The following is a 71,395-nucleotide window of genomic DNA, read 5'->3' as shown; positions in this document are numbered from 1 at the left end:
TGATGATGATGTCACCTTCCTTTGTTGCCATCAGAACCCAGCTTCTTTGGCCTTCCAATGTTAACTGAAGACCAGAAGCTCTCAAGAAAGTTCTCCAGCCTGTGGTGTCAGCCATGAGGCTGTGGCTGAGGCATCCAGCCTCGTGGGTTCCCCAACCTCACAGGCTGCAGATGGCCACAGATGGCCTACACTGGCCCTGCCATGTAAGCCCCTAATAAATCCCTTTAGTGAGGTGTTCATGCTGTTCCCCTAGAGAGCCCCCAATAAGCAGAAGGACAGCCTCTCTTCACTCCGAAGCGTCCCCAACACTTCCACTTCTCAGTGGCTAGAAGTTAGCCAAATGGCCACACCGAGCCGTAAGCCTGTTTGGAATATGCCCCCTTCTAGCTGAGCATGGTTAACCCAGTGGGAACTGGAGCTGTTACAGAGAAGGATGGGAGGCAGATACGGGGGCGTACATGGAAAATGTCCACTTCTCTGTACCCTACAACTCTCCTTGAAGTCAAGGTCCTGGGTGTCAGGCAGCCTGTGGACCTGTGGATGGCTGCTGATAGACTTCCCTGCTGGGGACCTCTGAGTGCCCTGCCGAAGCACTGAGGAAGTAGAGTGACACCATCCTCCTCTGTCATCTCTGACAGTCTGGGGTCAGTGCTATCAACATGGACCTTGTGGGGGTAGGGGTGCAGCTCATGGCCCAATGCTAGCACTTTTCTTTCTCCTTGACTCTGTTGACACTCATGTGTGTTTCATGCCTCTTCAGTCAAGTGTGTGTGTGTGTGTGTGTGTGTGTGTGTGTGTGCATGTGTGTTTGTGTGTATGTGCATATGTGTATATATGTGTATGTGACTGTGTGGGGTGTGTGTGTGTGTGTGTGTGTGTGTGTGTGTGTGTGTGTGTGTGTTTTGCCTGCATGTATATCTGTGTACAATGTGTATGCAGTGTCCATGGAGGCCAGAAGAGGGCATTGATCTCCAGAGACTGGCGTTACAGACACTTGGGAGCAGCCACATGGGAGCTGGAAATTGAACGCAGGTGGCCTGGAAGAGCAGCCAGTGTTCTTAACCACAAAGCTCTCTCTCCAGCCATTAAAGTGAGTGATGCATCTTCTGTTGACCAGCTCCCTCTGACCCAAGCAGCTATCTTAAGGCCTTTCCTGTTGGATGTTTTCTAATCAGAACAAATGGATGCAGACCTTTGAAGCTCACACTGTCTACCATGCCCCTGACTGGAGGAGGCTAGGGAAGACTCTCTCAGAAGGGCTGCTCTCCTCTTCAGTGGAGAGTATGGACAAGCTTCCGGCTTTTCAGGGGAGAGTTCTTACTCATGGAGGTGAGGGGCCTGGTCCCCAGCCTGTAAGGACCACATGAGGAGGGAGGGAGGGAGGGAAAAGAGCCCTGAGTTTCTTATAGGCCATGCTGGCTGTGGCCACAGAGAACCAGAGCCTTTGCCCTTTGGAGATGCCGTAGAAACTGACAAAAGCCGGGGCAGTGCCAGCCCCAAGGAGGTGCACATGGCTAGGGACAGGGTAGTCTCTCTCCTTCACCTGAACTTCTGCCTGAGCACCGGAGAGTGAGTCAGGCCAGCTGACTGGACAAGTCTTCCTGGGAGGGACAGGATAAAGGGGAACTTGGCAAGTACAGAGGACGTAGGTCTCAGCTTCACTCCAGTGTTGGTTATGGTGATATTTTATTTGTATTAAAATGTTATTTGTATGTTAATAAATAAAGTTGCCCGGGGGTCAGAGCTATTAGCAAGCCATAGGAAAGCAGGGCAGTGGTGGCGTATACTTGTAATCCCAGCACTTGGTATGCAGAGCTGGGTAAGTCTCTGTGTGTTCAGGGATACAGCCATTATTGGACACACATGCCTTTAATCTCAATACCAAGGAAGGAAAACCTGGAGGCCTATACAGACAGGCCGTGACGAGGCAGTCATGTGGTTGGGTTTACAACCAATGAGAAGGCAGAACAGGAACACTATATAAAGACATTAACACAGGGGTAGTGGGTTCTGAGAGGTAGGACCACTGCAGGAGGAAGGGTAAGGTTTTAGCTCTTAGCTCTGACCTCTTGGCTTTCTTCTTTGCATTGGTTCTGTGTTTCTTATTTAAATAAGAAGGTTGGTTACATCTACATTTGGCGCCCAACGTGACAAGAATCCATTAAAAACCGCTTGGTTTGGCTTGGCGGCAGGTCCGGTTTCCGGCCTGGGCGGCCCGGCTGCCTAGCTCGGGCCCAGGCCTGACTGACCCGCAGCTGGAGCTACTTGCAACTGCTACAAACAACTCAGGCCTGCCCTGCGGAATAGGGCCCATACCCGTAAAGCCAAGGCTTGACTCGGCTCAAGCCGCTACTCTTTCTCTCTCTTCTCTCTCTCTCTCTCTCTCTCTCTCTCTCTCTCTCTCTCTCTCTCTCTCTCTCTCTGGATTCACACCTCGAACACCAGGAAGCTGTTTTGAAATTCCCTGGGATTCTACTGTTCTACCCAGACTTGGTAAGTCAATTAACATATCTATTTAAAAGAGAATTTTTTTTTCTACATTAAAAAAAAATGGGCTTTATGTGTGCATTGGAAGAAAATTGGACTTTGTTTGAAATTTTAGGCACTCTGACAATGGAACAACTATATGAAAAGGTTAATATTGATCGAATTATTCAGTTTATTACTTTTCTTATCCTCATTTTACTATTTAAAAAGATAGTCAATTTAAGTACCAGGATAACAGTCTTAGAAAAACCTATTAAACTAGTAAAAATGAATTATAGAGAAATTCAAACTCAGACAGAAGAAATAAACAGTGAAGTTGTTTCAAAATTGGATCATAAGGTTACAGAAAGAAAGCCAGTTTTCACACAATCACCCTTAATTTATCCGGTAGCGGTACAGCAGCTACCTGATGAAGAGAATGAACAAAATACTTGGGCTCCAATTAAAATGTTAGACTTACGAAGATTTAAGGAGGCAATAGCATCTTATGGCATGCACTCCCCATATGTAAAGCAAATGTTAAACAACTGGTCAACTAGTAATAGGATTATACCAAAGGACTGGCGGGAATTGGCACAGGCTGTTCTTGAACCTGGACAACATCTCCAGTGGAAAATGTGGTTCAATAATGAGGCTAAAAATATAGAAAAACAATGGAGGGATAGCGGAATACAAGTCTGTCAGGATCAGCTTATTGGAGAAGGCCAATATGCTTCAGTAGAAACACAAAGTTTATATGATGTCCAAACCCTAGTTCTATGTCGAACGGCAGCTTTGAATGCATGGGACAAAGTTGAAGAACCAGGAAAAAAAACTGAGTCATTTACAAAGGTTATACAGGGCCCAAAAGAATCTTTCACAGATTTCTTACAAAGATTGACTTCAGCAGTACAGAAAATGGTCCCGAATTCAGAGGCTAGTCAGATAATAATTGAATCTTTGGCCTTTGAGAATGCAAATGCAGCATGCAAAAGGATAATCAGGCCGTTAAAGGCAAGATCTGCACCTTTGGAAGATTGGATTAGAGATACAGTTAATGTTGAGGCTTATGACCATGATGATATGTGGGTAGGAAAAGCAATTTCAAAAGGTTTGAGCAATGTTAGATGTTTTGGATGTGGAAAGCAAGGACATTTGAAAAGGGATTGTAAACAGGTCATTCCTAGAAATAATGTTTCTTTAAGGAACACTGGCAACAGAATGCCCCTTCCTTCTGGAGTATGCAGAAGGTGTGGTAAGGGAAAACACTGGACCAACGAATGTAGATCAACAAGGGACAGACAGGGTAATCCTCTGCCTCGAGCCTCGGGAAACTCCCAGAGGGGCCTCAGGCAGGCCCCCACAGTAAATCCAGTTCAAACCTTTCCTGCAGTTGTAGAGGAAACCCCTACTCAAAGCAACTAAATAACCAAATGTCTATAGGAATAAATCATGTTAGTCGAGATGATGAAACAGAGAAAATAGGGAATTCAGGAAAAAACATAAAGAAAATTTTTTGGCAAACTTCTATTAATGAACAAAGACCAAAACTAACAATAAAAATAAATGGTGTTTTGTTGTCTGGTCTGGTAGACACAGGTGCTGACATTACCATAATTGCACCAGAATTTTGGCATCCAACTTGGCCTCTTCAGGAGGTAAACGTTCAACTGTTAGGAATTGGGACATTATCTCGAGTGAAACAAAGTGCAAGATGGCTTGAATGTATAGGTCCAGAAGGACAGAAAGGAAAATTAAAACCATATATGGCTAACATAGCTATGAACCTGTGGGGTCGAGATTTGTTACAACAATGGAATACTCAGATTAATATCCCTCCAATCTCAGAAACAAATCATAAATTAGTACATGTTTCTGAGAGAAATATTAAAAGATATTATTCTAATGAGTGCTCACCAGCCATCCATGTCATACAAGAACAGGGCACAACTGATAATTTTCCAAAAACACCAACAGCTCTACCTTTAAAATGGTCAACAGATAAGCCTGTATGGGTTCAGCAATGGCCTTTAACAACAGAGAAACTCCAGGCTTTACAAGAGCTGGTGGAAGAACAGTTAAATGCTCATCATATTGAAGAATCAACCAGCCCTTGGAATTCTCCTGTATTTGTTGTTAAAAAGAAATCTGGTAAATGGAGAATGGTAACAGACCTTAGAGCAATTAATTAACAAAGTAATTCAGCCAATGGGCTCTTTACAATCTGGAATTCCTTTGCCTACTCTGTTACCAAAAGGATGGCCTCTCATAGTTATTGATTTAAAAGACTGTTTCTTTTCAATACCGTTACAAGAAAAAGACAGAGAAAGATTTGCTTTCACAGTGCCTACTTATAATAATTCTCAACCGGTTAAAAGATTTCAATGGAGGGTTCTCCCACAGGGAATGTTGAATAGCCCAACTTTGTGCCAATATTTTGTAAAACAGCCATTAGAAGTGATACGTAAAAAATTTCCTAAATCTATAATTTATCATTATATGGATGATATTTTATTAGCTGACTCAAATGCAGATACTTTAGAAAGAATGTTTGAAGAAGTAAAGAAAATTTTGCCTTGCTGGGGTTTACAAATTGCCCCCGAAAAGATACAAAGAGGAGATTCTATTAATTATTTAGGATATAAAATAGAACTTCAAAAAATTAGACCTCAAAAGGTGCAAATTAGGAGAGATAGACTACAGACTCTTAATGACTTTCAAAGATTATTTGGAGACATTTCTCATCTAAGAACTATTGTTGGGGTAAAAAATGATGAACTGAATAATTTGTTTAAAACCTTAGAAGGTGATAAGGACTTGAACAGTCCAAGAGAATTATCACCTGAAGCTGAAAAAGAATTGGCCTTGGTAGAAAAGAAAGTACATGAAGGGCACGTAGATCGTATTGATCCAAAGCTGGATTGCATTTTGGTTATTTTACCTTCTAGGCATTCTCCAACAGGAATATTAATGCAAAGGGAAGATATTATATTAGAATGGATATTTTTACCAAATAAACCAAATAAAAAATTAAAAACTTATGTAGAAAAAATCTCTGACTTGATTTGGAAAGGAAAATTGAGACTTCGTCAGTTAGCAGGAATAGACCCAGCAGAAATTGTTGTACCTTTAACTAAGGAGGATATTGAAAAATTATGGATAGAAAATGAAGCTTGGCAAAAAGCTTGTAGTAATTTTTTGGGAGAAATTAACAGCAAATATCCCAAAAGCAATAGAATTGATCTTATAAAGAGAGCTGATTGGATCTTGCCTCGAATTGTGAGGAAAAAACCCATATCTGGAGTTCGTACATTTTATACAGATGCCAACAAACAAGGAAAGGCAGGTTACAAATCAGAAAATTTAAGTAAAGTGGTTCAAAGTCCTTATAATTCAGTTCAAAAATCAGAATTGTATGCTATTCTGTTGGTATTAATGGATTTTTCAGAACCTCTCAATGTAGTAACTGACTCTCAGTATGCTGAAAGAGTAGTATTACATATTGAGACTGCAGAATTTATCCACGATACTTCAGAATTAACTACATTATTTATTCAATTACAAGATACAATCAGAAAAAGGAGTCATCCTTTATATATAACTCACATCCGATCCCATACTGGTCTGCCAGGCCCTCTAGCACAAGGCAATGATGAGATTGATAAATTATTGATAGGAAATGTGTTGGAGGCCTCAGAATTTCATAAAAAACATCATGTAAATAGTAAAGGTTTAAAAAAGGATTTTTCCATAACCTGGCAACAAGCCAAAGAAATAGTAAAGAAATGTCCTACTTGTTCCTTCTACAATCAAACGCCATTACCTGCAGGATGTAACCCAAAGGGTACTCAGAGGGATGAAATCTGGCAGATGGACGTGTTTCACTTTGCAGAATTTGGAAAATTGAAATATGTACACCACACTATTGATACTTATTCAGGATTTCAATGGGCAACTGCTTTGAGTTCTGAAAAAGCTGATTCTGTAATCACTCATTTGCTAGAAGTTATGGCCATTATGGGTATACCTGCACAAATCAAAACTGATAATGCTCCATCATATGTCTCTGTTAAAATGAAACAGTTTTTTGCTTATTATAATATAAACCATATTACAGGTATACCACATAATCCTACAGGTCAAGCAGTTATAGAAAGATCAAACAGAACTCTAAAGGATATGCTAAATAAACAGAAAGGGGCAACAAAAACCCCCAGAAATAGACTGCATAATGCTCTATTAACTTTGAATTTTCTTAATGCCAATGAGAAAGGAACAACAGCTGTAGAGAGACATTGGATAATAGAAAAAACTACAGAATTAAATCAGCCTATATATTTTAAGGATGTGCTGACCTCAGAATGGAAACCAGGGTATGTGTTACATTGGGGACGAGGTTTTGCTTTTGTTTCTACAGGAGAAGATAAGTTGTGGGTACCATCAAAATTGATAAAGGTTCGATTTGAACAAGAGAAACCTCTTAATTAGAGGAGGTGATAGCTCATCAACCAACATGAACATCCAATTTAAACTAACTTATACCAGTAACACATGTCTTTTCATTTAATCAGATAGTAACTTGCCAAAAAGGAACATCCCCAAAAAACCTTGGGGAAAGGTTTTTGTTTTTGTCTTTTAGGAGAATGAAGGTTAAGGAATCTGAAGAACACTGGACAAATAAGACAACTGAAGAAAAGGGACAAATCATCTATCCCAGGAAGCAGAGTGAAATGGCGTATGGGTATATATTATCTAAAAAATTTTATGTCTTCCTAAATGTTTGTTTCTGCTTTTCTCTAAAGATTTAACACTATTGGTCTTCTAATAGTCCCAGTCCAATTAAAATTTAAAGCTGACTTTGGAGTTGGAGAATGGCTCTCTCCTTCTTTAAACTCAAGCATGTTGTTAAAAGGAAAATGCAAACTCCCTGTATCATGCCAGAATAAAAGAGCCATCTTCTGCTATGAGACAGGAGAAAAGCCAAATTAATTAAGGGACTATTCTATTACTAATCTCAACTCTTTGATTCTATTCTGATTCTTTAAACTTTTCTTAAAGTATAAATTTTATATCAAAACTTACAAGATTAATATATATAGATATATAGATATATAGATATATATACATTTTAAACTTTGCTAAGATGTGAATGGTCATATAGAGTACTGATTAATTCTAAAAAAAAAAAAAGGCTTCAATTAGCTGCATATATATGTCTTTGTGTTCGAGTCTCTTATCAGTTTTCTGCAGGAATTCACGGCCAGGCCTAACATCAACTGAAGTCTCCAGGAAGAAGTTGGGGCCCCACAACAACAACAATTCCACGTGGACAATAATAACATCACTAAGCTGACAAACATCATCTACAGATCAGCTTTGAACTACAAGGTGCTCAGAGCAATTTTGAGATGACTAGCTGAGATGATCCAGTCTCAAAGACTACTTGAATAAGGAATTGAGATAAACCCTGAACTTTGGCATTATACACAGAATGGATAATGAAGGATATAGTTGCCTTTCCTAGAATTTGACAATTAACCTAAAATTTTTCTTTCAGGATAAAGATAACTTCGCCCATACCCAGCAGGAAGCAATTTTAAGAATACGACGCCCACATTCCCAAAGAGGTGGTGTGGGGTGGGTGGTTTTTTGGTCTTTTTAATGGGTTTTGGGTCTGGGATAATTTTCATTGTTTAGGGGGGTTGGTTACAAGTTGTTGTCAAGGGTTAGGAAAAAGACTAAGCAGATTAGATTTAAGGTTCTTATTTAAAAAAAAAAAGAGAGAAAGAAAGAAGAAGAAAAAGACAATTACTAGTTTTAAATACTTTACATTGGATTGGATTGTTTTATATTGTATACAAATTATATATATTGAAATTGATATTGTTAGAAAATGCTATATGTATATTTCTAATTGTACTTATATCGTTCATTTAACAATGCAATTTTCTAATCCTTGAATGTTGTTATTACCAACTATTAGGATATAAAGAAATAAAAGTTAGTAGTTAGACATTATAATAGAACTTGTAGTTATATTAGGTATGTTTTCAAGATTGAGTAGATATATTTTAGATAGACAGGTTATCTTCAAACCCTTCAGAGATCTACAGAATATGGCATTTAAAATGTTTTAATAACTTAGAAAAATTTTCTTTTTTGTTATGACTATGAGACATGTCAGCTCCTGGCAGTACCAATCTACTTCAGAGAAAATATGGGCATTGAAGAAACTGCGTATGGAGTTAGCTTTCATTGTGGCAAGAGTTAGCCACTGGACAACAAAGTATCCTCGAATCAACTGATGACAAAATGGACAGACAGGACATGAAACAAAGGACTACTGATTCTTGCCTAAACAAGCGTGGTTATGGCTTTATCAAAAGGCATCTTCTGAGGCCAGGACAATATGGCACCATCCCTGAAGTGGCCTTCGCAATCCGGGAAAGGTACAGTGCCCTTTTCTTCGAAGGCAGCTGAACAGGCAGTGGGCCGATGGCTTCTGATGTGCTATGGAACAGCAGCTGAAACAGTTATTCTTGAAGAGTAACTAAGCTCACGCCTCTCAATAGTAGACTGGCATTTGATAGAGAGATGTGGAGAAGAACGGGATGCTGAGATGAAGCCATATGTACACAGCCAAGAAGAATGGAGAGCTGAACTAAAAAACCATCAACATTTTCCAGAATTTAAAATCCTGAATCATGACATGACATGACATTAGTAGAATTCAGGTGTTTCTGGTGCATGGACTGCTCTCACCCAATGTGAGGTTGAACTGTTGACCTTGTGTACATCCTACTTCACAAATGAGTCTGTCAGATATGCTAAGCCTATATAGGCTGAAGATGATGCCCCAGCATTGTGGAGAAACCTCAGGTGACTGTCCAGGCAGTTGGCTGTTTCTGTCAACTCACAAATTTTTTGGAAGTTGCTTGCATGCACTTTCTGTTTTTATTTTTGTTAGCTAATATTATTTCCTTCTTGGGTCTCTGAAGGAGTTGAAGATTAGTTAGTTATAGTTGAAGGTTAGTTAGTTGAAGATTAATTAGGATAGAAAGTGAATTAGATACATTTTGGACTTAACAAAATAGGATAATGAGATTATCATCTCTGAATTTGTCAAATACAAATGGACTAGACATTGTTTAGACATTTATTATTTGTATATATTGTATATAGTTATTGTACTTCTGTATATAGTTTTTCTTATGTTATAAGCTTTTTCTTTTTTCCTTTTTATTAAAATAGAAAAGGGGAAATATGGTGATATTTTATTTGTATTAAAATGTTATTTGTATGTTAATAAATAAAGTTGCCCGGGGGTCAGAGCTATTAGCAAGCCATAGGAAAGCAGGGCAGTGGTGGCGTATACTTGTAATCCCAGCACTTGGTATGCAGAGCTGGGTAAGTCTCTGTGTGTTCAGGGATACAGCCATTATTGGACACACATGCCTTTAATCTCAATACCAAGCAAGGAAAACCTGGAGGCCTATACAGACAGGCCGTGACGAGGCAGTCATGTGGTTGGGTTTACAACCAATGAGAAGGCAGAACAGGAACACTATATAAAGACATTAACACAGGGGTAGTGGGTTCTGAGAGGTAGGACCACTGCAGGAGGAAGGGTAAGGTTTTAGCTCTTAGCTCTGACCTCTTGGCTTTCTTCTTTGCATTGGTTCTGTGTTTCTTATTTAAATAAGAAGGTTGGTTACATCTACAGTTGGTGAATGACTTCCACTGAGCAGCTTTGGTCTTGTGACTTGCAAATGGGTAGCAGAGGCTGCCCTGCCCCCACAGGGCCCCTGCATACTTCCCTGGGGGCACCCAGCAGCGCAAAACCTCTTACTTGGACCTATTCCTGTCCCTTCAAACCATGAAGACATCCCCAGGGTCTTTTATTCTTTGTTTCTTGGCACATTGTCCAGAGCACCCTCCACAGAGCTGGAGGCGCCATCCCCCCCTCCCCAAGAACCCTACCAAAGCAGCCTTCACGGTCTGCCCTTACCTCCACACCCCACTGCCTTCCTCCTGTCTCAGCCCTTCTGAAGCCCCAGGAAGCCTTGGGGATGGTGGCTATCTATACAATACCTTGTTTGACTCTCCCGTTGAGTCAGAGAGATACCTGCCTCCAGTGTATGTGAGAGACACAGCATGGCTAGGGTGCTGTGTGCTGCCCACTGCTGGCCTCTAGTGGTAGTGATTGTAGTAGTGAGGATGATATTGGTGGTGGTGATAGAGATGGTGGAGGTGAGGGGGGTTGTGAAGGTAGGTGATGTGATTGTAATAGTTAATATCGATAAAGCAACTTAACTGAGAGGTGACTAGGTGTCATGATGTCAATTTGACACAACCTAGAATCACTTGGGAGAGAGTCTCAGTGTGGGATCATTTAGATCAGATTAACCTGTAGATATGTCTGCGCAAGACTGTCCTGATGGTTAACTGATGTGGGAGATCCAGCCCACTGTGGGCAGCACCATCCCCTAGGCAAGGGATCTGGCCCATGTAAATGTAGAGAGGAACCTGAGCACAAGGAGTCATGCACACATTCATTCTATCTGCTCTTCTCTGTGAGTGCGATTTGACCAGCTGCTTCAAGTTCCTTCTCCCTGATTTCCCTGTAATGATGGACTGTGACCTGGAATTGTAATGCATTCCTCCTATAAGTTGCTTTTTGTCAGGATAATTTATCACAGCAGCAGAGATGAAACTGGAATAGTAGGGAGTGAGCAAAGCACATTTCTGGGTGTTTCCAGAGATGATTAATATGTGGAGCAGCAATTGAGGGGCAAATACCTACCCTGAATGTGGGCAGCACTATCCTATAGGCTAGGGGCCTGGATGGAATAAAGTGGGAAAATGAGGAAGCCAACCAGTGTTGCTTCTCGGGCGAGTGTGTTTCTTGTGGCTGCCATTGCCCATGATATCAGACTCCAGCTTCTTCACTCTTTCAGTACAGACTCTACCATCGACCAGGGAACTTCCAGATCTTCAGTCTCAGTCTGGGACTGTATCCTTGACCCACCTTGTTCTGAAGTTCCCAGCTTCTCCGGCTGAGCAGCTACTGGGTTTTCTGGTTCTCCTGAATGCGGATGGCCATGGATGAACCATCATCCAGGCTCTTTCTTGAAAGTCAATCCAATAACTCTCCTTTATAGCCAATACATGTTCTACTGGTTCTGCTCTTTGAGAGAAGCTTGACTAATCACAGTGATAGTGATGATAGTAGTAGTCATGGTGATAGAGATGATGGATGGTGGTGACAGTGGTGGTGGTGATGTGTGATGATGAGTGATGGTAATGGTGGTGGTGATGTGTGATGATATATGATGGTGATGATGTGTGATGATGGTGATGATGCATGATGTGATTATATGTGATGTGATGATTTGTGATGGTGGTGATGTGATGATGTTTGATGAAGGTGATGATGTGTGATATGGTGATGTCTGATGATGTGTTCTGGTGATGATAGTGATGTCTGATGATGTGTTCTGGTGATGATAGTGATGGTGATGATGTATGATGGTGATGTGTGATGATGTATGATGATGGTGATGATGCATGATGTGATGATGTGTAATGTGATGATTTGTGATGGTAATGATGTTTGATGTGATGATGTGTGTGTGATGATGGTGATGATGTATGATGTGGTAATGTGTGATAATGATGGTGATGATAGTGATGTCTGATGATGTGTTCTGGTGGTGATAGTGATGTCTGATGATGTGTTCTGGTGGTGATAGTGATGTCTGATGATGTGTTCTGGTGGTGATAGTGATGGTGATGATGTGTGATGGCGATAGTAATGATAGTTTTATTAGTCACGTTTCTCGTCAGTGTCATAAAACACCTGATATAAACAACTTAAAAGAGGAAGAAATATTTTTGCTCACACATTCAGAGGGTTTAGCCCTTGCTTGCCTCTATACACTCCGGCAGAATGTTTTGGCAATGGAAGCATGTGGCAGAGGAGGTAAACATGAAGGGTCTCTTTTGTCTTAATATTACTGTTCAGAGATGCCATGACCAAAGTAACTCTTAGAAGAGAAAGCATTTAATTAGGAGCTTGCTTACAGTTTCAGAGGTTTAGTCCATTGGTGGGGAGCATGGCAGCATGCATGCAGGTGCTGGAGCAGTAGCTGAGAGCTACATCCTGATCTGTAGTCAGAGAGAGAGAGTGCTACGAGCCGCAGGAATATATCATAAGAACTCAGCTGGTTATGGAAAAGTCACTACCTGGAGGGATCAGGGAATTCCTCCAGAGGAAGCCAAATTCCAAGGAGCTTTTGGTGTTACTTGGCTTGTTATATATCAGCTGTCTTCTGTTATGAAAATCATGTGTGCCTTCATAGTTTTCCCAATTGACTTTTCCCTAAGAAGGGCTAACAGTGTGGACTGATCACTCTCTAGACATACACATTCAATGTATTTAGAGAACAGCCTCAGGAAAGGCTTTCTCTGGAATCAGATATCTCCCTTAGCCACTTTCAAGGACTAGCAGTAATAACAGTCCACATGAAAGTCTCCTGATTTAAGGTAAATTCCACAAGGAGACACCACCTAGGTCAGGTGGATGTTAAGTAATAGTTTTATGAAATTCAGCTCGGACCCTCCTTTCTTATAGCCTTACTAACTTTATAGACCTCTAACTCCTTACCTAGCCACTTCTAGGAATACTTAGATAATTTTCTGTGCTGACAGCTATGCTCAGCCAGAGCCCCAGTTCAAGGCTCCCTGTAATTATCATCATTGGCAGCATCCGGCCGGGTCCATCCCCAGATGGAGGAAAGTACCTTATCAGAGATACCTCTGTACTCTCTAGAACAGACTTAAGCATCCAGGCTATCTGTTCCTTTCCCAAACCTTACTTTTAGTTCCAGATCTCCCTTTAACTATCACCAGAGGCATCTAGCTGTACACAGGTTGCCTAGCGACTGAGCACACTTTCCCCCACCCTGCAGAAAAATGGCAGATAGCTTGGACAGATAGGAGCCACAGGAAAAAAAGAAGACAGTTTTATTTTCTCCCATTGACCTAACAACTTAAAGATTCTTAACATTTTCTACTAATCATGTTTAAGACTATAGTTGAGCACATAAGATTCCCTCTTCTTAGATATTTTACTTAGATAAATTACTCGAATTTAGCCTTTAGTTAATTCATTTCCCCATTGGTCACTTCCCTTTGAGGTTGCAAATGATAATTAATGGTTATTGCTTCTCAATGTGATTCTTATCACCCCTCTGTTTGACCCTGGAAGCCTGGCTTTATATACCAGGACTTCCAGGGCACAAGGATGGAGAAAAGAAAAGAGAATGGAAGAACTAGATGAGTAAGAACTTGAGAGGAACAAACTGAGATGGGGAAGAACTAGATTGAAGGGCTAGAAGAAAGTACTAGAGGAATGAGATGGAAGACGAGGAAGAGCCAGATGGGAAAGTACTAGCTGGGTAAGAACAAGATGAAAAGGACCTAGTTGAAGCAGAATTAAGACGAGAGAATTAAGATAGAACTTAGAGGGAGTAATAGATAGAGAAATCAGGCAAGAAAGGAGCTAGGCACAAGAACAGAACTGAAGCTGTGTATATAGGATGTTATGCCAGAGGAATTAAAGCAAGTGGACTATAGAGCTCGGTGTGCTGAGATTCTATTTCCTGAAAATAATCCTCGCCATTAGTAGTTCTCTCTTCTGGGCCCCTAGGATGTATAATATTAAGGCTGGTCCTGCTAATATTATACAAGAAGAGAGAGCAAGCCTAAGCCTAGCATGGGCTTTTGAAGCCTCAAAGCCCACCTCCAGTGGCACACTTCCTCAAACAAGGCCACACCTTGTAGTCAGAAGGTTTCTCGGATCCTGCCCAGAGAAAACTTTCAACTACATTTTGCTACCCAATGTGTTGGCTCGAGTTTCCACCTAAAATCTGAGAGAACTTAATAAAAAGATTCTAAAACGGAGCTAAAAACAGCTTCCTGAATGTGTCTCTCAGACAAGCCATGAGCTACACTAATGGCAAGTTCGTGGTATGTGGGCTTGAGCTACAGTGTGGAGTGGAGGTACACAGAGATACAGAAGTTTCTCCAAGCCATGCAGTGCACTGCATGGTGGATGTAGCTTTTGCTAGTACAGACCAAAAAAAAAAAAAGGTTTTGGGCTTCAGCTCCTTGATGGGGGCACAGACCCACTGCTTCCCAGAGTTGGCGGTGAGCATGGCTCCCAGAGCTGGCGGTAAATGTACCACTGCCATAATGGGAAGCTGAGGTGAGCAGAGTCAGCAGCCAAAGGCTGCCACTTTTTGTCCTAGCCATGCAGTTTAACAGTTTAAAATCTCTCCTGGTCAGAGAAGGATTATAGATTCACAATAAGACAGGTTCAGATGGAATAACACTCTAAACTGTTGACAGTGTGTGTAAAAATGTATGTAGGCTTGGAAGAGAGAGAAAAAGGAATGTAGACAGTTATATAAAAAATAGTTTTAAGGCCGGGCGGTGGTGGCGCACGCCTTTAATCCCAGCACTTGGGAGGCAGAGCCAGGCGGATCTCTGTGAGTTCAAGACCAGCCTGGGCTACCAAGTGAGTTCCAGGTAAGGCGCAAAGCTACACAGAGAAACCCTGTCTCGAAAAAACCAAAAAAAAAATAGTTTTAAAAAATAAAGTCTTGCCAGGCAGTGGTGGCGCATGCCTTTAATCCCAGCACTCGGGAGGCAGAGCCAGGTGGATCTCTGTGAGTTCAAGGCAAGCCTGGGCTACAGAAGGAGTTCCAGGAAAGGCGCAAAGCTACACAGAGAAACCTTGTCTCAAAAAACCAAAATAAATAAATAAGTAAATAAATGAAGTCTTTAAAGAGACAGTAAAAGTAATATAAAAAATAAGCCACGTAAAGATGGATATTACATAGAGAATCTGGATTGTGTTGTCTTTGGGCTTTTTAACTGCAGAAAGATATTTGATTGTAAAAGCTGCTGAATTAAACCAATATATATATATATATATATATATATATATATATATATATATATATATATATATATATATATATATATATATATATTTAAAGGTATCTTGACTTCAAAATTTGTGTCTAAGGATACATTGCTTTGGAAAAGAGGTTCTGCTTTTGTTTCCACAGAAGATGAGACCCTATGGATTGCTTCCAGGCTAATATGGTTTGATCAGCCAAGATCTTTTGAAAGATGGCACCATGGCCTAGATGATCCAACATCCAAAATCAACTTCAAGGCAACTGGCTCAGAGAACACAGCATCACAGACTACTCCAGTCAGGACTTGACCATAATCCTAAAATTGTCTTTGTGTCCTCATAAGACTACCAGTGCCCACAATCAGTAAGAAGTAGCCTAGAAAACTACACCCACATTCTCAAAAACTGAATTATGGATATTTGTCTTTGTTAGAGATTGGTTACAAATTGTTATTGGTCATAGTCAATATCTTTCTAAAAGAAAAAAGGGGGATATGATATAGATATGATAGGGTGAAAGGGTAGATTATTGAATCCACTTTTAAAGAGCAACAACTTATTTAAAATTGCTATAGATTTTAGTTTATTGCAAATTTAAAGTTAATTGTTTTACTCTATGTATATTTCTACTCTTGTTTAAGGTATTATGTTTGTGCAGCTCATTTGAAATTGTAATGTATAATTAAGAAATTCAGATTATTAGTCATCTATGATAATTGAACTTATAATCATGTTAGTTAAGTTTTTTAGGTGTACATAGATATATTTCAATTAGGTAGGTAATCTTCAAACACTTCAAAGACTTACAGAATATGGCATTTAAAATGTTTTAAAAACTTAGACTTTTCTGGACAATGAAGATGCAGCACCAATTGCATCTTCAAGGAAGATGATGGGCATCAAAGACACTCCATATGGAGTTTATCTTCTTCTTGGCAAAAATGACCATTTGAGCAAGAAATTGTCCTTGCCTGGACTGATTGACAAAATGTTGTATCTACTGGACACGCAGGACCCATAGGAAGGTGACTACTAAACTTTGCAAGATGAGATGGTCCTTAAGGTTCCTGCTTTGCAGAGGAGACTGCCAGATATTCTATAGGACACGGGGAGAAGTAACTAAAAAAATTCTAGGCCTGTAGGCTGGATATGGATGCCCCAATGTTGCAGAAGAACTTTGGGTGATTGTCCAGGCAGCCAGCTGTCCCTGTCATTCTTGAATTTTGGAAGTTGCTTACAGTGTACTTCCTGTTTACTTAGGTATTATTATATCCTTCTGGAGTCTCTGATGTAGTTGAAGACTAAATAGTTATAGTTATAATTTTCCTTAGTTATGATAAAAGTAAATTAGGCTGGGCGGTGGTGGTGCACGCCTTTAATCCCAGCACTCGGGAGGCAGAGGCAGGCAGATCTCTGTGAGTTCGAGGCCAGCCTGGGCTACCAAGTGAGTTCCAGGAAAGGCACAAAGCTACACAGAGAAACCTTGTCTCGAAAAACAAAACAAAACAAAACAAAAAGTAAATTAGATATGAAACTTTAGACTCACAAATAGGATAGATGATAGGATATTTTCTTTAATTTTGCCAAATACAAATAGAATATCTGTCATAGCTATAATTCTTGCTTGATAACTGTTCTATTATATGTAATTTTACTATGTTAAAGTTAAAAATCTTCCTTTTTGACTAGACAGAAAAGGGGAAATGCTGTGGGATAATGCTCTTGTACACTGGTTTAATAAAATGCTAATTGGCCAGTGGCCAGGCAGGAAGTATAGGCAGGGCAAGCAGACAAGGAGAATTCTGGGAAGAGGAAGGCTGAGTCAGGAGTCACCAGCCAGACACAGAGGAAGCAAGATGACAAGGCAGAACCGAGAAAAGTTACCAAGCCACATGGCTAAATATAGATAAGAATTATGGGTTAATTTAAGTGTAAGAGCTAGTAATAAGTAATCAGTAATAAGCCTGAGCTAAAAGCCAAGCAGTGGTAAATAATATAAGCCTCTGTGTGTTGACTTGGGTCTGAGTGGCTGCGGGGCCAGGTGGGACCGGAGAAACCTTCCTCATCCTACAACACCTCCTCCTCCTTCTAATCCTTTCAAAGAGTTCCACTCACTGGTGATTAAGCATTCAAATGTATGAGCCTGTGGGGGCCATTCTTATTCAAATCATCACAGGCTTGTAGTTGAAGAAGGGCTATAGTCCGTCCTGACAAGGAAGGCATGATAGCAAGAACATGAGGAATCTGGTCACATTCAGTCTAGGTCTGTGGCCCATGGAATGGTGTCACACACATGCAAGGTGGGTCTTCTACTCAGTAAAACCTTTCTGTAAATGCCTTTGTAAGGATTCCCACAGGTTCGTTTCCTATGTGAGTTTAAATACTGTCAAGTGTTAAGGTGATGGTGGTGACAGATGGGTGATGATGGTGATGGTAATGATGGCAGTGGTGGTGATGATGTGGTGATGGTGATGATGGCGGCGATGGGGAAGACATTGTTGGCAGTGGTGGTGCTTTTGAGAATAAAATGGGTGGCAGTGTCTTCTGTGGAGTCCGATTTGCAAGCTGGATCTGTCCTCCCCACATCTGGGAAAGACCTACAGCTTGGACCCATTTTCCATGGAAGTTATAGAGAGGGTTGGATGGATGATTCAGGCAGCTCTAGCTCCTGGCCAGCTTCTACCCTGTGGCCCTCCAAATGTCCTTGACCTTCGTGAATCTGTTCTGGATTTCTTCTCTATGGCCTGACAACTCCCAATAGCTCCACCAGAGGGCACTCTGCAGCAGGGAACAGGCACACTGGGTCCTGGCCATGGAGCAGGCAGGCCATGGAGCTGGAGCCCACACTCCTGAGGCAGGGTAACGAGTGCAGATTCTGGAGTCTTGAGGGCCTGGCTTTGTGTGACCATCAAAGCCTTTGCCTCTCTGTCATGGTGCCTACCTGAGGGCTCTAGGGATGACTCATGGGGACCACGTTAGTGCTGGCCTGCAAAGACCCAAGCAGGGATGTGATTTCAGGAACAGGGCTGGATCCCCATGAATACTGGTAGGGTGAGTATTTGAAGCTACAGTTCTTAGTGGCTGAGGGGTCTACAAGCTACGGCACTACCCCTGAGGTTCAGGGTGCTGGAATGGGAACAGCAGCAGCCAACCCAGCCCCCAGGTGGCTACCTAGGGACTGTGCAGAATGATCATCCATGCATTTGTCTCTGGACATTCAGCTCACCCAGGCCCTTTGGGCAGCTGTGAGCTCTGGTACTCAGGAGTCTGATGTGGCCCCTACTGTTACCTCTCCAGGACTCAGGTTTGGAAGTGGGCTTGCTAGCCACATAGTAGTGTTCCATGTTGCCCTTTCTGAGGGGCTTCCTGGTGTGGCCATTTCACAGTCTTGCAGCCACCCTCCCCCCTGCTGAGCATCGTTCTCCCCCCCTTCCCCCCTGCTAGCTTCTTTTCTTTCTCATTGTGTTTTATTATTGTTGTATCATTTGCTATTGTTATTGTAACATCCTAGTATGTGGGAAGTGGTACCTCACTGTGCTTCAATTCTTTGTAAGGCCAGGCAAGTGGGGTGCATTCTTTCCTTGAGAGTTCATAGCCAGGGTTTGAGGCAAGACCTTCCAGCCATCCTCACATCTAAGAGGCTAGGACCAAAATGGCAAAGATGGACGGACCCCAATGGGTAGGGCAGGCCTGCCAGGGAGAGCCCAGAACATCCTGGAAGCTGCTGGAACCAACTTATTCAGCAATCTATCAGCCCTCTGTGAGGACCTACTAAGTGCACTTACTCAGCAATCTATCTGTCTTCTGTGGGGACCTACTAAGTACACGTGTGTTGTTTTTGTTGTTGTTGTTGTTTTGGGGTTTTTTGGTCTGTTTGTTTTGTTTTGTTTTTGTTTTTCGAGACAGGGTTCCTCTGTGTAGTTTTGGTGCCTGTCCCGGAACTCACTCTGTAGACCAGGCTGGCCTCAGACTCACAGAGATCCTCCTGGCTCTGCCTCCCGAGTGCTGAGATTAAAGAAGTGTGCCACCACCGCCCGGCAGTGCACTGGTTTTATGCTAAGACCTTCCTGGGCAGCTTCTGTCCTTCCAGGTGTTTCTGAAGGATGAAGAGGGCAACAAAAGAGCAAGCACTGTGAAATGTGCTGTGTGGGCTCAGGAGGTGCCCGTGCCAGGCAGGTGGGCAGGGACAGAGGAGGGGAGGGCCCGGCAGAAGCGACAGGCAGCCCTTGGACAAAAATGCCTGGGCAGAAAGGACTTAAGCAGGGAGGAGAAGAATGTGGACCATCGTGAGGCCGCTGGAGTAGACCTGGATGGCGCAATTTCAACAGACCTAGATAAAGTGCAGAGGGCGTGGCCGTGCAAGGGCCCTGTGGTAGGAAAGGCTTGCAGGGTCTGAGAAAAGAGAAGAAAGACAAAGCCAAGATTTCTGACCTCCTCTACTCCCCTCCATCTCCCAGGCACTGTGCCAGGGTTCAAGGCTGGAGGAATCAGTTTGATTTGATTCACCCTTGAGGCTCCTCCTACTGGAATCTGAATCACTGTGCCCGGGCAGTGGGTTCACTCGGGGACACAGTGGCTCCTCTTCTGTGCTCCGTCTTCCTGTGTTGCTGGGGGATGGATGGTCCTGGCCCCGGGCCACCCGCCAGCACATTGTCTGCTTGTCTGGCCGGAAGCAGCTGCTGCCCAGGGCGGGTGGGGCCTGTGTGGACTGTGGACTGGGAGGCTGCAGGGCTGCAGAGGCAGCCTGAGCCCTGAGCCCTTCCCAGTCAGTCAGCCATGCGTGGGGTCTGGGATGTGGAAGCTGGATGTGGGGAGAGGGGTGCTGGTCGCTGTCCTCTTTCCATCTATTCGCTTGCCCGGTCCCCTGAGCACCATCCCATCACCCAGCCTGACAGTAACCCATCGGAGGATTTGGGTCACTTCTCAGCCTGGACACAGTACAGAAGACCAAGGGAAGCAGCCCAGCCCTAATCTAAGGAGAACTGACTCCAGTTCTGGCCAGTTCCTCATCCGAGAGGAACATGTCCAGCCACTGGATCCATGGGAATTTGGACACACTATACCCTGGGGTGAGGGTGGCAGCGTGCAGATGTCCTGCCTGAGAACTCACAGGTCTCCTTATTCCATGGCTCCTGCCCTGAGTCATGTTCTTTCTGCCCCCATCTCTCATCCTTCCTTTCCTCCCTCCCTCCCCGTTCCATGCACCAAACTTCAAAGACCGCTTCCTGCGTGGACAATTATAAAGAAAAATGGTGGGTCTCAGCTGGAAGAAACCGGCTGTATTCATCCGTCCACTCTGACTGTCTGACCTCATAAGATAAAGTGCTGCCCCTGCCCCAGTATGATGTTGGGTCTGAAGGCACCTGTTCTAGTAGGGGTGCTCTGGGACCCCGATTTGGCCACCATGTCTGTTAAGGGGCCGGGACACTCTGGGTCACACACTCGTGATTATAGCTTCTGTGGGTGTCCTTCTCTCCTGGCCCTCAGTGGATCCCACAGGATCCCACTAGAGGGACTCACACACTAGAGTCCCCAGGCATGAAGTCCTGGCCAGCCCTGCCTCTCAGCATGCTGTTGAGGTCCTGAGCCTTGTCTCATAAGTACTGGGCTAGGCACCGGCTCCTTACCTCCATATATAGCCATTATTTGGGGGTACAGACTCACTCTGGCTAGGGGCCTTGTTTCTAGAATTTTCTGTTAATTTCCCTTCAAATGTTGTCTGTCTCACTTTTCAAAGTATCATTTAGATGAAAAGCTGACTGGAGTTGGCTGTGGTGGCACATGCCTGGAATCCCAACACTTAGGATCCCAAAGCAGGAAGATCCAGCCTGAGCTACATAGTCAGGCACTACCTCAGAACTGAATCTTTTTAAAGGCCTGGGGGTGTGCCTCGGTGGCAGAGTACTTGCTTGAAATGTACAGGGTCCTGGGTTTTTTGGGGGAAGACAGACTAGACTCTCTGCTTTGCCTCCACAGATGCCTGGGACTCTGCAGCAAGGGTGGGTAGGGCACCAGTCCTGGGTACAGAGGCCCATCCTCCATATCAGGTGCACTCGTGGCCATACCCACTTGGCAAAGAGGCCATGGGCTCCCTGAATGGTCTCCTGGGTAAGCACTGTGGACACCAGTGAGCCCAGCAGGCCCTCTACCATAACCCTTCACATCCCTCAACATCCCAGAACACAGGTCCACTCCCCAATGAGAGGGGGCCACTGAACATGAGGGTCCAGGCCGCTAGAAAAGATGAATGAAACCATCAATGAACAGGCTAAGCACAGCAGGGTGGTGTACATCTGTAATCTCCACACTAGGGCAATAGAGGCTGGATGACCCTGAGTTCAAGGTCACCCTCAACTATGTAGCAAGTTTGAGGCTAGCCTGGGCTAAATAAGACGACCCCCCCCATCTAAACAAAACAAGAGTTAGGCTAGCCAAATCAGTGAGCTCTGGGTTCAGTGAGGGAATTTGTCCTAGAAAAGGAGAAGAGTGACGGAGGAAGACGTTGACATCAACCTTAGCCTCTACGTACGTGTGCCCATGCATGCATGTGCAGAACCACTCACACCAGAGAAAGAGACAGAGATTACAGAAATGATGCTGTCCCTGCCATGCAAGGCCTGCAGGGAACAGGTCTTTGCCATTTAAAATTCCTCCATTCTCTCAGCCTCACAAGAAGCTTTGACAGCAGAGGACCCTGACTCCAAGACGAGTAGGCACAGGGGCTCTGGGCTTGGAGTTGAGTATTCCCCAGGCACATGCAGCTGGCTTCTGGAAGGGGGTGGAATTCTACAGCATTACAGGAAAGGGGCATGGAAAAGTCAGAGGGACAGACAATCTGAGACGGAGGAGTAAGAGTTACTTTGGAAGCAACAAATATGTCACAGGATGAGTATTTAAAACAGAAGCCGGGGGAAAGAGGAAAGAATGCTGGCCACAGAGCTCACAGGTTTGAACCTTTGCAGCCGAGGCAAAGTGGGAGGTGGTAGCTTATGGATTCCTATTCATGAGGTTTTGATTCTGAAGCCTCCATCTGGGGGAAGGTGCCAGGGAGTTGGAGCATCACAAGGGTGACATGGGTCCCTTTGTGACAATTTCTCTGGTTGTCAACCAGACTGAGTTAAGAAATCCTTAGGGGGCTGGAGCAATGCCTCAGGGTTAAAAACACTTGCTGAGGACCAGGGTTCAGTTCCCAGCACCCACACAGTAGCTCACAACCATCTGTAACTCCAGTTCCAGGAGATCCAACATCCTCTTCTGGCCTCTCTACATATATACATGTAGGCACACTCATATTTATTTTTTTAAAAAAGCTGGGAGACTGGCCTAAGACTTACACCTGTGGATCTGTGGAGTCCTTTTAGAGAGGACTGACATTCAGGACAGTGACAAGGAGTGGAGGAATGCCCTGCCTTGAACAGGGGCAACACCTTCAAGCTCTGAAAGGGCTCAGGCGAGGAAGGTGGTGTGAGCCGATAAAGTCTCTTTCTGTCCTGAGGAGTTCACGAATCACTACTGCCACCTGCTGCAATCTACTCCAGCTTCCTCAGCCCCTCACTGTGTACTCCATACCAGCCTCTTTCCTGGGAGGGCCCAAGTTTTCAGCCTTGGGTTGGGTCTGCTCAGGTGTTCTGCTGCCAGCACTGAGCTCTCTGCCTCTCCAGAATGTAGAAGGTCACTATTGGACTACGCAGGCCCTCTAGTGTAAGCCAATCCAATAAACCTCTTTCTAAAAAAGTTTATTAGTGTATATCCATTATAATAATAATGGGTTTCCTTTTGACATCTTCATACACATGTGTAATATATTTTGATGATACTCACATCCTCTTATCCTCTCTGCTTCCATGCCCACTGGGCCTCTTTCTCTTCTCAGCTAGCCTCCCTCCACTTACTTTCTTTGATGAAAATCAATGGGTGTCATTGGGATTGTTTACAGGAGCATAACTCACCCATGGCTGCCCTCTACCAGGCTTTTCTTTTAGGCCACCAACCAGCTCCCAAATTGTGACTTATTATTAGATCTGAATGCTCGGCCTAGCTTAGGCTCGTTTCTGGCTAGCTCTTTTAACTTAAATGAACCTGTTTCTCTTTATCTACCTTGTGCCTCGGGGCTTTGTACTTTTCTTTCTTCTGTACATCTTCCTTTCACTGCTTCTCATGGCTGCTGGCTGGTCCCTGCCTGGCTTCTGGACCCGGGTGTGTCCCTGATTCTCTTGTCTCTTCTTCTCCTCTCATTCGTCTTTCATTCCTCTCAAGCCTAGATTTCTCCTCCTACTTATTCTCTCTCTACCGGTCAGCCCTACCTATCCTTTGTCTAACCAGCTATTGGCCGTTCAGCTCTTTATTAGGTGCCTTAGGCAGGCAAGGTGAGACAAATGCAACACATCTTTACATAGTTAAACAAATGCAGCCTAAACAAATGTAACACATCTTTACACAGTTAGACTAATATTCCACAGCGTAAACAAATGTAACAATCTTTACCTAGTTAAAATAATATTCCACAACACCACACCACTGAAGAAAATGTCCCTCTCTCAGCAACCATTAACTGCATGTAGACCCATAGAGACCTTTTTTTTTTTTTTACTTTTATCTATCATCAATGTGTCTGTCTGTCTATCCTTCCTGTTCCTCTAGGGCAGCAGTTCTCAACTTGTGGGTTATGACCCCTTTGGCAAACTTCTGTGTCCAAAAATATTTACATTATGATGCATAACAGTAGCAAAATTACAGTTAGGAAGTATCAATAAGAATAATTTTATGGTTGGGGGTCACCACAACATGAGGAACTGTCTGGGAGGGTCGCAGCACTAGGAAGATTGAGAATCACTGGTCTAGGGAGCCCTTTCATGCTGAGGTACAGCTTGGGTTGATGGGGCTGGCCTGCTGGGGCACTCTGGGTAAAATCCCAAATCAGGCTTGCCAGGCCCCGGGCCCACGCCTGTCACAGAGCATCCTTCCATCCCCACAACCACCTGGGCACCTGCTTGAGGGTCCAGGCTTCTGCTGCCGCTCTTCTAGCCGACAGAGGAGGGCATGCTGGAGAGGCCGCAAACCCTGGTAGAGAACGGCTGTGCCGTCTGCCCCCACGTTCTGGCTGTGGATTATTCCTCTGACCCTATGACAGGAATGTGGGGCCCTGGGACACATCTTTGTCACCAGATGTCTGCAGAGCTTATGTGGGGAGACTTAACCCTCCATCCAGGTACCACTACCTCTGTCTCCCCCAGCCCCTGACATGGCCACCTCTGCTCCCAGCCTTGCTGTGGTCCAGGCAGCTGGCACACGAGGCCCTACCCAGTGGCCCTAACATTGCTGGAAGAGCCAATGGCTCAGGCCTCACCCACTGCCATGGATAAAAGATGCCACTCTATCCTCACCCATCTTCTTGAAGCCCTTATTCCTTTCTCCCTTAGCAGGAGATAGCTCCATGCAGGCCAGGGACCAGGACGTTGGCAGCATTAAAGCCAAGGGCTCTGGGCTCTGCCTGGAACATGGCACACAAGCTAGGCATCCAGTCTGCCCACTATACTCCCTGAAGCTAGCACTCACAGCAACCACCTCTCACAGTAGTGGCCAAGATACCTGGTACCAGTCTGTACCATGGGGTCTGCTCCAGGTACTGTGCCTGCCGTGTAAGAGGGAACCCTTAAACAGACCCTTACAAGAGCCATGGGGTTGTGTGTGTGTGTGTGTGTGTGTGTGTGTGTGTGTGTCTGTGTGTGTGTGTGTCTGTGTGTCTGTGTGTCTGTGTGTCTGTGTGTGGGCGGGGGCGGGGGGGATACAGGCAAGTTCATATATGTCCAGGTGCATATGTATGTGTGTGCATGTAGAGGCCAAGGGTCAGTCTTAGGTATCGTTCCTCGGGAACTATTCACCTCACTTTTTGAGCAAGGGTCCTCATTAGCCTGGAGCTCTCCAAGTAGGCCAGGTTGGCTGGGCCAGCAAGCCCCGAGGAGCCTTCTGCCTCCACCTCTCCATTGCTGGGATTACGGGCTCTGGTCACCATGCTGGCTTTTTATGGAGGTTCTAGTATGTGCCAAACCAAGCACTTTACCCTACCCCAACAGCCACACTTATGACCCCTAAGGGTTGCAGTGAAAATCCCCAGCCTCTGGTCCTCCTGGCTGGGGGCCTCAGCTGCAGGTGGCCAGGAGCTGGAGTCTGGAGGCGTTCTTACTCAGGATTGGCAAGGTAATGGCCCCAAAGTGGCGACTACCCTACCCATGAGCTGGATTCCCTCAGTACCAAGCCAAAAGCTCCTCCAGCCCAGCCCTGCACCCATGTCGCACTTCTGTGGCGCCATGGAGCTGCCATAGTCCCTACCTCGGGGCAAGGGCTTAGACACAACCCTTGATGGTATATGACCGATGTCAGAAGAGTCAGAGGATGAAGGGTGAATGGTAAAGTAGATCCCCCTGATCTGGATTCAGTGGTGTTGTGCCCTCTGGCTTCTGTGAAGAATAACCTTGATGCCTGGTCTCTCTCATGAGGACCATTTCAGTGGCCAGGCTGGCTTCTTCGGGGACCTGGCAACTGCCTCTGTGGGATTTCCAGATCCATGTCACCCACCCAGGCATCTCCCAAAGGCTGACCTCGGCAATCCCCAGACCTCTTTATATGGAATTTTGCTTGGTCCTAGTCAGTAGGATGGGGTAGCTACTCAAGCTTCCTCTATTAGAGGCCGCTGTGCTTGGCCAATGCCTAACTCGCTCAGTCAGCACCCCGTCCTCCCCGTCCCCCCACCCCAGGCCTCCAGTACAGTCTCACCTACAGCCCACTGGCTTGCCCATGATGACTTCTGTAGAAAGCACTATCTGCTCAGGAGCAGTCACTGTGTGAGCAGGCTCTGTGAGGACAGGAGTGCATGTGTTAACTCCAGAGAGACCGGGTCCTGGTTAGGGCAACGGCGCCAGCCCAACAGCTGAACAAACACTGTCGGTCTTGTTTCCCGGCACCCTGCAGTCTGGCTGCCCCACCAGACTGGAGGCCCCTCAAGGCCAAGGGCAGCCATGTCCCTCTGTGAAGATGACAATCCCCTCCCCCTCAACCTCCCAGTTCTGCTCCTGGGTCCCACAACAACCAGACTCTGTGCCTGGCACACAGCTGAGAGGGGCCAGCTGCCCTTATGGCCCGTTCAGACCTTGCTTCAACGTTGTTGCCTTGAGACATTCTCCCTGTCCCTCAGTATTTCCAATTGCAGAATGAAATGATAGCACCCTTTTTTTGTCCTAAGAACAAACAGAGCAGTTGCCAGCAGTGAGGGAGCAGGCTGATGGAGTCCCAGAAGTTTCATGAAGCCTTGGCCAATCCCATGACCAAGAATGGACCATTTATTTATACTTAAGAGCACTCAGGCTGGAGAGATGGCTCACCATTCGCTGCTCTCCCAGAGGAGCCAGGTTTAGCTCGCAGCACCCAAATGGTGGCTCACAATTGCCTGTACTCCAAGTCCAGAAGTTCCAACACCCTTTTCTGGCCTCCCTAGGCACCAGGCATGCATGTGGTGCACAGCCGTACATGCAGGCAAAATACTCACACACATAAAAATAAAATAAAAAAAGGACAACATTCAAAAAATGTATTTAAAAAGTAATTAAAAATAATAAATGGAAGTCAGGCGGTGGTGGTGCACGCCTTTAATCCCAGCACTTGGGAAGCAGAGGCAGGCAGATCTCTGTGAGTTCAAGGCTAACCTGGTCTACAAAGCAGGTTCCAAGACAGCGGAGAAACCCTGTCTCGAAAAACAAAAAACAAAACTAATAATAATAATAAATGGAGTTGGAGAAATGGCTCACAGACTAAAAGGACTTGTTACTCTTGCAGAGGATTGAAGTTTGGTTCCCAGAACCACATAGTGGCTCACAACTTTTATAACTCCAGTTCCAGGGGATCTGATGCCGTCTTCTGGTCTCTGCAGGCACCAGGCATGAACATGGTGCACGTACATGCATGCAGGCAAAACACTCGTGCACATACAATAAAATTTAAAAATCAGAAAAATGAAAAAGAATACTCCTCACCAACTGTAGAGGCCATATCTATAATGCCAGTGCTTGGCAGGCTGCAGCAGGAGGATTTTGAGTTCCGGGCTGGCTTGGGCTATATATTGAGACCTTGTGCTGATTAGTTTTTTTCACTTTGACATAAGCTGGAGTCATCTGGAAAGAAGGAATCTCAATTGAGGAATTACCTCCATTGGGTTGGACTGTAGAGAAGTCTGAGGCATTTTCTTGATTAATGATTGATGTGGGAGGGCCCAGCCCACTATGGGCAGTGCCATCCCTTAGGCAGGTAGTCCTAGTCTATATAAGAAAGCAGGCTGAGTGAGCCTTGGAGAGTAAGCCAGTTAGCGGGGTCCCTCCACAGTTTGTGTTTCAGTTTCTGCCCTAAGCTCTTGCCCTGACTTCCCTCAATGATGAATTGTGACCTCTAAGACGAATCAAACTCTTGCATCCTGGAGTCATTTTTTTTTCTGTCAATGTTTTATCACAACAACAGAGATGCAAACTAGGAAAGACCCTGTCTCAAAATAAATAAACAAACAACTATCTCTCCACTGATGGTCGAGTGGAAACGCGGAGCCTGGGAAAGGAGCCTAGGGTAGGGGCGGGCAGGGTGTGGGGGACCCAGCAGCAGGGCATTGCCCGACTTGGTAAGAGGTGAATGAAACAGACATTGAAGACAGGCAAAGGAAGTGAGTCTTCACTACCCTTTCCCTTCAGTTTGTAGATTATAGGGATGCCAGTTCTTTGTGTTCAAGGATCTGCACCACAAAGCCCTCCCTTAAGGGGTCCCAGTCATCATCTGAGAATTATGAGGTGTGATTTAGCCCCCAAACAATAACTTCTGGGCTTTTAGAATTGTGTCTAGCATCTCAGAACCTCTGACAGCTAGGCAGCTCCTGTCCCGTTCGGTGCCTTGGGCTGGATTAGAGGATACAGGCCAGGGCATGGTAATACATACTCCACAGGCTGCTCAGAGCCCAGATCTATCTGCACCAGGCCCATGGGCCACAGAGATATGGTCCCTTTCAGCCACCAGCCCTCAGACTACTCAGTGCATCTCCTGCCCAATACAGCCCATGCCAGGGCTCTGGTGCCCTCCAATGGAGAGAGTTCCCATCCATCTCCTATCCTCATTGGTAATGCCATGAAGGTCTAGGGACTCTATCCCCACAGCTCCTGGTGTAAGTCACTTCCTGTACCAGGCTTCCCAGGAGGGCTGACATGTCCACCCCTCAGCTCAGTCACCTCCAAGAGCTTGGGCCATATCTTGTTCACCTTGACTCCCTGTCCTCAGCCGTAATGTCAGCATCAATGACAATGGCTTCTAGGACTGCTAGTTCCCTGTATGTGTTAACCCATTGTCATCTAGGAATTAAGGACTGTTGCAATGAAGGACTGAGACGTCGAGACTGCTGTTCACTGATACACAGCTGAGATGGGCAGAGGCCTGGAGAGGGGTTGGACTATTATCACCACTATTGTGCCCCTTGCCCTGGTACACACTGGATAACCTACAAGCCATTGGGCCACCAGTCACATAGGCCTATTCCTTCTGCTGGTCATACCATGCTGTCTTTCTACGTCAGAGCATCTTGGGGTCACAGCTTCCCCCATAGACCCCCCTCATGACATTCTCATCCCCCAAGTATCTGTTCCTTCAGAAGGTTGAGAAGAGGGAGTGGCATAAAGATTCAGTGTCCTTCCGGGCCCTCAGATACAGGTCCTCTGGACCTGTGCATGGGAAGTTCTGGGTCTCCACTCCAGGCCTCTCCTTCCACCAGCCTGGTCCTCTGTCTCATCAGTGAGCCCAGTATGATAGGGCCTTTCCTCCCCGGCCTCCAGGGTCAGGGCCATGATGATGCCCCAGGCTGGTGGGGGGTCTCAAACCTCCCTCTGAGGATTCAGTGCCACAGATACTGGCCTGGTGAGATCTGTGTCTGGCTAGTCCTGGGCCTTGACAAGTCCTCTATTGCAGCCTCAGTTTACCTTCCGGTGCAACTGATGCTTGGTGCCTATGTTTCTAGTTCTAGTTCTAGTATGATGGTACTCTATGGGACCCTATTATTCCCTGAGCCGGGTGTCTTGGTAAAGGTCAGGGGTGGGGAAGAAGTTTGACCATAGGGCTCAGGCTATGTTGGGAGTGTCGGGAGGCTATGTCCCAGGGATGTCGGGAGTAGAGAAAGAAAAGGCTGCTAGAGAAGGGAGCACTCTGGAGAAGCACCTCACAGGTCTTAGTGAATTTTTTAATGTGTATAGGTGTTTTGTTTGCATGTGTATCTTTGTGCCCTGTGTGTTCAGTGCCCACAGAGGCCAGAAGAGGGTGTCAGATCCCCTGGGACTGGAATCACAGGTAGTTGTGAGCCGCCATGGGGAACCTGGAAAATGAACCTAGGTCCCCTGGAAGAGAAGCTTTCAGCCACTGAGCTATCTCCCCGGCCCTCTGGCACATCCTAAAGACTGACCAGTCCACCCCTAACCCCGATGATGGTATTGGAGACATCGTGCTGGGTCTCTAGGGGCCAGGCTGGGCTGGCTGACCTGGCTTGTAGCCTGTTGTAGTATAGACTTCAGCACGGCTGGGCCTCAGGGAAGTTGTCCTCCGCTCTGAAAGCCTGCTGCTGCGTGATCAGGTGAAGGCCAGTGTGTGGCCAGCTGTCGGGCGCTGCTGCTGATAGCACAGGGGACACACGGTGTAGCATCACCCCAGCATCATATCTGTCCCCAAACACCGGAAAGAACCAGCAAACGGCTCCCTTCACATCATTGTCACTGTTAGGAATTAAAAGACACACGCCTTGGCCTTCTCTGTCTAGCCCTCCAGCGCGGCAGCCTAAAGTGACCGAGGGCTGCTGACTGGTGAGTGAGAGCTGTTCTCTCTCTGTTGCTCCGGTGTTGCATCATTTCCTGCAAGTCTGACCTGAACAGCACACTCCTCAGACATAGGTGACAATGACATCCTCCTGTAGGGGGGGTATCACTCACAACCAGAGCTCCTGGAGATGGTACCCTAGCCCTAGGGGTGCCCATCTTGTGGGTGCCCAAGGTCCTGTGGATGGCTGTGGTTCTGTGAGTGTCAGTGACCCTGTAGGTTCCCAGCCCTGTGAATTCTTATGGTTCTGTGGGTGTCTGTGGCTCGGTGGGTGTCTGTGGCCCTGTGTGTTCTTGTGACCCTGTAGGTGTCTGGCCCTGTGGGTGTATGTGGGGGGGGATGATGGTGGTCACATGGGTGTCTTGGGGGGGATGATGGTGGTCACGTGGGTGTCTTGGGTGGATGATGGCCCTGTAGTGTGCAAAGCCCTGATTGAACTGCCATATGTCCTCATAGCCACTAGGGGGCAGAAGAGGGAGCAGGCCAACCTTCCAAGGCGACCTGTCTTCCCTTGTAGAGCCAGGGCTTTGTGCAGGCAAAGGGGGAGGTGGGGGGTGGGAGTGAGCGAAGAAGGCTGAGCAAGGTCACTCCAGGCCAGCAGAAAAATCCTGGCTTGGATCCTGGTTCTGCTGCTACCTCCCACATGACTTCACCAGCCCGGCCCTCATCTGAACACGCAGAGAGCACTGGGCCTGTGCTCCAACGCGGAAATTAGCTTCCTGCCCAGAGAGGCTGCGCCCACACAGCTGCAGGTCTGGGCCGCCAGACCTGGGGAGCTCCAGAGTCCTGTTGAGGCCTCTCCTGCCCTCCTGTCTGCAGATGGGAAATTGAGACCCAGCCAGGGCAGGGGGGCTTGGATGACATTGTACAATAAATCCACATTGGGGACAGGACCAGCTGGGCCTGCCGACGCTCGGCCCGCCTGCTTCACAGAGTCTTCTCCCAGCCGATGTCCTAATCCCACACAGGTCCTGCAGGGCTGGGGCTGGGGAGGAAAGCTGTTAGCTAGCCCTGAAGGCCTTCCTGTGCCAGCCCCCATCCCCCACCCCCCACCCCAGGTGCCAGGCACTGTGGCCAGCAGCCTCAGAAGTCAGAGGTCTCATATTGTTTTCCAGGCCTGAGGTGTGGGTGCTTCTGGGCTTTGTAGATGTCTAGGACCTTATCACTAATGCAGGGCCTGGCAGCCATGGAGTGGGTGAGGCCTCCTGGGGCCTTTCCGAACACAGTCTATCTCTGCAGCTTCTCTCTCCCCCAGGATGAAGGGTGGATAGCCCAGCAGTTGTCCTCTGGGCCAGCATCCCCCCAACTCCAACATAGAGGATAACAGTCAGCCTTAAGTTCAGCCTGAGTTCCAGGAGAATGAAGTCTGGAAGGTGGGAGCAGGTCCCCCCCTACTACGCCCAGACCCAAGAGGGTGGGCCAGGAGACTTTCCTTGGACCCCAGAGAGTCAAGTGGGAGCAGCTGTGGACATTTGCTGGGGCTTCGAGTGTAGCACTCCCCCCCTCCAGACCTCGATTTCCCCATGTGTTCAGCAGCTGCTGTGTGTGCAGAGCAGAGGTTCTGAGGGGAACTGCGGGGCCACAGACTCTGCCCAGGAGAATCGTTAGGCTCCAGGCTCAGCCCAGGACTGAGATAGTCCCAGCTCAAGGATGGGAGGTAAATGAGGGTCTGGGGTCTCGGGCCTGGTTTTCCTTTCAAGCCGCAAAATAGGGCTTATTTTGTGCCTTGGGCAGGTCGCCCAGGCAAGGAGGCCATTGACTGCCATTCTCCGGCAGCTCCTCCAGTCTGCAAGCAGCATTACCTCATCAGGAAGCCATTCCAGAAAGGAGCTACAGAGCCCCAAGAGTGGGAGTGGAGAGGGCTTTCCAAGAGACTCCTGGCCACCCAGGAGCCCAACCAGGGCAGACAGCATGTCCCTGGTGCTTACCCAGCAACCACTGCAGGGAGGTGACCAGGCTGGGTGGGACTGAGCAGGCAGGAGGGAGTGCCCTGCCTGAAGCCAGCAGCTTCCAGGTAGGCACAGCAGATATTTCAAGAGCTGGAACCAAATGGCCAGACATGAGAGGAGCCAGGGACAAATGAAGGGCAGAGTTGCCCAGCCCTGACCCTCTCTAACCTATGTCCCCTCCTACAAAGTACAGAAGCATGGGGCACAGTGAGCATGTGACTGTATCCTGCTGCCTAATGATACACATCTGAAGCCCAGGGCTGCAGCCAGCCACACGATCAGAACTGAGGAAGGAACTGCAGGGACAGCTGGAGGAGGGGCGGGGGGGTTAAAGGTGACCAGGAGAGCTCCCTAGCCCCTGGCTCAGCAGCAGTACCAGAGAAAACTCCTGGAGCCTTGATTTTTCTCATCTGGAGAATGGGGCAAATAAACTTCCTGCCCCAGTAGCTGAAAGACGCCTGAGAATACAGGTACTGGTAGACCGGTGCTTAAGGGGGTACAGAGGTAAGTCCTCCCCTGCCTGGGCCAGGGGGCTCCTTCTAAGATGAACACAAACTTCTCCCCTTTGCTCAGAGGGAGTGACACTCTGTCCTCCAACCCCAGTCAACCACGGTGCTTCCTGCACACGCCGCCTTTCCCCAAAGCCTGCCTGGAAAACACCTATACACCCTGCAAAAATTCTGGAAGAGATTGGTCCTGTTGGTGTTACCCTGAGAACCAATGAGGTGCAGGCAGGGGGATGATGTGGACACAAGTCCAAGGTCAGGCCCATCACATTTGTGGCTGTCCTGGTTACTTATTAGCGAATAACCTAGGGCACACTAGTGGGCAGGAGGTGTTGCTGGGGACAAGAGTTGTATGTTTTGTGCTTAGGGCTTCAGAGTGACCTTAATGAATGGTTGAACATTCTAGGAGGACAGGAGAAAATTAGAGGCTGGGGTGGAAGGGTGTTTTTGTTTGTTTGTTTGACTGAATGATTTTGTCTGCGTGTATGTCTGTGCGCTATGTGTGTGCAGTGCCTGTGGAGGCCAGAAGAGGGCACCAGAACCCCTGGGACAGAGTTATTACAGACAATTGTGAGCTACCCTGTAGGGGCTGGGAATTGAACCTGGGTCCTCTGGAGCAGCAACCAGTGCTCTTAACTGTTGAGCCACCTCTCCTGCCCCTTGTGTAGCAGTTTTAATGCAGCTGTGGAGCCCTTGATGGACGCGTCAGCCTTCTTCCTGAGTACAGGAAGCCTAGTGAATTTGGAGCCCCAGAGCAGGGCAGATCTGTCAGGGGATGGTCCAGGATGCAGCATCTGTGCTGGAGTCCTGAGTGGTCATGCAGGCAGAAGCCATGGGTGCTGAGGATGCCTGAGCTGACCCCAGGATCTGTGTGACCCCAGGGCACCTGAAACCCTTGCCTCTCTCTACACCCAGCCCAGCTAAGTGAGGGGGTGGGATCGGCGTGAGGGTGGAATGGGACAAGGGCAGCTGGGGTAGGGCCAGTGCAGCAGGAGGTCTGAAGAGACTGGGAAAGCAACCGGGCAGAAAGCGGGGCTGGGCAGGACAGGTGGCCTGTGCTGTTTCCATGGCTCCCAGGCCTCTGCCTGCCCAGCTCAGCCTGGGAAAAACAAGCTGGGCACTGAGCAAACAGTGCCTGTGGCCGCTAGGACAAAGGCAGGGCTGTTTAGGTGCTCACGGCAGCCAAAGGGCCTCCTTGGCGGAACATCAGTTTAGACTAGGCCAGTCGGGGCTGAGCTGCCACGCCCTGTAATGGCCTGTCTCTTAACCTCTGGAGTACAAGCTGGAGCTGTGGGCTGGAGAAGGGGAGAAGAAAGGGGCCAGGCAGGACCCTCGATCTGCATTCTGGGGGTACCGTCTTTGATCTGGCCTTTCAGGGCATAAAAGACAGTCGTGTTATGTCCCTGGGTGAGGAGCTAACGGCCCTGTAGGAACACATGAGTTCCCTCCACCCCACCCCACCCCAGGGGCATCTCACAGAGTGTGGGAAGTGCATTTTTCCCTGCCACTGGGGCAGATGCATCTTTGGCCCCAAGCCAACTGAGCTGGAAGAAAGCACCCTTCTCCGAGACAGCATTCCCAGCATCCCGCGGTGTTGTACCCAGCTGCCCTTGGAGAGACATTGTGCACTGGCTAGAGCCTCCTTTTTCCTGCCCGCTGGAATCCCCTCCCGCGAGAGAGTCCAACTTATATGCATGTGGGCACCGGTGCGTCAGGGCCAGCTTGTAGGAAGACGGGAGCCGGAAGGGGCTCATTCGCGGAAGGGGTCTCTGCAGCAGTCTGGTCTGTGGGTAGCCAAAGCCTTCCTGGAGTTCGGAAAGACTGAGCCCACGTCGTCTCATCTCAGCAGGGAACCTGGCGGAATGACTCTAAGAGAAGTTGGGTCTGGAAGATTCACAATGGCGTGGGGGCTGGCCTGGGCCTTTAGGAAAGGGAGTCTATATTTGAGGAACTAAAAAGGGTGAGCAGAACAAGGGGAAGGGGGTACCAGACAGCAGCCCTCAGAACCCCCAGGCCCCATAGAAGGCCCTTTCTGCCCCTTGCCTATGCCCCCACAGGCTCCAAGATTCAAGAGCTTCTGGTCTCTTCCCTCCTCAGGGTTAGACTACCTAACAGGAGAGCTGGGGCTGTATCTGATGCAGCTATGGTGTGACCTCATGACCCCAGCCCTAGTGTGACTGAGAAAGCCAATGATTTCCTGAGCAGGGAGATGGTCAGCAGTTCCTGTGGGCAGTGCCGGGGATAGGAACAGAAGGATGAATGCTGTGTGGACACTGTGGAACTGACCCTCCAAAATGACCCTAAAGCTGTCCTCACCCCGACAGAGTGGGTTCATTTCTGTCACACCAGTCACCCGGTGGCCTGATCCAGGGACCATGGCCTGGTTCGAAGGTCAGCTTCTGCATCTGGAGGCCCACCCTGCAGTGTCCACAGTCAGGGCTCTATGCTGGAAAAAGGCTTGTGGCTAGGTTGGGAGGCTCACGGCCCTCTGCTGGGATTCTTCTCACTGCCTGACACCCCACTTACTCAGACCAGAATGCAGAGGGCCACAATCGCCTCCCTTCACCCGGGCTTGCTAGAAGCTTCTCCATTTCCACACTCTCACCCCGACCTTGAGTCTGTGGTCACCTTGGTCCCTCCCACAATGCCCCTCTCTGCATCCTCTGCATTACCCATAAGCCCTTCCGCTCCACGTTCACACCTGGGCCTCCGAGATAGCCCTGAACGGAGCCTCACCAGATTCTGCCCAGCTCTCTCAATACTCCTCCCAGCTCAACCCACAAGGTTCAGCCCAGGGCTCTGCCCATCTCAGCCACACCTGGCTCAGGGTTCTGCCCAGTTCAGCCCTAGGTTCTGTCCAGCCATGACCTCGCCCACTCCAAAGCCCCGTCCAGTTGTCCCAGGGTACCGCCCAGGTCAGTCTAGGGTTTCCCGGTTTAGGACTTACCTCTCCAGCTTCTCGGTTACCTCTCAGGCTTCGGCCGGTACATTTGTCATCTTGCCTTCGCTGCTCCAGGGCAGAGGGTAGGTTGGGTCCCAGCACGCGTGGAAGGAGCGTGCAGATGCAGGAATGGGTGAGCTAACACATGAATCACACCGGTGACGGGGGAAGGGGCTCCACCCAGGTCTTTCTGTAGCTTGCTCTTAGCATTCCACAAGGGCGAACCCTGCAGGACACTGCCTGTCTCCAGGAGGGCGCACCTGAGTCAGACCTGGCATGCTACTATCCTTGCAAAGACCAGCAGCCACTGTGCTCGCTCGATCCTGGTCAGGATGCAGCTCCACCGAGCCTTGTTGGAACTTGTCATGTAGGGAACTCAGGTGTCCTTCCAGACGCCTTCCCACGGCTGCCACTGCCCATCAGATTGTCACACAGATGAGTCACGGGGGCGGGGTGGGGGGGTGGGGGGGTGGGGAGGGATGTCCCTTGGCCTCTGGCAGGTTGCTGCGTGGCCTGCCGGCCTCAAAGCAGCATCTTCTGCTTTTGCCACATGCCACGCCCTCCCCTGCGAGTTCCCACCTGCTCCCGGGGCCTACTGCCTTTCCTCCCTCCACTTTTCTTCCCGAGCATCTGCTACCTCGCCCTTCCTTCCCTCCTAGTAAGGGACACACCCCTGAGGCGGTGTTCCCCTCCAAACCTACCCACTTCCCCATCCTGCCACCACCCAGCAGCCCAGGACCCACCTAAGCTGGTCACCCCCAACCTGCATTTCAGATCACTTCAATTTGGGATAGTTGCTGCCCTGCACACGATGGCTCCCATCAAGATCAGCAGCGAGCTCCCACCTGCTGTAACCAGCCTCGGATCTCCTTCTGTGTGCTCCTGCTTCTATCCTTGTTAAGCTACTCAGCCCTGCACTTCATGGATCACACAGTCCTTGGAGAACTTGCATTGTGATGCTCAGCCCTGCACAGCCCAAACCCCAAGTCTCCTGTAATGTGGGGAGAAGACTTGGGAGAGTCACAGAAGGCCTGAGCTCCCAGAACACTGGTATTGGGAGACACCAAGAGTGCCTCGTGGGCTGGAGAGATGGCTCAGAGGTTAAGAGCACTGAGTGTTCTTCCAGAGGTCCTGAGTTCAGTTCCCAGCACCCACATGGTGGCTGACAACCATCTGTAATGAGATCTGGCGCCCTTTTCCGCATACATAATAAATAAATAAATCTTTAAAAAAAAAAAAAAAAAAAAAAGAGTGCCTCGTGCCAGGCGGTGGTGGCGCACGCCTTTAATACCAGCACTTGGGAGGCAGAGGCAGGCGGATCTCTGTGAGTTCAAGGCCAGCCTGGTCTATAGAGCGAGATCCAGGAAAGGCGCAAAGCTACACAGAGAAACCCTATCTCGAAAAACAAACAAACAAAAAAACAAACAAACAAAAAAGAAAAGAGTGCCTCGTGCTAGCTCCATCAGACCTGGATCCACCCGGCCTCCTGGGGTTGCAGCTGTCACACATCTAAGACAGAGAATATGCCCCCTAACCCCACCCCAGTGTCCCACTCTGTCATGAGGGCTTCTTGGAGTTCTGAGTGACAGATACTCTAGACTAAGGGTTACCTGGTGATCTCACTTGATGACACAGGCCTAAAGGAAGGTGTAGATAATGGCACCCAGGGACACTTCCAGCTACTCAAGTCATCACCTACTCTGCTCAATACTCAGTCTGACAACACCCAGACCTCAGCCCCCATCACCCCGTCCTAGTCACAGCCAATCCCATAGAGTCTCCTCCAGTCCCCAAAGCAGCCTAGACCAGAGTCTGAGCCAGGAGGGACCTGCTGGGAGTGAACCCGTGTAGTGCTGACTTTTGCTTCTCCCCTTGTCCATTCGGAAGGCTGTTTCTTTTGTTTAGCAGCTGGGCTCATGTTTAATTTTTTTTTTTTGTCTTTTCTTTTTACACTTCTATACCACATGCTGTGAATGCAAATTCTTACAGACACGGAATGATTTTTTTAGAGGTCAAATCAGGATTCTCATGCAAATATACAATAAATCCACCTAAGATTTGATTTCATTCACTAATCAGTAAGGGAACCAAGAAGATGCTGGAACCAGTTCATAGGGGCATTGGAAAGAAGAACAGTGTCTAGGCAACTCTGATGTACATACACATAGAGCCTATCACTTCCCTAGAGGGAGGAAAGGATTGCTGTCATGGATGCTGTCTCCACCACAAAAGAGAATGGGGTTCTGACTATGGGAAAAACTCACTCGCTGCTCTGGCGGAGGTGGCTGGCTGCCTCAGTCTTCCAGAGCTCCACTGTCTGCTGAGCTGCGGGACTGCTTTGCCAATGGTGTAGAGTCAGAACACACCCATGGGACTGGAACATTTCCAGAGAGTCTGCGGGGCAGATGTCAGTGCCCCCAAAGGGAGAGCCAAGCAAGGCTACTTCCAAGTCCATGACATCTTTTCCTCCAGACGTTTACATCGCTGTCTTTCTTCACGAAGAGATTTCAGTGTCAATTGTTATCCTAGCTCAAGTTTTAGTCTTTGAAATTAGACTTTATCATAACTGTATTGGCAACTGGAGTTTTGTCTCTCATCAATCTCCTTCCCGTGGCCTTTGAAAACATCTTACTGGCCAGCAGAGGCGTTTGTGCATATTCTATCACGTAGTCCCTCCCCCATCATCTTTTGATTCTGCTTATACGATCTCCCCAGGGGAGAGTGATCCTACACATATATTCCTCACTATTCCTTCTAATAAACTTCACTACTTAGCCAGGTATTTCTCAATCTTTTGTCAATATTACCTATATATTTCCCTGGTACATTTATGGGTTTCTGGGGTTTTATACCACAGCTTTGCTTCTTCCTACTTCTCCATTCTGATTATTGGACCCACCTCTTCTAGTGACAGCCCAAAGATTTTTTTTTTCAAGATTGCTTTAAATTTCATCTTATTATTTGGTGATACATCCTCTGTGACATGGCTTTCTTTCTTAGTCTAGTGGTTATCAGGTTCATCTTCTGAGGCTAGAGGGCCAGCCATGGACAAGGTGGACACCAGCACCGCTTCTGTGGAACTTACCGTCTGTTCAGACTTTGTTGGCTCATCCCTTCAAACTTCGGTGAACAGTGAGCACCAGCCAACATTGTGGACACCAAATGGTGGGAAGTAAGCCTTGACCTGAGAAACGGTGTCCTCGTGTGAAAGGACTGTATTGATTAATTTTCTATCACAGTGATAACATGCCATGACCAAGGCAACTTATAAAAAGAAAGCATTTAATTGGACTTACAGTTTCAGGGGGTTGGAGTCCATGATGATGGAGCAAAGGCATGGTGGAAACCACAGCAGGAAGCAGAGGGCACACTGGGAATGACCTGAGTCTTTTGAAACCTCAAAACCCACCCTCAGTGACACACCTCCAACAAGGCCACACCTCCTAATCCTTCCCAAACAATTCCACCCACTGAGAATCAAGTGTTCAAACATATGAGCCTATGGGGGCCATTCACACTCAAACCACTGCAAGGACCAAGAAGGTTACTTAGGTCCGGGAATGGCTATTTGCTGGCTCCTCTCGCCATCTCTACACCCTTAGGCTTTGTTGAATGTGAGGTCCCAGCTCTAGCAGGGAGATTCATTTACCAGGAGGTAGGTTACAGTGCACTCATCCGAGGCCTCAGCTACAGCCGTGCAGAGGTGTCTCATGCACTCAATTCCACTAGAGATGACAAGAGATGAGCTTGGAATTTAGATAGTCGTACATGTCATGAAGAAAGCGCATACTCTGATGTGGCAGGGGTGTCTGGTCCACACTGTCTCTTGATCATCGTGGCCTCCTTGTTCTTGTGAAGCAAGAGGCAGAAAAACAAGTCAACACATGGATAGGACGTTGAGCCTGATTCTCAAGAAGAGCTGGGCTTGGGGGCAGGGAAGAGTCAGACTCAGAACCAGGAACTCACGCCAGTGCCTCTTGGTGTTTTCAAGACAGTGAGCAGCCAGTGGCCGTGACCACAGAGAACTCGGAATCCCTGAGACAAAGGACTGGGGCCCCATAGTCCCTACGCGATAAAGGGGCAGGGCCCTGCAGCTCAACCATCAGAATAGGATCTTCCTGGGATAAAGGGACTGGTCCCCACAGCCACTCCCACAGACCCACTGAGCTGCTCATCTAGAATATGTGTGGGAAAAGAAGTGATTAGTGTCCATCACGGCCTCAGGTCTGGTGTCATCGTGATAACTGGAACTGCTGGTCACCACCTCCAAGGTGACACAGTTCCTTCCCAAAGGCACAAGCAGATGACACTGATGAAGAAATGGCCTGCAGTGGACAACTCACGTAGGCCTTTTTAATCCCAACCCAGAGCCAGTCTCACAGTGACTTTGGCTAGCTGAGGACCTGGGCATCTAGACTGTTCCTTCCTTGGGTCTATGGTGGCCATCTCCAGCATCCCGTCCTGGTACCTCTCCAAAGACACTGCAATGCTGGTAGAATCTGCATTACACTTAGACTCATCCAGATGTCAACATCAGTGTATTCTTCAATTTCTCTCTACCTACTTTTTTGAGACAGTGTCTCCTACTGAACCTGCCGCTTACCAGTTTAGCTGAAATAACTGGATAGCAAATCACCGGCATCCTCCTATGTCTACTTCTTCAGGGCTGGGATTACAGGCATGAACCTCCACGCCCCCCCCCCCCGACACTTGTTTGTTTTGTATGTGAATATATGTGTGTAGGTGTGTGCAGAGGTCAGATCCCCTGGAGCTGGAGTTCGAGTCAGCCGTGAGCTGCCAGACAGACATAGGTGTTGGGAAGCAGACTTGGGTTCCCCGGGGGAGCGTCTAACCTCTGGCCCATCTCTCCACCCCCCCATCCCCGGCTTTTTACACGGGTTCTGGGGATCTATGTAGGTCCTCGTACTTGTGTGGCAAACACTTAGTTGACTGAGCCATTTATTCAACTCCTCAAGTTGTTTCTTGCTGGCTATTTGGGCAGAGAGATGAGAAAAATAATCAATATAATGGGTAATTCTCCTGCCTCAGGGACTGACTTAGTAAAGCATCCTCGAGTTGGTTTTCCTTGAACTCTCGTCCCTGACCAAAAGCCCAAAGGCCAATCTCTGTCTCAAGCTCTGCTTTCAAAGAAAGGTGTCTAAGGTGTGTGCCATCCTAGAAAGAAGTGACAGGATATGACCCGGTGAATTTAGAAAACTGTCATCAGTGTTGTGAAAGAATTGTCTGGGCTCTGTATCTGTGCTCTCCAGTGGGATAGCGATCAGCCAGCCACATAGGCGGACATAAGCGTGCTGGTGATTTCCATTAATGTGAAATGAGGGTGGAGGGATGGCTCAGCAGGAAAGCCCTTCAAGCCTGATGACCTGAGATCGATCCCTGGAACCCGTGCCAACAGCTGGATGTCGTGGCACACATCAGTAATCCCAGCATTCCTGTGGTAAGCTGGGAAGCAGAGTCAGAGAGCAAACTGGAAGCTCCGGATGAAGCCAATCAGCCTGGAGTGTAGCAGAGCAGTGGAAAGATAAGACTCTGTCTCGGTCAACTCCCAAACGTGGTCTTCTGACTTCTACACGTGCACTGGGACCCACGAGTACACACATACGCCATCACCATCCTCAATCCCTGCTCCCTCCCTCTCTCTCTCACACACACAAATAAATTTTAGTTAAAAATGAAATGAAATGAGATGAAAAGGCCAGGCAGCGGTGGCGCACACTTTTAATCCCAGCACTCGGGAGGCAGAGCTAAGCAGATCTCTATGAGTTTGAGGCCAGCCTGGGCTACAGAGCGAGATCCAGGACAGGCACCAAAACTACACAGAGAAACCCTGTCTCAAAAAACAAAACAAAACAGAAAACAGACAAACAAAAAGATTAAAAAAAAATTAATTTCCCTGGTCACACATTTCATGGGCTAATAATGGGTACTTTGAGGGCAGCAAAAAGAGCGTTTGGGTCATCACAGAACACTCTTTTGGACCAGGCGCTCTAGACTGTTCAGAACACTACCTGCTGCTTCACGCTAGATTGCAAGTGCTAGAACCATTCTCTGTCCAGTCTGACTCTCTGTCCCTTGCAAGGGGCACAGATGCCAGACAGGAAGTACAGATGATAGGAAGAAGGAAGGGACTCGGGAGACTGGCATCTGGCTGAATGTTAGGTGGCTGCTGGCATTTCCTGAGTACCTGCTGCATACCTGGTGCCATCCCAGACCCTCACCCTGTGCTGCCTACTAACTCCTCACTACCCTATGGCTGTTATCGGAGTCTACAGAGGAGTAAACCCAAGCTGGGTCAGGGTGCGGGTGAGGCAGCATCCTAGGGCTAAGCACAGCCCTCCAGCTACAGCACTGGTTTCTTAGTCTTTCCTACCAAGGGCAGAAGATTGCCTTGAGCACGCCTGTGTGTCCATGCTTCCTGTCCTCTCTCCTGGGTAGGAGAGGCTCCGAGGCCTTGCTGCTATTGCCCCTGGGGCAGCTGAGCCAGAGACCCAGGCCTATGGTGCGGCTGCTAAGGGAAGTGTCATGCCACTGACTCCACACAGGCTCTGCCCATGACGCCAACATCCCGAGTGTCCTGTGAACTGGCCCAGGTGACATAACACCGCTCCTTTGCATGAGATCTGCAGGGTTTCCCCCCTCCCCCCAGGTGCTCACAAGGAGCCAGGATGGAAAGATTGAGTCTCCCGGAGCAGGAGTGTGGGATGGCTTTTCCATTGCTAATTTCTGAGGAATCCGGTGAAGTAGTGGAAAGACCTAGAAGGCGGGAGGCTAGGTTCTCGTGCTGGCCTGTCCTGGCTTCAAACCAACCCACCAGAGCAGTGGCTGCCACTTCTATCTGCTAAAAACCGGAGATTCCAATGTCGAGGGTCCATCCAGTTCTGCCTTATGAAAACTCAAGGGTCATGAGACTAAGGCATATTGAGGCAGCTGTCACGACAGTGTGGTCTTGGTCCTTTAGTGGCTAACTTAATAATGATTGTCTTTGGTGGCTACAAATTTCATCCCAGCACTTGTGTGGCAGAAGCATGCAGATCTCTGAGTTTAGGGCCAGTCTGGTCTACATAGAGATTCTCAGGCCAGCTGGAGCCAGACAGTGAAACTCTCTGTGGCAGTTTGAATGAGGGTGATCCCAATAGGCACATGTTTGAATACTTGTCCCTAATTGGTGAAACTCTTTAGGAAGGATTAGAAGGTGTGGCCTTGTTGGAGGAGGTGTGTCACTGGGGGTGGGCTTAAGGTTTCAAAAGCCCCTTGCTGTTCCCAGGGTGCTCTATGCCTGCCGATCATGATTCTGAGATGTGAGCTCTCGGCTGTGCTTGCTGCCAATATCCCCCCTCACTCGTCATCACGGACTCTGGCCCTCAGAAGCCATAAGCCCCAAATAAACTCTTTTATAAGTTACCTTGGTCATGCTGTTTCATCACAGTCATAGAAAAGTAGCCATATATACCCTGGAGAGAGAGAGAGAAAGAGAGAGAGAGGGAGGGAGGGAGGGAGAGAGAGGCTAATAGGGTTCTCAGACTGTCTACACAACCCCCTACTCAATACGGGGGGAAACTGAGGCCTGTTTAAGAACAGCTGCTAATCTCTTGCTCCTATCCTAGGCCCTGACCATGGCAGAGGCTCCCCAGCCTAAGTAAAGGGACACCAAGACCTCCTTACTCCAAGAGGAGCCTAGTAGCCCAGGGAACCTGCCCTCACACCATGTCTCTGCAAGATAGGTAGGCAGGGATCACAGACCCTTACCAGACAAGGACACGGACGTCTCTGAAGGACAAGTGACAGGTCACAGGATGAGCTGGGCTGAGGCTCAGTCTCAAATCAGTGGAACATGCTGGAATTTCTTGACCAGGAATGTGTGCAGGAGCGTCAGGCGAGGCTTTCGCCAGTTAGTCACGTGACTACAACAGGCTGCCTGGAAACTGCTGTCGTGCTTATAGGGGACTTTGGTGCAGCCTCCCGGTGCAGCTCTACTGAAGTCTGTTCCCCTTGCTGCCACTTTAAGGCCTAGGAGTTAACAAACTGTCACTTCTGTGATGGGGGCCCCACCCCTCATCCCACTCCATGTAGGGCACAGCCCAACAGAACTTTAACCTGGGCTTCAAAACTAAGATTGTGAGTGCAAAGAGGAGGCCCTAAGGAGAAAATATAGACAGAACCCAAGCAAGAGCTCTCTGCATGCGGTGGGTAGCAGTCTTTACTTTTCACATTTATTAAGTGTGTGCCCACATGTGTTCATGGTGTGTGGAGGTCAGAGAACAACTTCCAGGAGTTCACCCTGTGGGTCCCAGGGATCGAACTCAGGTCCCCAGGTTTGGAGGCCAATGCCTTAAACAGCTGAGCCATCTCTCTGGTCCCAATCTTTATCTTCTTATTGATCATTGGAGAATTTAAAATATCATTCTTATTAAAGGAAAACGGGCAGAGCAGGAGCGGGACCTGGTCTCAAACTTTGGGATTTGCTCATGATCCCGCTCAATACGCGCAGGGGAATAAGGCGCGGAGGGCTGAGCGGCCAACTGGTTGGAGAGTGGGCTTCAGTCCCGGCCTTGTGCCCACGCAGCCGGCCACGCATACGCGGGCACAGCGCGGGTCGGCATCGGCATTCCCCGCAGCACTGCCCGATCCGTTCCCAGCCCGGGCGCCGCGGGGACAGCAGCGCATTGTTCCCCGGGACACCCCGGGAGGCGCAGCGCCCTCGGGGCTTGGCGCGGCCCCGCCGCGATTTGCATGCGCTCCAGTCACAAAGGTTCAAGGTCAGGAGCGCGGGGCGGCCAAGCCCCGCCTGGCCCAGGCGCTATTCTTCGCCCCAGCGGCGGGAACCCCTCGCCCGGCCGCCCCAGCGCGTGAATGGCCGAGCGCCGCCGCCGTCTGAGGCGCTTTGTGTCTCGGCCCGGCCAGCTGGGCCCGCGCGGGACGTGCCAGCTCGGCCGGCGGCGCCCCCCGCGCCAGCGCCCCTCGCCCATGCTAATCAGCCTGGCAGCGCGTCTGGGCGGGCGGCCCGCCGCTGGGAGCCCCTTGCGTCTCCTGCCAGGCCCCCTCCCCCAGGATCCCCCTGCTGCCAGGAGCCCCCGCACCCTAGTTGCCAGATGCCCTCCACCGCACTCCTCCTCCACGCCTTGTGCCAGGAGACCTCTGGGCTGCCAGGAGTGCCCCGGCCCCGTGGGAAAGGCAGGCCCACGACGGGGGAGCGGCTGGCCAGGAAGCAGAGGGGGCCTGACATCACTCCCATGGGGCCTGGGACGAACCTCGGCCTCAGTTTCGGTTAAATCCCTGAAGCAGCTTGCTCTCCAGTCTCCAGAGGCACTTCTGGATCTCGTCTGCCTCCCAACAGAGGACCTCCAGCCTGGAGGCCCAGGAACAGGGACACTAAAATCTAGGCCTGCTGTAGGTGGAGCTGTGTTGAGGTCCTACCGTGTTGAGCAAGAGAGGTCGCAAATCCTTTTGGTCACCACCATAATCATATCTCCTGCTCCTGCTCTGGTCCCAGGGTGTTGTGACAATCCCCACTGCCCTGGGAATCCTCCCCACTTCCTCCTTGGGGGAGGAACTTTTGTTTCCCTGGGGCTCAACAGAACTCAGGACAGAATTACTGATTTCATTATTGGATGGGTGGATGCCAGACGGCGCTGGTCATGCTGGATGGTAGCAGATGGGGACAGGTCCTGACATTAGGTGCTTCTGATACTTGGAAAGAGACTGAGCCTTTCTGGGGGCAAGATTGGGCCTCTTCCGGGAGGGTGCCTTTGGGTTCCCTTTTGCCGAGGAAGAAGCCCACCCCTGAGCCTCTGGAGGTGCCAGGAAGCAGAAGCTCTCAGTGGATGGGTGGGTGGTACCCATCTGATGCTAGTGATCCCAGGTGTCTGCAGCACCTGTCTGCATCCACGTGAAGCCAGTGGTCCGTCCCGTCCCCCGTGTGTCCCCGTCCCCCGCAGCACCACAGGCACATGCTCTGAGATGATGTCCACAGACTTCCTGCTACAGCCAGGGCCAGGCTCTGGAGGAAGGGTCAATGTGGACTAGCGAGAAGGGGCATCACAGAGATGCCACCCAGGCCCAGACCTTCAGGTGGCAGAGAGTCTTGCCTAGCGTCAAATCTAGGATCAAGTTCTTTCCCAGCTCCCCCCCCCCCCACGCCTCTCTATGTGACTTGAGTATGGGGTCTCCCCTTCCTGGAGCCTTGTCCATAAAGTGTACACTCTGGAGCCTGGACATTGTACTCATTTTTTAAATGTCCCTACTTCGTTCATGGTCCCTGCTAATGGAGTGCCCTGGTATTACCTACTTTTTCTGTTGCTGTGATAAAACACCACAAACAAAAACAACACGTAAGAAGAATTTATTTGGGCCTAAGTTTCGAGAAACATAAGAGTCTGTTCTGGCGGGGACGCATGGCATGGTGGGAGGAGGCAAGGGCAGGAAGCAGACAGTTCACATCTCAGTGGTGAACAGGAAGCGCGTGTGCCACACACACACGTACGCGCACACGTGGGACTGGAAGTACTTCAAGGCTTTTAATCTCAAATCACTCTCCCAGTGACATGGATCCTCAGGCTAGGTTGTAGGTCCTCAACCTCCTCTAAACAGCGCCACTAACCAGGGGCCGGGCATTCAAATGCCTGACATTGTGGAGGAGACTTCTCATTCAAACCAGCACTGCCCTCTAGACGGGCTCCCTCATACCCACCCACCCCTTGCCAAGGGCTCGGATGCTAGCTCTTTGAAGGTAGCAGCTCCCATCCTGTCCTCCCTCCTCCTAGACTACGGCTCTGCAGGCTCTGCAGCCATGCTAAGGAATTTGGCTCTAAACTCAAGGACAAACAGGGAGCCACTACAGACTCTAGACGGAAGTAGTGACTCCACGGTGTGTTTGTGACAAGTGCCCCTCAGAGAGTGGGTCCTTCCGGGGTCTCTTCCTACCTGGTGCACTGGCTTCCAGGTCCCCAGGAGAGCAAATGAATCTCCTGACTGTCCCCATGCTCTACTGTGCCCTCCACCATGGACATTCTCAGAGAATGACCCAGGTGGGAAGGTGGGAAGGCAGCAGAGGACAGTGGCCTGTAAGAAAGTATGTGTGAGAACAAGAGGGTCAAAGTCTGGATTCGTGTGTGACCTGGCTGTCTGTACCAGATGTGAAGAGTGCGTGTGTGTGCATGCCTCTCTCAATCTCTCTCTCTCTCTCTCTCTCTCTCTCTCTCTCTCTCTCTCTCTCTCTCTCTCTCTCTCTCTGTGTGTGTGTGTGTGTGTGTGTATCCCACATGCTCATCATGAGCATGAAGCTCTCCTATCACAAGCTGGTGGCCTTTGACTGTTGGAAATCAGTATTGTCAAGGAAAAACGTAAAGAAACAGTAACAGGACAAGGCACAACCCGAACCAGGCTGACAAACACAACCTCAGAGGCTTAGGTGATAACTCAAAACGCTTGCCTTGGAAGCCCAAATACATGAAACACAGCCGGGTGTTAGCTGAGCCTGTGGCCCGTGCTTTTCATCCTCCTAGCACTCAGGCAGAGACGGGTGGATCTCTCTGAGTTTGAGAACAGCTTGGTATACACAGCAAGTTCCAGGCAAGACAGGGCTACATAATGAGTGAGACCCTGTCTCAAAAACAAAAACAAACAAAAACCCTGCGTGTGGGAGTGTCCACTGTCATCTTAGTGTTGAGGAATTGGAGACTAATCAAATCTCTGGGGCCTGCTGGCCAGCCAGCCTAACGTAGTTGGTGAGTTCCAGGTTAGTGAGAGACCCTGCTCCCCCACCAAAAAAAGGCATGTGTAGGGGAATCCTGCCTGAAGACAGTTGACATATATGTGCCTAACACTCTCCATGGCATCCCAAATTTCAAGTTGTTTCTAAATGACTATGAGTTTGGAATTGGGAGGTCAGAACTAGTTTGTGAGCCATATTGCTTTAGTTGTCTATATTCAGTCACTTGCTTATGCAGACTGGTCCTAGACCACAGCAGGGCACCCACGGTAGGCCCTGTGCTGGGCACTGAGGACAGTCGTTGTTCCCAGGAAACTCACAGCCTGGTGGGACCCAATACAAAGACAGGCTGTGGCAAAGGCAGGAAGAGCCAGAGATGTCCCTGTGGCTTCTCATGGCTGAGGGATCCATCTCCATCATCCTGGGAAGCTTCCTGGAGGACGTGGTGGCTGACTGAGCAGCTGGCAAGAACAGCCTGAGTTACTATTGTTCTTCTCGGGAGGAGCTGGGATTCTGATCCCCAGGAAGGAAGAAACAGGGAGGAAAGGTCCGTGGTTCTCTAGCAGAGTCTCTGTGCTGGGGGGACTTGTTGCTGGGTATGGGAAATGGTGGTGGTGAAGAGGCCAGAGGGAGAAGCAGAGATCAGCCTGCTTGAGAATTCTGAACCAGAGGATCTTAGACAGACAGGGGTCACAAGTTGTTTTTTTTTGGGGGGGGGGATGGTCCTTCAGTCAGATGCTCAGAGGAGGCTGTACAGGGAGAGTGGGGGGTGCCCCAGCAGGGGTGGAAGAAAGCTGGCCACACTTTGTTCTTAAGAGTGCCCAGGGCCTTGTCCGTGGTCAGGTTGGACAGATATCACAAGTCAGGGCACATATGAACTGTCTCACAGGACTCCTTGGTGCTGTCATGATGAAGAAAGGTGTCTTCTGGCCACACTCACTCTTTTAGGGGGTCTTGCTTACCAGCCAAGATAGAGCCAAGACTTGCCTCTGCCGCCCTCCAAGTGAGAGTGAGAAGGTGGGCCTGGGAGTGTAGGAGAGCGTTGCCTAAGCCAGACCTGAGAACCAGCCCAGCCCTGACTGACAGTAATAGGGACAGGCAGTGACAGGCTCAGTAGCCTTGGGGGCAGCTAGGAGTGGAACCAAGTCCTTTGAAGCTCAGAGTCCTAATTCTCCCTGGCCACCCGCCTTCACGATTGCTCAGCAAACGTAAAGCTGAAAGGGTCTGCAGTGGACCACAGCCTCAGGCAGGGCCATTTCCCGATATGCTGTTCCTGTCCCCAAAGCTGTCCCCACACATTCTCAGCTGACTGGAAGGCCAGCACTGAGGAGGCAGAGGAAGGAGAATCCTCACGTGTTTGAGACCAGATTGGTCCCTACAGAAATTTCCAGGTCAACCAAGGCCACACAGCAAGAACTTGTCTCAAAAACAAAATGGGACTGGGCAGTGGTGGCGCACACCTTTAATCCCAGCACTCGGGAGGCAGAGCCAGGCGGATCTCTGTGAGTTCCAGGCCAGCCTGGTCTACAGAGTGAGATCCAGGAAAGGCACCAAAGCTACACAGAGAAACCCTGTCTCGAAAAACCATAAACAAACAAACAAAAAACCAAAATAGGCTGGAGAGATGACTCAGGGGTTAAGAGCACTGGCTGCTCTTCTAGAGGACCTGGGTTCAATTCCCAGCACCCACATGGCAGCTCACAACTATATGTAACTCCAGTTCCAGGGGATCCAATACTCTCTTCTGACCTCCACGGGGCACCAGGCACACATGCAGCACACCTATCACATACATTTAATTTAAAATCGAAACAGAGTCTACTGTCACATGCTATGCTACTAAACTAACTTTTGCCCTTCCTGGGCACCAATTAGTGATACACTGGAGAGTTTTGAAAGGGCTGATTCTCTGAGAGGTTACAACTCCTGTAGGGGCACCTTACAGGAAGCACTGGAGAAGCTCACTGCAGCCTGAGCGTCAATCACTCACACAGCCCAGAGTGAAGGCATGGAAGGTACAGAAGGGACATCCAAACAGTGGACGGCACCAAGAAATTAGAATGTGAGACTTTTCATTGTCTGTTTGTGGAGATAAAGACAATACAACATGACACACGGTCAGAGAGGTTTAAGTGTGTGTCATGAGTAGAGGTCTTGATAATGGTGGCTTCTCTGACTTGAGGCTCTGTTTGTTACTTTCTAATTTCCATGTTTGCAAAATTGTCAACAATGAACATGGATAGAGTTAACAGAAGAAATGTGTGTGTGTGTGTGTGTGTGTGTGTGTGTGTGTGTGTGCTTGTGTGTTGTGTATGCGTTGGCATGTGTGTGTTGGCGTGTGTGTGTGTGTGTGTGTGTGTGTGTGTGTGTGTGTGTGTGTGTTGGTAGGTCAGACAGAAAAGACTGATAAAGATCACCCATGATTTAGCGCTTCTCTTTCCTGCTTGGAGATTATTACAGAGAAGGCTGAATGAATCCATCCCCAGCCATCTGGAGGGGCACCCCAATGAGCCTGATTTGTGTACAGGGATTTGCATCCTAGAAAGAGACCCTATTCCTCCTCCCCCAGGTTTGGAGAGATGGTTTAACATGTAATCCTAGCACTGTGGAGGCAGAGGCAGGAGGATTCCTGGGAGTCCAAAGCTGAGCTCCAGGTTTAATGAGAGGCCCTGTCTCAAAAAAACAAGCTGGGAAAAATAAGGCAGAGAATAATTGAGGAACACACCTAAAGTCTACCTCTGGCCTCCACATGTACATAAACATGTACACACACAATGTCTTTAGGGGTGTTAAAATATTTGTAACAAGCCGGGTGGTGGTGGCAAACGTCTTTAATCCCAGCACTTGGGAGGCAGAGCCAGGCAGATCTCTGTGAGTTCCAGGCCAGCCTAGTCTACAGAGCGAGATCCAGGACAGGCACCAAAACTACACAGAGAAACTCTGTCTTGAAAAACCAAAACCAAAACCAAAACCAAAAATAAATTTGTAACAGTATTATTAGAGGCTGGCTAAATGGCTCACCAGGTAAAGGGGCTTGCCACACAAGCCTGACAACCTGAACCCACATAAAAAGACTGATGTGGTGGTGTGTGTCTGTTCTCAGCACTCCTACTGTGAGATGAGGGTCAGAAACAGGAGAATCAGCTGGAAGTACATGGGCCAGCTTGCCTGGAGTATACCGTGCCGCAGAAACGAAAGGCCCTACCTCACAAGGTGGAAGGAGGGACTCCTGGAAGTTGTTCTCTGACTTCCTCACGAATATTAATAAGCTTTTTTTAAAAATGTACTGTTTCCACAGCATTAGGCACACTCACTTTACCCCGCAGCCATCATCCTCCATTCCCACACCTTCTCATTACCCCAAGCTGAAACTCTGATCTGTTCAATAAGAACCCCCACACCTCTTCCAGCCCGCAGAGCCTGGTACCTCCCAGAGCCTGGTAACCCATTCTCCTGTCTGTGGACTTTCCAGTTGTAGCAGCTCATGACTGGATACTTTGTATTTGGCTTTCTTCACCTGTTTCCCAAGTTCAATCCTGTTGTAGCTGATTGGAGAACTTCATTCCTTTCTAAGCCTGGTAATGTCCCTTTGCGTGTGCTTACCACAACAAGCTTTACCCATGCACCCATCCATGACTTTGGGGGGACGTTTCTATTTCTCTCTTTCATCTTTTCTGAGTAGGAGCCACCGTCAGTCAGTCTGTCAATATTCCTGCTGTTGCATATATATATATATATATATATATATATATATATATATATATATATATATATATATACATACATATATACTGACTCGCATGCGCAGGGAATGGCTGGGTCACGTGGTAGCTCTACCATAAGGTTTTCCGTGGCACCTATGTCATTTTCAACTCCTACTAGCAACATGAGAAGGTTGCTGGTTCTCCACATACTTGCCAACACTTCTTAAAATTTTCCACTTTTTCAAATTGTGTTCCATACATTTATATAATGAATTTTAGTCATTTTCACCTCAACATTTATTTTTAATGTCTGTACTTGGAAACCTTAGCGTGAGGCGTTACTTTGTGAATTTGGTTTTTTTTCCCCCCTGTTAATTGGCCACAATGAGCATTTTGTTGATTGTGTGGGTCTTAGACAGCTATGTAGTCTTTGGAAAAATTCAAGTCTTTTGCCCATAATTAAATTAGGTATTTCGTTGTTTTAGTCTTTTATATAACCTGGACGCGAGGTATCTATTTTGGGATACAAGTGACTTATCACTTGTTGAAACATTTGTTACCTTCTAAATTTAAAAGGATGGAAACAAGAAGGCCTAGTATTTGTGTCTTTGATAAGTGCCATTCCACTTCTAGGCGTGTCACAGACCTGAGGGGAGAAAGAGATGAAATTGGCAAAGCCAAGGCCCAATAATGAGATGTGGGTTAAATAATACAGGGGGTCACCATCTGGGGCTGTGTGTAGCCACAAAGGGGGTGCCCTCGGACCTTCACAGCAGCACCAGCGGCAAAAAGACAAAGGCAAGGCAGCACTTAAAATGCATCCCCATTTTTGTTCTAAATATACATAGAACTAGCCAGGCGGTGGTGGCGCACGCCTTTAATCCACGCCTTTAATCCCAGCACTCGGGAGGCAGAGCCAGGCGGATCTCTGTGAGTTCGAGGCCAGCGTGGGCTACAGAGTGAGTTCCATGAAAAGCGCAAAAGCTACACAGAGAAACCCTGTCTCGAAACACACACACACACACACACACACACACACACACACACACACACACACATATATGCATAGAATTGTAAAAACAGAAACATGTCAAAATGTTAACACTGGTGATCTTAAATGGTCAGGCTTTTGTTTTGTTTGTTTGTTTCAGTTTTTCGTGATAGGGTTTCGAGACACTCCTGGCTGTCCTGGAACCGACTTTGTAGACCAGGATGGCCTCGAACTCAAGAGATCCACCTGCCTCTGCCTCTCGAGTGCTGGGATCAAAGGCATGAACCACCGCTCCCTACTGATCAGGTTTTGTTTTGTTTTTGTTCTTTTGTTTTTGTTTTTTTAAATATTCTCTTCAAGTTCCTAAAAAATTATTAAGTTTTTAAATTTGTGTTTGTTACCAGGATGCAACCCAAGGTCTCACATATGCCCGGAAAACACTCTGCCAACTGAACTACATCCTCAGACCAAGAACTAGGTATTTTTAAGGTATCCACAAGTGTTATCCCAGTCACGCAAGAATCTTTATACCGTGTACACAGCCTTGAAAAATCTCCCGAGGTGCTTGGCGTGGGGAGCTCAGAGTGGTTTCCCCTTTTCTTTACCAATGTTTACATACTCCCAACTAACTGGTGGTTTGGTCTAGTTTCAGGGAGGAAGGGTAGGAAAGCTTTCAGAAGAGAAAAGTCTAACTTAAATGAAAATCTGATTTAAGTAAAATCCAGCCCTACGGTCAACAGTGCACAGCGCCACGCGGGACCAGCCAGGATCCGGTCCTCTGCATGCTAGGAAGGAGCTGGGCCTGGAAGCGAAGCAAACTCATTCAGGGTGCGCCCCGAGGCCCCGCCTCCCGCCCCGCCCGCCCTTTGATACCCCTGTACGCTCCACCAAGTCCCGCCCACACGCCTAGGCCCCGCCCCACCCACGCAGACCTCGCCCCCAGCCGCTGCCTTGCCCAGCCCGTGCTTCGCATTTAGAGGAGGCCGACCCAGGGCCCGCCCACTCTATGTCCCATTCCGCCCGCAACGCCCGCGACCCCGGAAATCGGAGACGCTGGCCCAATGGCTCCACCTCCAGCTGTGCAAAGGCCCCGCCCCCAGACAGGGCCCCGCCCCTCAGTCGAGAGCCGCAGCTGCGAGGCCTGCCGCACCCCGGACTTCATTTCCGGCGCAGGCCTCTTAGAAGTCACGCCCCAAGGCTCCAGAGGCCCCGCCCTACGCCTCTCGCGAGTCTGCTTCCGGGGTGGGGCGAGAGGCTAACACGTTATGCCTAAGGGCTGTCCCCACTGTGGGCGATCTTCATCCTTTTCCGTTCCCTCTGTCCCGCCTCCCCCCCCCCCACGTCCCCCGCCCAGGTGTGAGCGCGTTGCCTTCTAGGCCCCTAGGGAAGGCAAGCCAGAGCACTGTGATGCCACGGAGTTGTGCCACCCGGAGCCCGAGGCCCCTCCTTAGTTTGCGCTGTAGCCTCCTTTTACAAGGAGCGAGGTGGTCCTGCTGGGCTCTCAGCCCAAGTCCGAGAAATGCAGAGCAGAGGCTAGCCCCGCAGTGTGGCCACCTCTTTCGGAGGTCTGCAGGCCCAGGGATGAGAGCAGCTGTTTGTTGACAGCCACTGGCCAGGCAGGCCCGCACGTGAGTGATGTGCCCTAACAGTGCTCCTCCTAGCAGCTGTGGCCCGCACTGTCCCTCCACAGAGAGCTGGAGTCCTGCTTGGGTGTGAGCCCACACCCTGGTTTTGAATCTCTGGTTTTAACCCGTTTATGCTCCGCTGGAGCCTGTAAACGTAATTCCCTTCCTTGGTCACCGCTGGTCGCCAGCTCTGCCCTATTTATCGCTGTTTCATTGGTAGCTGGAAGAAGACCTTCCTTAAGCACCCTGGAGGCGTCTGATGTCCCCACCCACCTGTTCACCAAGATCATCAAATATAGATGCTCCTTAACGATGGCTCATACCGACAACCCATTGTGGCTTGAAGACATCGTCGGGTGCTCCTAATCTACTAAAGGTCCTGGCTTATCAACGCAGCACACAGGAGCATGTGGTTTCCCCTGGTGATGGCTGGCGTTGAGAAAGGGTGTTTCTATCGCATTATCAACAGCAAAAGAAAGATCAAATTCAAAATCCCAAGTCCTGTTTCTGCTGACTCCTTTCCCATCTGCACCACTGCAAGATCAACCCCGAAATGAACCATTGCAGGCCGTGCATCATCTGCACACTGTCTCTCTTTGTACAGGATGGGAGCGGGTGGGTTGGGGAAGATGGTCTCTGTGAAGCCTTTGAAGAGAGGACATGGAAAAGTAGGTGATTTCCAAGTATCCAGTTTGTCGGATCAAGCTTGCCAAGGCTCTCTCACCGACAAAATGTGTATGAGAGATCACTCCTGTGTTCTCATTAGTGTTGAAGAAACCAGTCTTAGTGCATTGAGGCTGCTTCTCCCATCAGTACCTACAGCTCTCCCTGGGATGTCCTGAGGTATCTTAAGGTCCCATGGTGTCTTTCCAGCTCTTATGTACTGAGTGTTGGCAGCAGCAGGTACCCAGGATGCCTGGCCATGGGCTTGAGGTTTAGTATTAAAAAAAAACAAAGCTTGGGAACTGACCGGGCAGTAGTGGCGCATGTCTTTGATCCTAGCACTCAGGAGGCAGAGCTAGGTGCATCTCTGTGTGCTGAGGCCAGCCTGGTCTACAGAGCAAGATCCAGAACAGGCACCAAAACTACACAGAGAAACCCTGTCTCAACCGCCCCCCCCCAAAAAAAAAGATAAAGGGGGTCTGGAGAGATGGCTTAGCAGCTTAGCAGTTAAGAGTACTTGCTGTTCTTCCAGAGGACTTGAATTCAGTTCCCACCACCCAAATCCAGCTGCTCACTACTGCCTGTAACTCAAGCTCCAGGGAATCTAACACCCTCTTCTGACCTCCACAGGTACCTGAATGCACATACACATATACAGTCACATACACACATACATAATAGATAATAAAGCAAATTGTTAAAAATAAAGATACAGAGAAGCTCTCTCAGACCTGAAACTAAGCTAATTAATTTGGGAGAAAAACCCAAACTTGGTCCCAGTTTTAATGTTGAGTTCTTTTTATGCCGTCAGGAATTTTTGGAGGAACCCAGGAGCCTCTAGAGTCTAGACACACCTGGAATTCTAGTGACCACCTCTTTGTCCCCGTCCTTGGCTGGGCTCTGCTAGCCGCACATTAGCTGTGATAATCTCTGTAGAAACAGCCACCTCAGTGACTCATCATCCTTCAGGAAATCCCCAGAAGCCTCATCTGTTTCCTCATGGGTGGACTGGATTTTGGGGAGCCATTGAACATTTCTGGGCTGGGTCTACTGAATAGTTTTGCAGCAGCCAAGTCCAGGCTTCCTGTTCAGTGCCAGGCTGTGCTGAAACTGTAGAGCCAGGATTCCTCCTGGCTCCTGGCTCTAAGGACGGACAGTGTGGCCTAGAAGTCTAAACTGCTCACCAGTGATGTTGGTTAGGGTAAGTGTCTAATTGTTCACCCAAAATGTCAGGCTTGGTGGAGGAATCAAGCTGAAGCAGCCTGGTTAACACGAGGCTGCCTTTGTGGGCTGTACAGCTTGATGATGTTCATAGGATTTTGTCCTTGGAGGAAAATGTTGGAGCATTTCTGACCAGCATCTGAGAGGAGGCATCTGTCTGTCCTACAGATGGTTGGATTTTGAGATTCTGAAGCTGGTTTCCTCCCAGCCCGTCTTGACTCACTCCAAGGCTCTGGTTCAGCCATGCATCTCTCCAGCCCTCAGTTTCCCCATCTCTGATACTCCAGGGAGGAAAGGCACAGGTTGAGCCCACACTTGTGGGTGACACAGCTCATTTATAAGCTTAAAAAATATTCACAAAGTTCTGTTCACAGCAGCTAAAACAAACAAACAAATCATTAGAAACAACCCAGTGGTTGTCAGTAGACAGATAAGCTTTGGTCAGCATGCCATGGAATATTACAGACTTAAGAAAAGCAACAGGCTGTGGTAGACTGAGCAACAGAGGTGAGTGCAAGTGTGCCAGGCAAGAGTTCGTACTCTGTGGCTCCTTTATATTAAGTCGGGCGAAGGTAAAAAAACACTATGCAGTGACAGGCTTCAGAGATGTGACTGGGGGGCCTGGGAGTTGTTACCTCCCTACGAGAGGCCCCAGGGAACATTAAGTATGTGAATACAGATATTTTCTTGGTGCAGGTGGTGGTGATACAGCGCTACACCAGAACTCCCAAGTATGCAACGCTGACTGTATTTGTTATTTATTGAGACAGGGTCTTGTGTAGTCCATGCTGGCCTCCAGCTTGCTTTGTAGCTGATGATAACTTTGAACTCTGAATCCTCATGCCTGCATCCTCGAGGTGCTGGGAAAGCAGACTTGTGTTGCCGCTGCTCCTGCTGTGTGTGGTACTGGGTGTTGAACCCAGGGCCTTGTGCCTGTTTAGCAAGCATTCCACTAACTTAGCCACACCCCCAGCCTAATAATGCCGATTTTAGAAGTTACTTACCTTTTATTTTTCACATACTACAGAGAATAACATTCAGTGTCGTAAAATTCTACAACATACTGAACAAGAGTTTAATCTATACTGTAGATCTAACTACATGTAGACATGTGTGACTTACCATGTAATCTAGTTTTATGCACACACACATATGTATGGTTACATGCACACACATGTACTGTTTGAAATATCCCAGGACTTTGAACAAAATGTACCCAGTAATTACCTTGTGAGTAATTTCTGTTTTCTTTTTTATGCTTTTCTGTATTTCCAGATGTTCCTTAATGAACACTTTTATATTTATAAACAAATTAAATAAAACCAAGCATATCTTCTATCTTTTTTTCCCCCAACTACAGCAGGTCAGGGAGGGGGAACTAGACTCAGAGAGCACCCCAATTCCAACAAAGGGCACTGCCCAGTGAGGTGGCTGCAGGGATGGCTTTGGTCTGGAACACCCAACCATCTGCCCTTGGCTCGGTTTCTGGGCTGGTCACTCTGAAGAGCTGTGTGGGCAAGGGGAGCCCGGAGAACCCTGTCCCTGGCAGGCTTTTCTGATTGGAGGGCTGGCCTGGGGCCGTTTGCATCTCTGTGGGTACAGCTGCCTTCTGTGTTGCCCTGCCCAGTGTAGGGTCTGGGGTTCGGATCCCTTTGCACCCTTGTTGGTCACCCTGCTTCCTCAAGGCCTAGTGGGAGTAGCACTAACATTGGTGGGCAGAGCCTGGGTCAGTCACTGAATGTAAACTCATCCACTGGTAACCCTGAAATCTTAGGGCTATTGTTTGGGGGCAACCAAAGCTTTAGATGAGGAGTAACTTTCCCAGAGAACCTTGGCCAGTAGTTGGTTGAACTTAACCTCTTGCCTGGGCTTCCAGTTCTTATACTTTCAGTTCCCATGAGTCTCTGGACACAGTAGCTGATTAAGGTGATGTGGGTTTAGGGCCTGGATTCTTTCTAGTTCTGTGGCTAGGCTTTGAAGTTGACTGTGATCTTCTTTGGGAACAGGATTCTGCTTTCATCAGAAGCTGCTGGGGCCCAGTGTTCACTACCTCTCTCTCCTGCCTGCTGGTCTCACAAGGGTGCTAAGGGAGACACTCTGGTTCCTTTTCTCTCCCTGATTGATGGAGCAGATTCTGCAGCAGCCTGTGGGTATAAATAAGAGCCCGAGACTGTTAAAAATAATGTTTTAACCAAATCTCAAATGGGAACGCGGAGGCACAGAAGGTTAAGGACGCGGTGTGACGCAGAGCTTGTCAGCAGCAGCAAATGTCAGTGTCTAGTCATGGAGAACAGCCCGCCACAGAGGCCAGGTTTATGGCTGGTGTGAAGGCAGCCCACGGTGTGGTCAGCTGGCTGTCCCTGCAAGGAGTAGGGAGGTGGTTGACTCTGCTCAGAGTCTTCAGTGAGGTACCACTGTGCTTGCGTGCTCTCTCTCTGTGTCTCTGTCTCTGTCTCTCTGTGTGTGTGTGTGTGTGTGTGTGTGTGTGTGTGTGTGTGTGTCTGTCTGTCTCTCTCTCTCACTCCTTCCCTCTCACACTCCCTCTCTCCCCTCCTCTGTGTGTACTCGCTGGCCCACAAGCTTCCCAGGATTCTCTGCCTCCTGTCTCCCCACAGGAGCAATGGGATTCCAAACACTTTTATCCAGACAGGTTTTTATGTTCGTTCTGGGGATCTGAATTCAGGTCCTCATGCTCATATGGCAAACAAACCCACCGAGTCAGTCTCTCATTGGTGTGTGTCTAAGTTAATTAATCCACTCATTTATCATAAGGATGTGTATGTGTATAGGCACATTCATGTCACACCATTTGTGTGGAGGTCAGACAACAATCTACGGTCAAACTCGCTGGTTCCTAAGAATACCTGCAGGCTGGGAAGCTCCCCACACCCCCACCTCCACCTCCACCCCCAGTCTGAAGGAAGCAAAGCATCCACACAGGAAAGCCAGAAATGAGCCGGATGGCTTCGGACCCTTGTAGTCTCATTATAGTCACACGGTTTCTCCCTCTCTGAGACATAATAAGTTGCCGCTGAAATGTTGGTTTTTTTTCCTCACCTATCCAGGATTTGAAATTATTTCTGTAGGCAGAATTCAGTAATAGACTCACCAATGATAAGACATTGCCTTGTGCCATTGTTAACCTATGGCCAGAGTCAGGATTGGCTACTCGGTTCTCAGATCTCAGAACAAGATGAAAACACAGCTCTGGGCTCAAAAATGACTCAGACGCTCAGGCAGGAAACGGGGGACAAGCATGGGCTCCTTGTGTGCGCATGGCCCTGTGGGACCTTGGGACCGAGCATGCCACACACCTACGAAGCCAGTCCTGGGTAAATACTGTGATTTTACTTCCATCTTTGTGATCTCTCCCCGCCCTACCTTTTTTTGTTTGTTTGTTTTGTTTTGATGGGATTATCGGTGTGGACCGCCACTCTGGTGTATGCGGTGCTGGGGATCAAACCCAGGGCTCCATGAATGCTGAACAAACAACACTTTACTGACTGAGTACGTTCGTTCATAGCCCTCTTTGTTATTTCTTCTTTCCCCCCCCCACTTCCATGTTCCTCCCTTGTTTGTTTTTTAAAGAAGTTTATTTTTATTTTTATTTTTTATGTGTATAGGTGTTTTGCCTGTGTGTGTACTGTGTCCAAGGAGGCCAGAAGAGGGTGTTGGTCCCCTGGAACTAGAGTTACAGATGTTTGTGAGCCCCCCCCCTCCTGTGTGTGCTGGGAATCAAACCCAGGTCCTCTGCAAGAGCAGCAGCCAGTGCTCTTAACTGCTGAGTCGTCACTCCAGCCTCAACATCTTTATCTTTTAGTAGCCTTGGCTGGCCTGGAATGTGATATGTAGACCAGGTTGGCCTCAAACTTAGAGGTGCACCTGTTTCTGTCTCCTGAGTGCTGGGATTAAAGGTATGGGACATCATGCCCCACTCTCAAGATTTATTTTTAAGAGAGAGAGAGAGAGAGAGAGAGAGAGAGAGAGAGAGAGAGAGAGAGAGTATGTGTGTGTGTAGGTACGTGATGAGGCTGGAAAAAAATGTCAGGTTCCCTGGAGCTGGAGTTACAGGCAGTTGTGAGCAGCCTGATGTGATTGCTGGGAACCAAATATGGGTCCTCTCAAAGCGGTACATGCTTTTTACCCATGTATTTCTCCAGCCCCCTTTGGTTTTGATGAAGTTTCTCACTATGCAGCCCAGACTGCCTCAAATTCACCATTTCTCTACTTTTGATTCTGAGTGCTGGAATTACAGGTGTGAACCCCACACCCAGCCCTTTGGGACAAACTGAGCTCTGAAGACAAAGAAAGCAGATGCAAAGGAGGCCATGCTCCAGGAAGACAACGTTTTGGACTCAATGAAAATACAAAATGAGCTTTGCAGACACCGCTGTCCCTGTCGCCGCTTGCTGAAGCCATGGTCAGTCCCACATGGCACCTGATGGTGGGCCTTGGGCTGGTCTCCTTCAGGCTATTCGCTGACAAAGTTCCAAAGGCAGCAGAAAATTTTGATGATCCGAGCACTGGAGAGAAAGGATTTGAATATGAGTTCCCCCTTCCGTAGAATTATTCCAGGATTCAGGTGGCAGGGGAGCTGCTTCATACTCTACAACACCCCATAATGGCACTGGCAGCCGGTCCATCTACAGGGAGAAATTTGAGGATGAGAACTTCATCCTGAAGCATTCAGGTCCTGGCATCTTGTCCAAGGCAAACACAAATAGTTCCCAGTTCTTCATCCGCCCTGCCAGGACTGAGTGGCTGGCAAACGTGGGCTTTGGAAAGGTGAAGGAAGGCATGGGCCTTGTGGAAGCCGTGGAGTGTTTTGGACCCAGGACCAGCGAGACCAGCACGAAGATCACCATTGCCGACTGTGGACAGCTCTAATTTCTTCTGACGGGAGGGCATCTTCCTCACCAGACCATTCCTTCTATAGCTCGGGAGAGCACGACTCTACCCCATCTCCCAGAAATACTGGGTTCCACACTTTCCTCATTCCCCTCCAAGTCTAGCTGGATTGAATAAAAACTAAAAAGAAAAAAAAAAAAAAGGAAAGAAAACACCAAGCAGAGTTCCTGGTAAGGGGCCACAGTAGAGAAGCAGGCAGGCTCCCCGCCCCCCTTGAAAATAAGTGTGTTTTAGACTGAATTCTCTTGAAGGGACCACCCTGCCTTAATGGAAATCCCACCGCTCAGCAGTGGAGTGGTTGAGATTGACTGTCACAGGGCTTGTGGATTTGCTGGTTACTTTGAAAACGCAGTGGGAAGTATCATCCCACACTCTTAAGACAGGGTCTCCAGTTTCCCTGGTAGGCAAATCTTCCCCCCTCTCCCCACTACCACGAAGCCCGTGGGGGATGCTGGGAACACCTTGGCAACCTGTGGAGGCCAAGAGTCTGTGGCTCTCAGAACAGGTGCCGTGGCTTTCTTAGCTAGCTCCTGGCTCCACCCCTCTGTGTCCCTAGCCATGTCATAGAAGTTTCCAGGAAGGTGGACAGTGTCATCACGTGCTCCAACGGCTGAGCTCTTCTCCGAGCCCCGTGTGGACCGACTCTAGACAGAACTGAAATGAAGATACTCACTCAGCAGAGAGGTGCCGATCTGTCGCCACCACCCACTTTTGTGGAAGAAAAGAACATATCCTTCCTACCCCATCCTCACCTACTTCCAGACTGGAGTCTGGGCTCTTATTGTTTCCCTCCTAGGAAAAAGACAAAACAACTTCTAGGGCTTTCTAAGCTGCCCCTCTCCTTGTTACGGTCTGGTTTTTTTTTGTTTTGTTTTGTTTTTTTTTTTTTTTTCTTCTGTCTCCCGGCCGGCCTGCTTTCTGTCTTTGTTGCCAAGCTCAGACGTCGCTCCTGAAACCCAGCCCAGCCTCTGTGAAGTCCGGAAACTTCGAGTTCAGCGGCTGTGCACGAAGTTGGGGTGGCGAGGCCAGAGAGATGGGCAGTGGCACCCGGAGCTGCCTGAGGACGTGACTCCGGGCTACGGCAGAGTCTGCTCCTTAGGGACCTCGGACAGTCCCGGCGGTGGCCGTGAACTTGACTCCGTGATTCTCCCCGGGCGCCCCCGCACCGCCCAGGGCTCCGGTTGACCTGGTAAGTGCTCCGCCCTCTGCTCGGCCCAGGCCGGGTCTGAGGTGGTGGTAGCTGCTGAAGCTGGAGGGAACGTCAGGGGCACGCGTGGGGGGCCGCCCTGGGGTGCAGTCTGAGCCCCAGCCGGGCAGCCCAGCCTCGCACAAAGGAAGGCTGCAGAGTTAGGCCGGGAATGCTCCGCTCAGCCGGTTTCCTTCCTCAGCCAGAGCTGCAGCAGGGGGCTCTTAAAGGGGGGGGGGGGGGAGAGTGTTTCTTGTTGCACATGGCCGGCCCCTTTGGGGATGCGGGACGAGAAGCATCACACTCAGGCAGGGCTTCACCCTGCTGCCGGAGTGGGGGTGGACAATGTTGCCTGAGGTCAGCCAGGCTGTAAGTGGGCATGGCCAGTGCCAGAGACACAAGGCAGCTGTGTGGACAGAGGGTCTGGGGAGGAGACAGAGTAGGGCCCTGGAAGCGCTGGTTTCTGGGTTCAGACCCTAAGACCACTTGTGGAGGCCACTTCTCAACACCATCTCCCTTTACCTGAAATGAGTACTGGCCTAGAGAATAGCCTGTGTGTGTGTGTGTGTGTGTGTGTGTGTGTGTGTGTGTGTGTGTAATCCCCATGAGGTTGAACTCCCCTTCCCAATCCACAGGCAATGGCAACCTCCCAGAGTTCTGCCCTGAGTCAACAAGACTATAACTAGGTACCCCAGCCATTGCAGGGACCACAGGAACCACTGGCTAGCTCCAACTGCCAATGTTGGCCAGGTCTCCAGCTGTCTAGAGACCAGCCCTAGCCTATATCTCTGTCCCTTGGGAAACCCAGGTATGAGCTAGAGGTCTGGGCCCCTGGGTCCCAGCAGGCTACCTACCCTCAGTACCCCAAACCCCAGCAGATTCTCAAACAAGGGTCTGGAGAGAAGAATGCCAGACTTCCATAAAATTCAAAGTATTATGGGCCAAGGAAACAGGCCCCAGGCTCTTGCAAACTCCCAAGGTTGTGAGCCTCTTGTACATGTGAAGGGAATGGGCTCATGTTCATAGGCAGGCTTCTTAGTGCCTTGGGGACTCAGCCAGAGCCTTGAGGAGGAAGCCACCTGGATTGGAAGACAGATTTCTGCTTTCACTATACCTCATTGAGAAGGTGAGTGGCCTTTTAAAGCCATATTTGACTGTGTGAGATGATTCCAAAGTTAAAAATCTCCCCCAAATCAAGATTCCCAGCACTGGAGAGATGGGTCAACAGTTTAGAATGCTTGCTGGGTGGGCATGGTGACACACGCCTTTAATCTTAGGGTTCAGGAGGCAGAGGCAGGTGAATCTCTGTGAGTTCAAGGCCAGCCTGATCTATAGTGAGTTCCAGGACAGCCCGGGCTATATAGAGAGACCCTGCCTCAAAACACCAAACAGTCCGGCGGTGGCGGCGGCGGTGGTGGTGGTGGTGGTGGTGGTGGTGGTGGTGGTGGTAGCACATGCCTTTTATCCCAGCACTTGGAAAGCAGAGCCAGGTGGATCTCTGTGAGTTCGAGTCCAGCCTCGTCTACAGAGTGAGATCCAGGACAGGCACCAAAACTACACAGAGAAACTCTGTCTTGAAAAACAAAAAACAAACAAACAAACAAAAAACACCAAAATAAACAAACAAAAAGAGGGCTTGCTGCTCTTCCAGAGGAAGAAGGCCAGCTTTTGGTCCCTAGCATCCACTTCTGGTGGCTCGTAACCACCTATAATTCCAGCTCCAGGGAATCTGACGACCTCTTCTGGCCTCCACAGGCACATACCCACTTAAACATACACATGATTGGGTGTGTGTGTGTGTGTGTGTGTGTGTGTGTGTGCACTCATAATTTAAATTTTAAAATAACTATTTTCTTTAGTAAAGATTCCAGATCTGTCTTGGCCCCAGAGCTCTGCTCAGTCAGTTGCCTCAAGGGCGACAGGATGCAGGAAGCAGGTCTGAACTTGAACTCCGGTCATGTCCCAGGTAGTCAGAGGCAGGATGCTGAATGCTGGGACATTTGTGTCCTCCTCAGGCAGGGTCAGCTCTGGGCACACAGAGCCTGCCTCTGCATTCGGACACAACCCCATCCTAGTGGAATGATGTCCGTTGCTTGAACTCAGGCGTCTCTCTGGGCGGGTCGAGAAGATGTTTGCAGCATCTCATCAGCTCTTCATTGAGTTCCCTGCTAGCTCACAGCTGGTGGTCCAGAAGCCAGGCTCCTGCTTCCTCTCGGGTCATTTGTCTTTGAAAGCCCTTTCCGACATCAAATGCCTTTCCCCTCGCTTTCGGGGGTTTCTTTTCACTGAGCCCCTCCCCATGGGGACCGAGAGGCAGGGAGAAGCTGCCCTGGGCAATGCCAGTGTCAAGATTAGGTTCTCTAAACCCACATCCCAACCAGAGGCTCTGATTCCTGCACAGTGCCCAGGCCACTTGTCCTATAATCTCTTGAATGCCTGTGGAGAAGGCAGCTGTCTGCTTCTCTGTGGGTGCTGTTGCAGCTGCTGAAGCCTTCTGAGCACCCTTCACAGTCACTTGAGGGGGACCAAAGGGGCAGGTAACAGCTCTGTGCCCGAGGCATCTGGTTTTACTAGGGAGAGCACCCCTAAGAAGGTCCTGAGAACACAGACTCCTTTCCATCTCTAGAAAAAAAAAATCACCAGGGAATGGTTTTTGTTGTTGTAATTGTTTACAAACCTGAGCCCAATTCTCGTGTTTTTTTTTGGTTTTGTTTGGTTTGTTTTTTGCCAGCATTCTATTTACTAATGCCAGGTCCGTGTTGGTGACCTCCACCTACTCCCTAACAAATGTGTCTCTGTCCCTGGGGATAGCTAGCATTTATATTCTTTGGTTTTCTGGGGTTAGATTCCCAATTTTGGAAAATCTGGATGAAACATAGGAAGAAAAGGAGTCACTGAGTGGCAGACCAGCAAATCTGGTAGCTGTATGTAGAGGTGGAACTTTGAGGTCCAGCTCTGTGGAGCCCTGTGGGATTTGTCTCTGTCTCTGTAGGCCGTGCTGGCCTTGGGATGGAAATGTGTGGCCTTCCTAGTTGAAGAGTGAATGATGCGTTTCACGGTGGTGACAGTGGAGGGTTTAACAGAATGTAGGGCCCTTCTGAACTCAGGTGCTTGCTGAACACTGGGCCTGTGTGGCAGCAGGAGTCCCAAGCCACTGAGCCAGGGCTGTCCCTGTACCTGTTCATGCTGAGGCTTCGGAAGGCCATAGGCAGCCACACTGAAGGCTCACCATTCCTCCTCAGTGTGTGTGTGTGTGTGTGTGTGTGTGTGTGTGCGTGTGCGATGTGTGTGCATGTGCGTGTGTGTGCGCGTGTGTGTGCATGTGTGTGTGTGTGATGTGTGCATGTGTGTGTGCGTGTGCGTGTGTGATGTGTGTGCATGTGCGTGCGTGCGTGCATGCGTGTGTGTGTGTGATGTGTGTGCATGTGCGTGTGTGTGATGTGTGTGCATGTGTGTGTGTGATATGTGTGCATGTGCGTGTGTGTGTGTGTGTGTGTGTGTGTGATATGTGTGCATGTGCGTGTGTGTGTGATGTGTGTGTGTGTGTGTGCGCACACGCAAGCGCGCGCGTGGCGCGTGTGTGTTGTGGGTATTCTGTGGTAAGCTTAGCTCTTTTGGATCCTCCCAAAAGAAGAAAACCATCTTTTAGTTACCTTTGAATTCACACTGAGTGCACCCACTGGGAACAGCTCACCCACCTTTCATGAGAACAAAACACATTCATGTCTTTGTGTGTCACACAGTACCTTATGAGTATCTCACTAAGAAACTGATCACAGCTCTGTGCCTGTGTCAGATGACATAGGGCTACGAAGTGATTGTCATGGCTAGCTAAGGGGAGATCCTTGGGTGGACTTCCTTAACCAGTCCCTCATCACTGGACGTGAAGATTCTTCCCAAACTCCTTTGCTGTTAACCATAGCACAGAGTGCACACATGTGCATATCCTGCTTCCTAAGACTGTGAGCCCATTCAAGAGCCCCGGTCAGTCTGCTAAGGGAACACTTTTGGTTTGGGGAGCTTCTTAAGGCTATCTGAAATTTCACCTGGCCCAAGTGTCTCAGCCATCAGACTTTTGTGGGTGACATACGGATGCCATAGCCCTGGCATCTACAGTGGTCCTTTTATCCAAGTTGTCATGGGAATCCCATGCTAGCCACAGACTATCCTGTTGCTCTTATGGTAGACGGACACAGGAATAATCACAGAGCTGACAGTGGCCCCTGGATCACTAAACTGTGGCGGGGACATGGGAGACCAATGTAGCAAAGTAGACTGCCTGGACCCCTATAGAATGAAATAGCATGATGGCCGCTCATGGACAATGCTCAGTCAATGGCCAAGAGGAAGAGGAGGGATGAAGGAGGAGGGAAGAAGCAGGAATGAGAAGGTAGAAGAGGAAGGGAGGGAGGAGGTGGGGAGCAACAATCTCATCTCTGGCAGATGAGGGCCACCAGGGAGAGAAGGCTTTGCCAGGCATCAACCCACCTAACCAAAGGCTCCTAAGAACCTGAGCTACACTGACTGCTAGGCGTCGCCAAGCCTGGCCCCACACTGCTGCAGATGAGCTCCAACTGTGGAATGGCCGCCCTGTCTGTCTGGGTCCTTGCAATGTTCTGCACCCTCAGGGCCACTGATACTGTAGCCAGAACAAGGCAGATTCAGTTTCTTTCTGGACAGAAGGTTAGAAATCCGGTGGCGATCTCGCTGGGCCAAAAGCAAGGTATCAGGGGTGGTTGTTCTGCAGGAGAGAGACATTTCTCGACAGGGGTTGGAGGAACATTTTTGGGGTGACTACTGTGTGTCAGGTCCTTCATGACCCCAACCCCTGAGGGATGGAAAGAGTGGCCCCCTGAGTGAAGCCAGGGCTCTCCCTGGTTTTTTTTTTCTTCTTCTTCTTTTTTTCAACCTCTGGTGGCTGCCTGAATTTTTTTGCTTCTTGTCCTTCCTCTGTCTTCAATGGCAGCGATTCTCTCTGCCTAAAAGGCTTGTGGGTAGTCCAGGCCAGCTTTCTGTTCCAGGTTCTTAACGTCATCATACCTTCAGTCTACATTGTCTTGAAAGGTGACGACACACCTGTAGTTTCTACGGACTGGGATCCGAGCATCTCAGGGCCATTATCCCGCCCAGCAAGGGTGGTGTCAGGAATAACTTGAGGTTTCCTGGAGTGCTAAGGGATGTCCCTCTCCTCTTCCTTTTCTTCACCTCCTCTTCCTCCCCCTGGTCCTTCTCTTTTTCCCTGCTTTGAGTGTGCACTTATATATGGTCAGGGAAGCCAGGGACATAGGAACCTGTCCTAGTGCAGACACCCTCCTCCCTACTCTGGATGGCCCGCCTGCAGGAACACCAGCTCCAAGGCTTCCCCTGCACCTTCAGGAGGGATCTGGGGCAGGGGATGTGTATGAAGTTACTAATGTGAATCAGGTTCCCCTTCGTCCCTCCAGCCCCTGTGGGAGTTGAAGATGGCCCCCTCAACACCCAGACGAGGCATACAGGCTCTCAGAAAGCAGCAGCTTGTCCATAGAGGACCCCGATGTGGCTGGGACTGTCCCATGAGCAGGAGGATGCGGGTCACTGAGTCCCAGCTGAACCTGTCTTCTGTCGGATGGCTAAAAAGAAGCCAGAATCACCTCTCATGGTAACACTCGAGAAACAGGCTCAGAGAGGTGGACTGATTTCCCCAAAGACACAATCACCTAGATTGCTCTTCCACCCAGACCTTTATCTTCCCTCCCCTCCTACAGACACCTGGCCCATGTGCAGTCTCTAGCTGTAGGCTCTGAGAGATACTAATAGGGGCTGGGTGGTCCCTCTTTGAGGATGCTTTGCTGCCTTCTTTGAAGGATGCTTCTCTAACATGAATACCTTCTGGACAGGCGCCAGCCCACTGTACGGATTGGTGATTACAAGCCAGGGTGTGGGGTTGGGCTGCACTGAGTTCAAATCTAGTGTCCTTATTTTGAGGTGATTGATCTTTCTATACTTAATTAACCTATCTGCAAATCAGGGATGGTATTAATGCGATAGACCCCAAAGGGACCCCCAGGAGGATCTTGCTCAAGGACGATCTGTACATACTTAAGGGCAGTGGAATCCCATGGCCACAGGATTCAGGTTGACTTCTCAGCAAACTGACTGCCGTGTTGGGCTCACCAGACTTGTTCCTGCTGGAGGCTTCTCTGGCTCCACCATTACTCATCACAAAAACAAATGACCCAAGACCTCAAGCAGGCTACCTGCTCAGCCAGGAGCTGTACTATCACCTCTCAACCCCACAGGGGCGGATATCAGTGATAGAACCCTTCCCCTTTTACAGATGGGCAGACTGAGGCCAAGGAAGGCCAGACATCTTACTGCTAACGAGGTCAGGGCTGATTCTTAATGATGGCTGGGTCCCAAAGCCAGGGCTGTGAGCTTCAGGAATACATAGTCCTTCCCTCTCTCACTCAGCCAGCAGCCCTAGAATTTTCCAGAAGGGCCACAGGCCTCCTGTCCCATTGACAGAACAGGCTGCCTGCTCTCATGGCCAGGCTTATGGAGCAGCTTCTGGATCCAGGAGGGAGTTGTGTGTGTTGGGGGGCTATGGACCTCAGAGCACCATTGTAGCTTGCGTGTGAAGGTGGAGATATATATGAGGAAGGCTTTCTCAGCCTGAAGTGTCCCATTGGGTGCCTTGGGCACAGCACACTTTTATGTGAGCCATGTTGGAACATAAAAGAACCTTTCTGGGCAGCATCTGGGGTCAGGTGGCCCTGGACACAGGAAGGTGGCCAGTGTGGGCACCATCAGGGTCTCCTCAAACCATCTGCAGCAGTGCCCCCCCATGGGCCTGGCATGGGAGGAGTTAAGCCGCAGTGGGCACCTTGGCACGTAGCGCTGGCCAGAATGTCCGGCTCCCCACCCCCACCGCTTTTCTTCCTTTTTGCCTTTTTCCTTCTTAATTAATCATACGCTGCTGCCCAATTTAAATATGGAAATACCCAGGCTGAGGCTCTGCAATTATTCATGAAGCCAGGCCTGCTGTCCAGGCTCTTGGGCTGCGGGGAGCATCGTGGCTTCGCCTCCTTTCTGTGAAATTATGTGCACAAAGGCGGCTTCTTATCTGGGTGTGTGAACTAAATAAATAAATAAGGGCTTTTGTTTGTTTGCGGGCTCCTGCACATGACTGTTTTGACTAAACCACTCGTGTTGTCTGAGCCTTTATGGGACCCAGGAGACAGGGGGTGGGATGGGGGGTGGCCAGGGCTGCAGGGGGGGTGGTGGTGGCCGCCGGGCACCTGGGGCTCGCTCCCTCCCCTGGCACCAGCTTTACTCCAGCAACCCCCTACACACACTCCGCTGGAAAGTTCGCCCTGCCCGGGCTGGGCTCCCAGGCAGCCTGGCACAGTGCCAGGCTCGCCGCAGAGCGCGGGCAGCAGGGTGGGGCGAGCGGCAGAGGCGCGGAGGACGTGGCTGGGCGCCCTGGGCACGAGCAGGACCCGAGGCCGGGGGCCAGGGGCCCAGAAGGTGAGGGCACTCCGAGTGGGAGCAGGGTGAGCCTCGGGGGTGGGCAGGCAGTGCAGCCTGGCCGGGGAGCAGGCCTCGTGGGAAGAGGCTGGCTGGCGGAAGAACCAGGCACAAAGCATGGCAGTACCAGGCCGCCAGCATGCACCGTGGCCTGTTCGCCCAAGCCGGGGGGCTAAAGCCTGGGATCCGGGGTCGGGCGGGGGGCGGGGGTGGGATGCGTGTGCATGAGGCCTCCTTAGGAGCAGCAGCCAAGGAGCTGAGCCTCCGCTGCAGGGCCAGCCCATGCAGCCCAGCGGAGGAAGGCCAAGCTAGGCAGGCGGGGCCCAGGGCTGTCAAGGAGAAAAACATCCCAAGCCCTGCAAATTGCTGCTCTCAGCTTTTCCCCCCTCCTCCTGCTGGGGGTGAAAAAAAAAAAAAAAAAAAGCAGTGCTTCCTCTGGAGGCGGATGCAAACGGATGCAGAATTTTAACCATCTCCTGCATCAACCAGGCCTTCCCCTGCAAAGTTTTCTCGGGCTAGGCAGTGGCACCATAGGAAAGGGGATGTCGGGAGCCCACTTGCCTTTTCTGTGAAATACTGGAAAGTCAAGGCTTCCTCAGCACCCCTTCCAGAACCGGGACCTGAAGCAGCTGCTGAGGGTGCCAGCTTGGGGCCATAGTGCCTGGTTCTTGCACAGTCCTGGTGCATCATGGGTGGTGGCAGGGTGCCAGTTATTGGTCCTGTTATTGCTGAGCCTGGTCTTTGCTCTTGGGGTTGAAGATGTTGACCAGGCCCTTTTGGCAACCCAGTGGAAACTTCATTGGAATGGGGGGGGGGTGTCTCTGTTCCTACTGACTTGAGCCCTCAGTGGGATCCTGAGTTTTTCTCCTAGCTGATTTTCATGTTTTAAAAATCTTCTGGAATGCCTTCTGGTGACTGGTGGGGGCCTCTTCCACTGTCTGGCTAGGGAGAAAGGGAATAAATTCTAGAGGACAGTGGTTAGAGGAAAATGGTAGGGTATAGTCCAGGAAGGGGAGTCTATGCCTGGCTGGCAAGCTGTAAGGACTCCAGCTGTAGGGATGGGAGCTTCCAGAATGGCTTGGTTCCCTGTGATGGAGAGCTGCCCCACCAAAGGCCCACAACATGTTTTAATTTCGACTCCTTCTATAATTAGAAGAAAAAAACGAGTATGAAATAATGAACATGTAATATTGAACCCAGCCGGTGTTATATCCGTCTCCGGTATGTCCATAACATAGAATTCTCGGTATTTATGGAGGAGAGGCCTGGAAAGGCAACAGTGATCGGATCAGGAAAAACCGAGCTGTCCTGGGCTGATCTTGTTTTTCCCGGGTCTGAGGGTCTGATGTCTGGCTCTGGGGGTGCCTTGGGAGCCATCTGGGCTTCTGTGAATCTGGCTTCTCTGATGGTTGGCAGGACAGGGTGACTCTGTTTGTCATGGAGAAGAGCCATGGCCTGTTGGCTGTGTGTGTGTGTGTGTGTGTGTGTGTGTGTGTGTGTGTGTGTGTGTGTGCAGGCACGCTCCTGTTTATTACCCATGTGTGTTCCACAAAGGGTTCCCCAACACCTAAAGGTAATAATCACAATCCTTAATACAGGGCAATACCAAGCTGAGGCAAGGGACAGTGTGGCCATCTGTGCCTGGTTTTCTTGGATCCTAAGTGAGAAGTCATTCTGAGCTGGAGAGCCCTTGTCTGTCTCCCTAAGAGAGAGTAGTCTTCAAGGCCTCCTTCTGGACCCCAGGCCCTCTTCTGGCCCAGTCCTATCTAGTAGAAACATAGTGTGAGCCCCAGTCACAGTCCTATCATCAATCCTCACAGGTCCTCACAGCCACAGTTTGAAAAGGCAAAAACAGAAGCAAGAGAAGCCACTTTGGCGATAAAAATCCATTTGCTCTAACATAGATACCCAATAGTAATCTCAACAAGGCAGACAGAATTAGTAATGAGAGACACCTTACGTTTCCCCCCCAACACAAAGTCCTCAACACTCTAAACATATTTTATGCAAGGGCTCAAACTTGGATTCTCCGCATCTCAAGAGCTTGGAGGCCAAGAGCATCGGCAGCCTGCTGTGCTGGGCGAGGCAGGTTGAACTGGTTTCTGTGTCCAACCTCAGAGCTGGGAGCTTTCT

The 71,395-nt window shown here is 49.2% G+C and overlaps 2 long non-coding RNA genes across 2 annotated transcripts; both read right to left on the bottom strand.

Moving 5' to 3' along the window:
- Positions 1-37,282: 37,282 nt before the first annotated feature.
- Positions 37,283-39,766, bottom strand: LOC131896763 (uncharacterized). The gene is made up of 4 exons (XR_009375511.1): positions 39,697-39,766; positions 39,380-39,579; positions 38,816-38,914; positions 37,283-38,218 (listed from the first exon to the last, which is right to left on the bottom strand). It is a non-coding gene; the product is annotated as an uncharacterized LOC131896763 (long non-coding RNA).
- Positions 39,767-59,994: 20,228 nt separating this feature from the next.
- Positions 59,995-61,874, bottom strand: LOC131896814 (uncharacterized). The gene is made up of 2 exons (XR_009375518.1): positions 61,244-61,874; positions 59,995-60,690 (listed from the first exon to the last, which is right to left on the bottom strand). It is a non-coding gene; the product is annotated as an uncharacterized LOC131896814 (long non-coding RNA).
- Positions 61,875-71,395: the final 9,521 nt, after the last annotated feature.

The sequence above is a fragment of the Peromyscus eremicus genome, chromosome 20, assembly GCF_949786415.1.
Source record: "Peromyscus eremicus chromosome 20, PerEre_H2_v1, whole genome shotgun sequence".
NCBI classification, from domain to species: domain Eukaryota; kingdom Metazoa; phylum Chordata; class Mammalia; order Rodentia; family Cricetidae; genus Peromyscus; species Peromyscus eremicus.
This window is presented reverse-complemented; position numbering and strand designations above follow the sequence as displayed.